The following is a 60,948-nucleotide window of genomic DNA, read 5'->3' on the forward strand; positions in this document are numbered from 1 at the left end:
GTTTGTGGGAGATGTGGGTTTATTACCGCAAAACACGGAACTGTCCATCCAAATACTACCATACTTGAGATGAAATGTTGGTGGAGTCAGGACACTGTCCACAGCGAGAGGGATTGATTCTGTTAGCAGAGCTGTGGTCAGTCACACATTATTTCTATTATCACTGGGGGAGTGGCCATGACTCCACAGTTCAGGGTGCAATGGTGTTTCACATTAGAGGTGAATGCTCTAATACTTTCATGCATACACTAATGGCCTTGGAAATTGCTGTGCAATGTCAGGGCAAGGCCTTAACTCTACCTCTTGAGAGATCACAGTTCCGTACCCCTCCCTGAGCCTATCAGCCAGCAGTGAGTAGCCCTCAGAGCAATGGTGCTGCACAGAACACAATCAGGGTCCATCGGACTGCATGAGCAGGGATGCTGGGCACAGAAAATGGCAGGTTTGGTCAGGGAGAAGTAAAGTATTATTATAGTTTCCATTCCTGCCACCATCACCACAGGGGAAGAGTAAAGCCGTGTGGGAAGAGTCACCCTTATCCTGCGTTCCCTGGTTTTCCACTGCTTGCATCTAGGGTAGGCGTGTGTGGGCAGCAGTACCATGACTGCATTTCCTGGGTTTGTAAGTCTGCAGGTGCTTTTTTCCCCCCAATGCTGGTAACATTATTTAAGAGAACACACTGGGGTGCAGGGAGGTGGGATCTTAACTCCGATTCTAACATTTCAGTTTGGAGTTTAAGTGCTACACTCCACCAGGGCCCAGGGAAGGTTTCCTGATAAGTGATCTTTCCTGTTCTGTTGTCCCTAAAGTGACTGAGCCTGTGACTAGGTCCCATGCATAGGGTTGAGATACCAATGCAACAGTGCCCCAAAATTTATTAGCCCTGATTACAGGCCTCTCTGTACAACAGTGGAGCTCAAATATTTTCATACTGAGAGCCACTTACAACCCCTCTTCCCCCTTCCGTGATCTCACAGTTTCTCTGAGCAATTGTAGTGCTTGGTAGGTCATTGTAGAGTTGTAGGAAAGACACAAGAGGGAAGTAAGCTCATTTTGATGTGATGGGTACAGGTGCTCGGTTATGGTCCTTTCCTTCTGCAGACTTCGCTGTTTACATCCTCTCCCTGCAATCTGAACTCACATTGGTGGCTTTGAGAGTATTAATCCGACATTTACTATGATGTGATCCAAATCAGAATCTGGCCACCTATATGGGGGGTTTTAAAGTTCTTAGGACTATGCCCCCTTCATTGCCTCCAATCCCCTCTCCCACCAATCCAATCTCTGTGGTCACTTTGCAGCTTGATTTAGGCTTCTTGTGTTTGCATGCCCTCCAGTTTTGATGTCACATACACATTTAATCACAATTCAGTTCATATCCCCTATATGCATAAAAGATATGAAGCAGCTACATAGGGGAAAACAGCTGATTGATTTAAAAAAATTGTTTACCAAAAAGCTCCCCAGAGCCCAATAGTTCTGGATAGAGCCAGTTGTGCCATGTTGACAAAATTTCACTAAAATTTCTAATTTTGAAGGGCAAAAACTAGTCAAAATGGTGGACAGAAATTTTTGTGAACTTTTTTTTTAAACCAGCTCTGGCTCTAGACTGGAACTAGCAGGTTTGAAAACTCTCATCAGGTTCAGCCTTGCATGGGAGGCAACTGTACAGACTGCTCAGATGTGCTCTGTCCACAGACCACAGTTTGAGGGCCTACTCTTTACAGGACACAGAATTATACAAACCAAATTCTGATCTAAGCACAAGATGAACTTTTTGCTTGGATTTTGAACAGAACCCACATCAATGCATTTTGCATGTTTAAAAAAGTGTTTTCTTCACCTTGCTGCTACCTCGTGCCCTGAGTGGAATTGCTGGAATCCTGTGATATGGGCTGTTCTGTCTGGGATCCTGACCCATCCTGAAGAAATAATAGAAATCACAGAAAACCTATGCTGGTAAGTTTGATAGCCTAATTTTGCAACCACAAGAAGGTCAGAAAGTTCAGATAAGCTTAGGGTAAGCACTTGAATCTAGTGTCTGAATCTACCAAGATGCGCCCATTGCTAATTACACTGGTCTACAATTTTTGAGAAGTCGTCTGCTTCAGAGATAAAATGTGATATTTATTATGTATTTTGATGCGCTGAATTCAAATATGACAATTAAAACAACTGATTGGCTACTGTTTCTATGATATTTAAGTTTTTACATTTTATGTCTATGTATATTGTTTAGACAGTAGAGTTGTAATCATAAATTGTAAACCTAGGTCTTTTCATGTGTTTATGGTTGCTTTACATGATAAGATTTCACCTGTCCTGTTTATGTAACACTTTAAAAATCAGCAAAAGGGTTATATAACTAAAATTTATTATGAAACAAAAGGCAAAAAACTATTATGTACATAGTTTAGTCCTATTCAGTGTCTACTCGGCGCTTCTTGGCTTGTCTCTTGTATTCCTTAAATGCAGCATCTCTTGGCACTGTCCAGCAATAGTCTGCAAGCATTGATGGGCTCCATTTGCCCTGATAGGCTGCCAGGAGATTCCACTGCTGTAGTCTGAAGCCCAAAAGCTCTGCCTTACTCTTGGGTAGTTCCAAATCCCTGACAAGGTCATTCAGTTCACCTTGTGTTATGAGGTGTGGTTCAGAGGAGGAGGATGGGAGAAAATGTGGGTCATGTGACATTGATGGTTCAGGACCAGAAATTTCATCCTCTTCCTCTTCCTCGTCTGACTCAGGTGAGAATGATTCTGGTGCATCAGGAACCGGCAGTCCTTCTCCGTGGGGTACTGGGCATATAGCTGATGGAATGTTGGATAATGCACAGTCCACTTTTTCTTCTTTGACACACCTTTCCCAACTGGAGGCACCATGCAGAAGTAACAATTGCTGGTATCATCTGTTGGCTCTCTCCAAATCATTGGCACTGCAAAAGGCATAGATTTCCTTTTCCTGTTAAACCACTGGCGAAGATTTGTTGCACAAGTCTTGCAGCATATGTGTGGGGCCCACCTCTTGTCCTGATCTCCAATTTTGCAGCCAAAATAAAGGTGATAGGCTTTCTTAACCATAGTGGCTATACTGCACTTTTGTGATGCAAAAGTCACTTCACCACAAACATAGCAGAAGTTATCTGCACTGTTCACACAAGTACGAGGCATCTCTGCTCACTTTGGCTAAACAGAAATGTGTCCCTTTGCAAAATCAAAGACTGACAAATAAGAGAGCATGACACTGTATGATTTCTAGAGCTGATATAGGGCAATTTGTTCAGCAGAGTGATGTAAGCTTCGTTATGATTGCATCATCCATGACTTCTAGGAATAACATGATGCAATTCATATCATGTATGACGCAATACCAGCTTCAGATTGCATCATTCATTGTTTTGCCTAAAAACCAAGTACTGTCCAAACCCAGTCATAGATTTATTCATAGATCCAGTCAAAGATGTATTTTAGTCATTTCTGGTTTAAATTGAGATCCCTTTCCTTTATAACTCACTTATCCTCCGCCATTCCCAAGTCAAGGGTCGTATATACTGACCCAATAGCATATCTTGAAAACTAGAGCCAATCAACAATTTTAAGCATCATTTTCATTCTCAGTGACCAAGAATTAGTAAAGTTGGACTACATTTATTTCTGAAGCATTTTGGTTGTAGAGCAGTGTTACAGATGATCTAATAGGTACGTACTTCTCACACTGCCAAGGCCCAGATGTGGGATGTAACATATGAGAAAGACCTAAAATGAGGGACATGGAAAAAAAATATATCCATGCAGGAAACTGAAAATAACTTCAGCACTATTCCTTTCACGGTAAATGGCCTTCTGTAGTCTCAGTTTGTGGCTGTGTTTTGTTCTTGTTTTTAAATCTTTTCTGTTGGAAATTTTTTTACAGCAATCAAGGGGAGGGGACACCAAATTTGTGTGGAACACAGGGAATTTGGGGACTAATGAGTGATGCCTCTCACAATAAGTGACACAGGAGGAATGTGCGGGAAATTAACTAGCCGCTGTCCCATGTCTAGATGTTTGAGGTACTCATTAGGGGGAACTGATGGTGCCAGAGAGAAGGGAGGATTTTCTGGCCACTGAGAGGTGAAGCCAGTCTAGAATCTCAACAGCAGCTGGAATAGGAACCTTCTTCGTCCCCGAGCCAGCACCAAACGCAACTCCAGTTCCTGAACCCGCCCTCATACCAGGAGCTGGCTGGCATCGAGGCTGAACTATTAAGAGGGGAGGGGTATCAGGGAGCCCAGGCCTGTGGAGTCAATGCCGTCCCTGCAGGGATGGCGGGGCTCTACCCTGCATGCAGCTGAGAGGCCTGTCCCAGGCGTTACTCTCCATGACTTCCAGACCCATTGACAGTAGGGGCTTTATCCCCGACTCTGCTCCTACCTCCTGGCTCTCGGCTTGGTGGATCACTCCAGGCTACCCCTCCCATACCTCTTCTCATGCAATCAATGGCAGGTACCCAGCCTGAGTGGTGCTGTGCCCCCGTGTGCCAGGTTGCAATGCCATTCACTCACATTCAGCCGGGCTGTCCCTCTGTCCTTGTGGGGGCCCTCTCGAACAGGGAGCCCAGAGCACACTGTCTCTTGGTTCCTCCCCCTGGGAGCGTTGGGACCAGGGGGTGGATGGAGACGAGGAAGCCATTAGTCCATTACAGGTTGGGGAACAGTGTGATCCAGGGGCAAGAGGGGATCTGGAGTGGGGCCTAGTTTTGTTGACGGAGGAAACTGGGAAGTGCAGGGCTGGGGTTCTGAAGAAAGACCCCAGCAGTAGTTTAAAGGATTAAACTTACTGGCCTGCATTTTCAAACTTGGGTGCCCAGTGGCCCCTAAATCAGTGGCCTGATGCTGAGAGGTCTTGAGCAACCACATCTCCCATCAGCCTGAGTTTACCATCTACATAGCATGAAGCACACTCAAAGGAAGGGGCCTCTGGCGACCTCTCCTCCTATCCAGCTCCCAGGCTGGCCCATTCCCCTCTCTGGCAGCAGGAGCAGGAGAGGCAATACATTGCCTGATCCTGCCATCTCAGCAACTTCAAGGCCCCACAAACCCTGAGCCCACACCAATTCCCAATCTCATGAACTTCAAATCAGCAGCTAGGTGCAACACAACCAAAGCACAGGCACAATGGCAAAGCCTAACACTTTTGGACAATTCCAGGGAACTGGGTTGGAGCCAAGGGCGCCAGACTCTGGATAGCCAAGCCATCCTCACTGATGCAGGGCAGGAAGGCTCATGAGGACTTGTGGGAACTTGCATCCCAGCACATTCACAGCTTCTCTAAAACAGAGCAAGGTGCCCCAAACCCTATCCTATACAAAGGATAACCCCACCCCTCCAGACTATGCCCTCTTGTGGTCATGATGTGCTAACATGCAGTCTAGCTTCTCCCACCGTCTAACAATCATGACAGAGTTCTGTCCAGCTGTTGCAGGGAAAACTCTCCCAGAACCTCTTTCTTCAGTAACACATGATAGGAGCTTGCCCTTAGTTCTCTTTTACCAGGAGGACAAAGGGAGCATGGAAGAAAATACAAAAAGCCCAGCTTCAAAAATCAAATCTCTCTCCAATGCTGAAGTGCTTCCCTTTAAAGTTTGCATCCTTTGACATCTTTTGCAATTTCTTCATGTTCCCACTGCTGTTTCTTGGCAATAGATAAGAAACTTCCAAACCTTGCTCTGTGCTGGCAATAATGAGATTCAAAAGAAAAGATTTTTTCCTATCTTTCTGCACACAAAAACCGTATGAATCAGAGCCCAGCAGTTCAAAAATATTACTCATGTCATCGGCACTAAGAAAAGGGAAGCTGTGAATAGAAAATGTTAAAAATGAACACAAGGAGCATTGTTTGCATATCAGAAAAATTAATCTACATAGAAAAGTGTAAAAGCCTGCAATTCAGAAAGCAAAGAATTAGGACAGCCCAGCTGAGAATAATTTTCTAGCCAGTTAATTTAATTGCATAAATCATTCCTTTGTTAGCAATAAAGAGATATAATTAAAATTAGATTGCTTCTCATTCCTATTCTCTAGAAACCAAAAGAATTGATTTTGGGGAAAGCATTCTTCCAAATACCAGATAGGCAAATTACATTTACCTTTTTAGAAACACTAAATTATTTTACACTAATATCATGGAGGGTTTAATTAATTATAGATCTGCCATATGATCTTAAAGAAATAATTTACTTAGTGCCCATAGAACAGAAGTTTGCCAGTGTGCGTATCACTTTAATAGATGGTGTGCAGACTTTTGCAAACAGGTCAGAAGTTGAACAAGTGGCTGTCAGGAGAAATATGAGGAAATATAATAAATGTTTAAGGGTAGGGGAGAGCTGCATTAAGATAGCCTCATTTAAAGGACTGCTGCTTATTTGGTATTATACACTTTGGGGTTTTTTCCTGAATTCATGGCTTTATTCTAAATGATAATTATTCTGTGTACAAATATTTGAGACCCACTTAACTGACCAGTAATAGAGGAACAATCAGATCAAAAAGCAAAGAGAAGTTTTTAAAAACAGGCTGGACAAACACCAGTCAGGGATCGTCTAGGTTTATGTGGTCCTGCCTCAGGACGGGGCTGGACTTGATGACCTCAAGATGTTCTGTCCAACCTTACATTTTATGATTCTGTATGAACCAGCTATCAGAAAATGAGATCGCTTATGCATCTGCTGAACGTGAGAGACATTAGTCAGGTTTACAATCCCCATAGTTTCCCCAAGCATCACTGTAGCACACCCTGCATCTAAACACAAATTTCTCTCAATTGCACCTTCATCATACCATACTTAGCCTTTCCCCAGGGTTAACCTGGACTGAGACTGAATCAAGGCAGCTTTAACTGTACTATGAGCATGTGGACAGAGGTCACTGCCGTGTGAAAACATCTGAGGCAATTAGTCCTCTTCCCACCACTTGAAGCAGCTCACACCTTCCCCTTTCCAGGATCTTCAGGAGGTTGCCCAAAGTTGATCCAGCCTGTCGTAATTAGGATGCTTTACTCCCTTTGAACTATCCTATGTATGGCCTTCCCTCAGCCTCCTATGTTGCAAAAATCATCTTCATTAAAGGCTACCCAGATTTGTCCAGGTCAAAATAGGACAGTAAAGGAAAGGACAAATTTGTCCAAAGATTGGCCGGTTGAAAGTCAGGGCAGAGCTTACCATGGTGGATGTTGCTATCATTGTCATGGCAAATTCCAAACTGCTGTAGCCTCCTTGCAGACCAAGTGCCATCTGGATCAATTTCCCGCTAGGTCCTTAAGACGGTCTGGCGGGTTGTTCAGTCTGCGTCCATCACTGGTGAGTTTATTGCACCACCGAAGCTCTTAGTGACTATGTGACCTCTGCTATTGGTTGTGGGCAAATCCTGGAGCTGGAGGATTTGGAATTTGAGAGTTAAACAACAGACACACTTGATCTATTCCTTTGAAATTCCCAGGAAAAGTATTGTGTTGCTATGGAAACTCACCATAACCTGGGTTTTTCATCTTTTTCTTTGCAGGGTCATCATCTTCTACAGTCTCTGACCTCATCTCAGTCTGCTCCTGCTCCTCCCAAGGGGGTCGGGGAGCATGGTTCCTGTGAGGAGACTAGAATGAACTCCTCTTCTCTGCTTCTGCCAGTTGCTATATTCTTCCATCTACATTCCTGCCCTTCTCTAACATACCAGTCTCAGCCTGCAAGCTCTAAGGGTTCCTTCTTTGGCAAGTCATCTGGTTTGGCTTTTGTTTCCCTCTGCCAGCCTCAGCTGTTGTTACAGGCCCTGTGCTTTTTCCTTATGGGAAGAAAAAGAGCTGAAATGTGAATCAAACAGTACATTTGGTCTTCGTTCAGGAAGAAACCCACTGCACTCTTCCCCTGTTGGATTACCTTGAGCCTTCCATATCTATCCATTGCCTACCCCGTTGCACTGTTACTCAGAGCATCTTTCTGCTCGTCAGGGGCAAGTCAAGTCCAGACAGTTCAGCCTTTCCTTCCCAGGAATTCCACCAGTTCTCCCTGAAAACATGCATAAAAAAATAAGACCAAACACAGAAGGCAGGATCCGTGAAACAGCTGGCAAGAAGAGGAAATGGATTCAGCATCTATAACAGGGCAAACATGTGATTAGAGCAGTTGCATTAAATCATAACAAGGGAGGTGTGAGGAAAGCGGACCCAGCAGTTAAGGCAGTAGCCTGAGATTTAGGAGACCTGGGCTTTATTCCCTCAGTGACCTTGGACAAGTCACTTAGGCCTGGATTTTTCAAGATCATTAGATGTTGTTGTGCCACACCTAAATGATTTGGGAGCCTAAACCTCATGTCCAAAAGTGATTTGGGCACTATGGAGCCAAAATTCCATTGACAGTCACTCAGATTTAGACTGCTAAGTGCCTATAGCACTTTTGAAAATGATATTTAGGGTCCTAAATCAGATAGGTATTACACTGCTGAGTGCAGCAACCCCCAGCTACCTTTAAAAATCTGGGCCTTTGTCTCTCTGGGCTTCAGTTCCCTCTCTGTGCAATGGGAGAATAGCCAGGCCCTACCATACAGGAATGTTGTGCGGATAAACGCATTCAAGATTCTGCGATGCTCAGATGCTATGGGTGACCAGAGGGAGAGGGGCTGGATAAGTACCTTACACAGAACATGACATCCCATGAAACCTTGTCTCTTCTCTAGCCCATGCCTTTCTGGTAGCGACATAACCAGCTTGAGAATGGCTAGCTAGGTGGGGAGCTGTGATCACTGCTGTCAGGCTAAGAACTGTGCACATGGTGTTATATTTATTACCCTGCCTCCCACTCAGCACACCTATTTGCCTCATCCACCTGGTACATCATATTTTGACTGCAAGATATTTGGGGCAGGGACTGTCACACACTATGTTTGCACAGCACCTAGTGCAGCCTGATTGTGGCCATTAGGCATTACTGCCATATTAATGATAAATATGGAGTAATACTGAATGAGCCTAGAGCCAAGCCCACTATGGACAGTTGTTGCACCAGACTGAAGATACTTTCTTGCGTTATATGTGAACACCAACACAGCTTCTGGGAGCTGTCACTGGATCCTACCACTTTGGTGGGTCTCCCCTAAGTGCTCCTACCAGTGAGAATACCAGAGCACAAAGAAAGAGCCAGGAGAGAGATGGAACCTTTCATGGAAAGCCACTGGCAGAGGAGAACAAAAGATACATACAGGACAACTCAGAGATCATACACTCATGCATCCACCAGTATGTGAATATTCTTCCAAATACTGGTAGTAGACTCCACAATTGGTGCCTCGTAAATATCCATAGAAGTACCCTACAATCACAGAAATTAGAAATGGAGAGGCCCTCGAAAGCCACAGACGGAAGATGCTATCTAAGTGCCATCAAGTGACCTAGTCTGTCCCACTGCCCTGCTGCAGTAAAATTCATCTTTCCAGTGCTTTGTGCAGTCTAACTGGGCAATGGGGCTTCCACCACTTCCCGTGGGAAAGTAAGACATTCTGCAGCCTAGTAGATCATCCATGTCCAGCTTAATTTTTCCTTAATTACTTCCCACTATTATGTGTCAGTTTACTATCCTAGTTATAGACCTTGGCCCACCTACCTGATTTCTGTCTTTTAATCTCTCGCCATGGGTCAATTCCTCCAGCCCATCAAAACAAACATATGCATGGGTGCATACACACCACCATGCATCCCTCACTCACCACTGAAACCAACTGTAGACCTTTGTACCTTCCTCTGCAGCATCTAGTACTGGCCAGAGAGGACACTGCACTAGATGGACATTGGGTTTGATCTCGCCTGGCTATTCCTAAGTAAGGTATATTAGTGTAATGCAGGAGACCGGAGATCAGTATCTAAGCTCAGACTCCCCCTGCCCTGGATCCCAAGGGCTGGAAGTATCATGGAGTCATTATGTCAATTACTCCTACATTAAGAAACATACACATACCGGTGAGTGTCATAAAATCCTGCTTGGCCATAACATGGTAGCCAACTGCAGGTGAGGAGAAAACACGGGGAAAATGAAGAATTATCCTGTGGGTGGGGTCTAACAGAAAATTGAGGGACTTTCCTCCCCAGGGAACCCATTCCTCTGCCTGTGACGTTTCAACATAGACACATGCCTGTCTGTCATAGTCTACGGGCATGAAGTCACAGTGATCAGAATAGCTTCTCCCTCTGAGGAGAAGTCACATCAGGCACAGTCCGAGCTTGGGCAGACACTGCAGAGATGCAATGCAGCACAGCCCGTCAGCACGTGCCCAGCCCTCCATTCTCACATCTAGCACGATCACTGATGGAAACAGACACCAGGAGACTGACCTATCCCATATTTGCATGAGATTTATGCTTTCCATATAAATCATTACCTCATTCATATAAAAGACCAGATGCTTAGCCGTTGTCATTCAGTGTAGCTTCATTGAACTCAGTGGCGCTACGCTGATCTATGCTAGCATAAGATCTAGTCCCAAAGCTATATCCCTCTTCCTTACAAGATGTGAGCCAAATCCAGCAGTTACAGTACCTGCTCACTTCCCTTGGCTAGCCACCATCCTCATTGTACCTGGTCCGTACAGAGAGGACTGCAGATTCCAGGGCTGTCAAGCTAAAGGCAGGTCAGGGCTTAGGCCAAATGAGAAGGAATTTTGACATGTTATCCTGTTGCAATGCAAAGATTTTTCAAGGATCATAAAAGCTAATTTGTGATGTGAAAATTATGTCTACTCCAAAACATGGAAGTTATTCTGGCAAAATAACAATGAGCCCAGAAAATCTAGATGCCTTTTCCCAGCCTCTTGGGGTAGTCTGCTCTCACCAGTGCTCAAGGCCTCTCTTATACAGAAATGCTTTTAATGCACCTGGTAGAACACAAATGTTTTAGATTATATATATAATTTTTGTTTTGTGTCAAAATATTTCAAAATTCAAACAATTTTGATCCACTCTCCTAGCCAGCCTCTCTTTATTTTAGAGACATACAAGCCTGAAACTGAAAAGTCTAATTCCAGGGGCTGCAGATGCAGCAGAGATCCTCTATGCATTAGCAGATCTGTGGGTAGAAACAAAGGTTAGTTCAGACTGGGATCGTATATTTTCCCTGTGACAACAGTGCCACCAAGTGGCCAAATGTATACTTGTATCTTTCCTATGCCACCTTCTCTCTTTCAAGATCAGACGTTGGTCCAAGATATTCTCTCACCCACCTGGTCTCTCATATACCCTGGGACCAACATGGGTACAACACCGCTGCAAACATTCTCCTTTTTCTCTCATAATGTACAGTGAAGACAAAAGACGGTTACTCACCTTTGTAACTGTTGTTCTTCAAGATGTGTTGCTCATATCCATTCCAGTTAGGTGTGCGCGCCGTGCGTGCACGTTCGTCGGAAGATTTTTACCCTAGCAACTCCAGTGGGCCGGCAGGTTGCCCCCTAGAGTGGCGCCGGCATGGCGCCTGATATATACCCCTGCCGGCCCACCCGCTCCTCAGTTCCTTCTTTCCGGCTACTCCGACAGTGGGGAAGGAGGGCGGGTGTGGAATGGATATGAGCAACACATCTCGAAGAACAACAGTTACAAAGGTGAGTAACCATCTTTTCTTCTTCAAGTGCTTGCTCATATCCATTCCAGTTAGGTGAATCCCAAGCCATACCTAGGCGGTGGGGTCGGAGTGAGAAGTCGCGGCGTGTAGCACTGCGGAGCCGAAGGCCACGTCATCTCTGGACTGCTGGACCAGGGCATAATGGGAAGCGAAAGTATGAATGGAGGACCAGGTCGCTGCCCTACAGATCTCCTGGATGGGCACGTGGGCAAGGAAAGCCGTCGATGACACTTGAGCCCTGGTAGAGTGCGCAGTCACGTGAGCCGGAGGAGTACAAGCCAAGTCATAACAGGCTAGGATACAGGATGTTACCCACGAGGAGATTCTTTGAGAGGAAACAGGTAACCCTTTGACACGTTTCGCTACCACCACAAAGAGTTGGGGGGATTTGCGGAACGGCTTGGTTCTCTCTATATAAAAGGCAAGCGCTCGACGGACGTCCAGTGAGTGAAGCTGCTGCTCCCTGCGGGATGAGTGGGGTTTTGGGAAAAAGACAGGGAGAAAGATGTCCTGGTTGACATGAAAGGTTGAGACCACCTTGGGGAGAAAGGCTGGGTGCGGTCTCAGCTGGACCTTTTCCCTGTGGAACACAGTATACGGGGGATCTACCGTGAGAGCCCGGAGCTCCGACACCCGTCTGGCTGAGGTGATGGCCACCAGGAAGGCAGTCTTCCAAGAGAGATAGAGCAGGGAGCAAGTCGCTAATGGCTCAAACGGAGGGGACATAAGTCGGGTCAGAACTAGGTTCAGGTCCCAGGTAGGGGTAGGGCGTCGAACCTGGGGGTAGAGACGCTCCAAGCCCTTAAGGAATCGAGTCACCATAGGGTGAGAGAACACCAAGCGGCCATCCTCCCCTGGGTGAAAGGTGGAGATAGCCGCCAGGTGAACCCGAAGAGATGGTATCGCCAGGCCCTGCTCCTTAAGGGACCAGATGTAGTCTAAGATAATGGCAATGGAGACCTTGGTGGGAAGGAAACTCCGTTCCGCACACCAGCAGGTGAAGCGCTTCCATTTTGCTGAATAAGTCGCTCTAGTGGAAGGCTTCCTGCTGCCCAGGAGCACCTGCCGCACTAGGGTAGAGCAACGGAGTTCGGACCGGGTCAGCCACTCAGGAGCCACGCCGTGAGGTGCAGTGATTGCAGGTCTGGGTGACGTAGCCTGCCATGGTCCTAGGTGATCAGGTCCAGGTGAAGAGGCAGGGGGACAGGGTCGGCCAGAGACAGGTCCAGCAACATGGAGTACCAATGTTGCCTGGGCCACGCTGGAGCTATCATGATCAAGCGGGCCCTGTCCCTGCGCACCTTCAGAAGGACCTTGTGGACGAGCGGGAACGGAGGGAATGCGTAGAACAGATGCGTCGTCCAGGGAATAAGGAAGGCGTCTGCTACCGAACCAGGTTCCCAGCCTTGAAAGGAGCAGAACATCTGGCATTTCCTGTTCCCTCGGGACGCAAAGAGGTCCATCCGGGGACATCCCCACCTCTGGAAGAGCGAAAGGGCGATGTCCGGGCGAAGGGACCACTCGTGGGAAAGGAAGGATCTGCTCAGATGATCTGCCAGCTTGTTCCGAACCCCAAGAAGGAAGGATGCGATGAAGTGAATGGAGTGGGCTATGCAGAAGTCCCAGAGCCTCACAGTCTCCTGACACAGGGCATAAGACCTCGTGCCGCCCTGCTTGTTGATATAATACATGGTCGTTGTGTTGTCGGTGAATACCGAGACACAGTGACCTCGAAGTTGATGATGGAATGTTTGGCAAGCAAGGCGGACTGCCCTCAATTCCCGTACGGTGATGTGGAGGGCTAGTTCGTGAGGTGACCACCGACCTTGGGTCCATAGGGTTCCAAGATGGGCCCCCCAACCTAGATCTGAGGCATCCATTGTCAGGGACACCGAAGGCTGGGGCGGATGGAACGGCAGCCCCGTACACACCACGGACTGGTCCAGCCACCACCACAGGGAACCTAATATGTCCTGGGGAAGGGTAACAACCGCGTCCAGGAGGTGCCGGGCCAGATGGTACTGACTGATGAGCCACTGACTGATGAGCCATTAGTCATCATGCGAAGCTGAGCATACCGCGTGACAAACGTGCAGGCTGCCATGTGGCCCAATAGAGTTAGGCACGTGCGAATGGAGGTCAAGGGTGCTGTCTGCAGTAGTCGTATAATGGCCATCAAGGTCTGGAACCTTGATAGAGGAAGAACGGCTCTGGCCAGAGTAGAGTCCAGAAGGGCTCCAATAAACTCTATCCTCTGAGTGGGGATTAGCGTTGACTTTTTTATATTGAGGATGAGACCCAAGTTCGTGAAGAGACTGCTGACCATGCGGATGTGGCTGAGGACTTGTGCCTCTGATTGTCCCTGTATCAGCCAGTCGTTGAGGTACGGAAATACATGTATGCAGCTGCGATGGAGGTGGGCGACGACTACAGCCATACATTTGGTGAACACCCTCGGGGTCGTGGAAAGGCCGAACGGGAGGACCGCGAATTGATAGTGGCAGCAGTTGATCACGAACCGAAGGAACCGTCTGTGTGGCGGGAAGATGGCTATATCAGGGCCTGTGCAACCATTTAGGCGAACTAGGCGGTTGCCTAGGGCGCCAAGATTTGAGGGAGCCAAAAAGCGGCACCCCCAAAAAATTTTTAAATGGTTGCAGCCGCTGCTGCTGGAGAGGTAGTCTGAGCTGCCCGCGGCAGCAGCTGTCTGCAGCCTGCAGCCCAGGGCGCCCCTGGGGTCAGCACGCCACCGCGGCAGCCCGGCAGCCCAGGGCCCCCCCCGGGCTCAGCGCGCGCAGCCCAGCAGCCCACGGCACCCCCAGGGGTCAGGGAGCCGCTGCAGCAACCCAGCAGCCCACGGCACCCCCCGGGTCAGGGCGCCACCGCGGCAGCCCGGCAGCCCAGGGCACCCCCGGGGCCAGGGTGCCGCCACGGCAGTCGGCAGCCCAGGGTGCCCCCGTGGCAGCCCAGAGGTTCGTGCTGACAGCAGCTGCGCTGACCCAGGGGAATCCCTGAGCTGCAGGCAGAGGCTCAGAATCCCTCTCCCTCCCAGAGCAGGAGCTCCAGCCTGTGCCATTTTTCTCGTTGCCGGCAGGGGTGCCGGTGGCTGGGCAGAGCTGCGCAGCTCTGCTTAGGGCACGTGGCAGGGGCCCTGCGACAGCAGCGCAACACCAGGTCTTCGCTTCTGGAGGAAAGCCGCGGCTGCCCCCTGGCTCAGCCTCCACGTCAGCCCCAGTGAGGGGCACAGAGAAGAAAAGAGCCTCAGCCGTGGTCTGGTGGAGTGGGGGAAGAAAGAGGACCCCAACGCTCATGCATTGGGCAAGGTAAGCAAGTGCCTCCCCACAGGTCGGCCTCAGGTGCCTGTGCTCCTGCCCCCTTGGTCCTTGGCTGGTCCCTGCTCCTGCTCCCCTTGTGCCTGGATGGCTGGAGAGAACAGCAGCCTGCAGAGCTGAGCTGCCCCAGTGCCCCCAGGCACCCCCCTGACCCCATCCCCCCCACAGCCCTGACCCCCAGCTCCGAGCCTAGTCCTTCTGAGCTGGAAACCCCCTCAACCTCATCCCCCCACAGCCCTTACCCCCAGCTCCTAGCCCAGTCCCTCTGAGCTGGAAACCCCCTCGACCCCATCCCCCCCACAGCCCTGACCCCCAGCTCCGAGCCCAGTCCCTCTGAGCTGGAAACCCCCTGACCCCATCTCCCCAACAGCCCTGACCCCCAGCTCTGAGCCCAGCCCCTCTGAGCTGGACACCCCCCTGACCCTATCTCCCCACATCCCTGAGCCCAGCCCCTGTGAGCTGGGAACCCCTGAACCCAGAGCCCAGCTCCCCACCCAGCCGTGGGCAAGAACAGCACCACCCCCAGGCAACGACAGCCCATTGGTACCAACTATCACAATCACACAGCAACTGCCCATTATGTAATTGCAAATGTATACATACTATTACAGCTTTTAATGTTTTTAAATAATGTATTTAGTTTATTTTCAAATTATTACAAATTAATTTTTGAATGTATTTCACTAGTTATTTTTTACATTTCCTAATACATGTTACTATAGTATTGCAAATGTTTTATGGAAGGGGCCCCCTATTTTGCTTTGCCCAAGGCCCCCCGAGTCCTCTGGGCGGCCCTGTCTGAGTTTTAAGCCCTGCTGCTGTGTTTTGCCTGCAACAGGCAGGCCTAAGCCTGTGAGTGACCCCCATAGCAGCTGCCTGAAGAAGTGCTTGGGGGAATCAGGCAGAAGGAGCGTGATATTTGTTTGAGTTCTCTCCTCATGGAGGCTGTGCTCCACTTGGTGCAGGACAGCAGTCTCAGCAGGACTCTAGGCCCAGCACCTTGCCTCAGTTTGTAGATTTGTAGTGCACCCATCACCGGGCTCAGTCTGGCACCACTACCCCTCACCAGTGCCCAAGAAGCAGTCAAAAAAGTTGGATGGACTGGTTAGGTTAGTTGTCAGGCTGTTGCTTGGCCAGTGTAGAGACCACTGAATGCATAGTATTCCTCTATGATGTTCTGTCCTGAGCAAAATTGGCATGTTATGAGGTAGTGCCTGTGAGGGACAGGTGTCTGTTTATGTATCCAGCCATCATGTCTTAGGTCTTCTTGGGGGGAGCTTTTCCATCCTGCTTTCATTGGTGACATCTGTGATGCTCTGGTAGACATCTATCTGTGATGCTCTGGTAGACATCTATGAAGACAATACTCTGACAGGATCATCTGGCAATACATCACGAGTTGATGCAAAGGCTCTTACAAAAGCCATTTCTAGTTTCAAGTTTCTTGTTTCTCTTGTTTTGTGGTATGACATATTGTTTGAGATTAATATAACTAGCAAACAACTTCAGGCAAAAGAAATTGATATATGTGATGCCATTAATCAACTTGGAGAAACCAAGAAGTTTCTTGTGGGCCGCAGAAGTGACGCAGCCTTTGAGAAAACATTGGTAGATGCAGGTGAACTTGCGGAGGAGTTGAATGTACCGGCACTTTTTGAACCAGATCCAATCCATATTAGAAAGAAGAGGAAGCAGTTCACATATGAAGCAGATGACGAACCTATTTATGATCCAAAAGAAAAATTCAAAGTGAACTTTTACTTTGCAGTCATTGACACAGCAATACATTCGGTTGAAGAAAGATTCACATTGATGCAGCAAATTAGTTCAGTATTTGGCTTCATATATGATGTTTACACTTTGCAAAATAAAACACCAAAGCAAATTATGGAACATTGCTTGAATCTGGAGAAAGCTTTGCACCATGGTGAATCCAAAGATATTGATGCCTTTGACTTGTGCAGTGAATTGCAAGCTATTGCAAGACGAGTCCAAAGGAGTTCATCATCGCAAGATGTATTGAACTTCATATGGGAAAATAAGCTGACAGATAGTGTCCCTAACACAGTTATTGCTCTTCGCATCCTCTTGACTCTCCCAGTTTCTGTGGCCAGTGGTGAGCGAAGCTTCTCGAAGCTCAAGTTGATAAAAACATATATGCGAACGTCAATGTTGCAACAAAGATTTGTTGGGCTATCTACCTTGTCAATAGAACATGACATTGCTCACAGCATAGACTTGGAGGAACTTGTTTCTAAATTTGCTAAACTTAAAGCGCGGAAACATAAATTCTAAATTATAACATGTTACTCTGTGACTGTGTATTGTGTATAATGTATGTGATTTTTGGAGGGTGGGGGTGCAAGATGAAAGTTTCGCCTAGGGCGCAAAATATCCTTGCACCGGCCCTGGGCTATATGAAAGTATGCGTCTTGCATGTCGAGGGCGACGTACCAGTCTCCAGGATCCAAGGATGGGATAATGGTCCCCAAGGATACCATACAGAACTTCAACTTCACCACATATCTGTTGAGTTCGCACAGGTCGAGCATAGGCCTGAGGCCGCCCTTGGCTTTGGGGATCAGAAAGTAACAGGAGTAAAACCCTTTTCCCCGCTCAGCTTCTGGCACCTCCTCTACGGCTCCTTTGTCGAGGAGCATACGCACCTCCTGAAGGAGGAGTTGCTCGCGAGAGGGGTCCCTGAAGAGGGACGAGGGAGGGGGGCAGGAAGGAGAGTGCGAAACAAACTGCAGATGGTATCCAGCTTGCAATGTGCGTAAGACCCATCGGTCGGATGTTAAACGGGACCACGCAGAGAGGAAAAACGAAAGACGGTTGGAAAAGGGAGGAGATGGATCTGGGAGGGAAACTGGTGCAGCGCCCTCGGGCGCACCTTCAAAATGAAGGCTTCGGGCCAGAGGGAGCCTTGGAGGAGCACTGGTTTTGCCCCCCTTGGTTGCCCGATTGTCTATGCCGGCCGTTCCTACTTCGACGTCTGGCGAAGTCCTGCCTCTGGCGGGGTTGGGGGTAGGGCCGGCGTTGCTCTTGAGGCCGAAAGGGTCTGCGCTGGGTGACTGGCGTATGCATCCCCAAGGAGCGCATAATGACCCTATTGTCTTTAAGGCTTTGAAACCTGGGGTCAGTCTTGTCCGAAAACAGGCCCTGGCCTTCACACGGGAGATCCTGTATGGTGTACTGGAGTTCCGGAGGAAGGCCAGAGACCTGTAGCCAGGAAATTCAGCGCATGGTAACGCCAGAAACCAGAGTCCTGGCAGCTGAATCTGCGGCGTCAAGAGATGCTTGCAGGGAAGTTCTTGCTACTTTCTTGCCCTCGTCAAGGATCGCCGCGAATTCCTGACGTGCATCTTGCGGAAGCAACTCCTTAAATTTGTCCGCTGCCGCCCAGGTGTTGTAAGTGTAGCGGCTAAGGAGAGCTTGTTGATTGGACACCCGAAGTTGGAGGGCGCCCGCAGAATAGACCTTTCGGCCAAGCAGGTCCATGCGCCTCTCTTGTTTAGACTTCGGTGCCGGGGCCTGCTGGCCATGACGCTCCCTCTCGTTCACAGATTGCATGACGAGGGAGCATGGGGGTGGGTGAACATAGAGATACTCGTACTCTTTCGAGGGCACCGTGTATTTGCGTTCCACGCCGCGTGCCGAGGGGGGAACTGATGCCGGTGACTGCCAGATGGTAGTGGTATTGGCCTGAATGGTCCGGATAAAGGGAAGGGCAACACGAGTGGGTGCATCTGCAGATAATATGCTCACCACCGGATCCTCAATTTCTGAGACCTCCTTGGCCTGTAAATTCATGTTTTGCACCACGGGCCTGAGGAGGTCCTGATGCGCCCTGAGGTCGAGCGGAGGAGGGCTGGTGGATGTTGTTCCAGCCACTGCCTCATCCGGAGAGGATGAGGAGACACCCGGCAGGAGCGGATCTGCAGGAGGCTCCGTCTGGAGCAGTGTTTCCGGCTCTGGAGGGAGATCAGGATCCCGATGGTGAGACAATCCCTCCTCTGCAGGGGACGGGGGAGGACAAGACAATGTGGCCTCCGGAGCCCTGTGCTCTGATGTTGTTGGACGCAGGGGAACCTGCTGCGGCCCTTGGGCTTGATGATATGCCCAGGGGGTCCAGAAGCCCCACTGCTGTGGTCCATGCTCTTGAGGGGGGGGATCCTGGAAAAGAGCGGCAGGCCTGTCAGCGTCCATAGCATACGCGCTGTCTGTTTGAGAGGAGACAGACGGCTGTTGGGACGGCCAGGGTGGAGCCGAATGGGACTGATATGGGTCCCTCGGTCTAGACGGCGGAGACCTCCTCGGTGCTGGGGACCGGTGCCGGGAGTCATATCGGTGCCGGGATCGAGACCGGGACCTACCACCAGCGCGGTGCCAGGAGGTCCACCGGGATGTAGAACGCCGACGATGGGAGTGGCTTCTGGAATCTCGGTGCCGGTAGCGGTGGCTAGAGCCAGAGTGGTGCCGGGAGTATCGGGACCACCGTGAAGAGGAACGGCGCCACGAGTACGACCGGTACCGCTGCGGAGAGCGGTGCCGGGACTGCGAGCGGCATCCCGATCGAGATCGTGCACGGTGCCGGGACCTTGATCAGGATCGGTGCCAGCTCAGTGAAACCGGAGATGGAGCTCGCATGGCCACAGGCTTGCCTTTTGATTGCAGAACCCGCACCGGAGGCACCGGGGGTTGAGGTAGCATAGGCTCAGTCAATGCAATCAGGTCACGAGCCGAAGCAAATGTCTCCGGCGTCAAGGGGACCATTAGCTCGACCCCAGATCTTATGAGGGAGCTGTGAGGGACCGGACTCGATGGACCTCCCGGGCCCAGAGTCGACAGAATCCCTGGCATCGGTGCCGCGGCAGTAGATGGTGCCGGACGCTCCGTCCGCGTCTGCTTGGCTGGAGTGGCAGACGTCGAAGGTCTTGCGTCGGGGCCTGGTGCCAAGGAGGGCCGGTGCCGAGGCATTTTCCCGGTGCTGGAGCGGTCCGGTGCCGGAGCGAAGCCGGCGCTCGGTGTCGAGGCTGGAGGGTTAAGCGCTTCTTCCATTAAGAGGGTCTTTAAGCGCTGATCTCTCTCCTTTTTTGTTCTTGGCTTAAATGCCTTACAAATGCGGCACTTTTCAGACATATGCGATTCCCCAAGGCACTTCAAGCAGGCGTCGTGGGGATCGCTCGTTGGCATCGGCTTCTTGCAGGCCGAGCACTGTTTAAACCCCGGCGAACCAGGCATGAGCCCGGCGCCGGGCGCGGGGGGAGGGCTAGAGCCCAAGCCCGCTAACTATATACAACAAGTAATACAACTAACAACTAATATTATAAACTCTAACTACAACTATAACTATATACAGCTATTAGAACAACGAGACAATGGAGAGCTAGGGACGTGGAGGACAGCTATGCCGTGCTCCACAGTTCCAACGACAGACACGGTGGTAAGAAGGAACTGAGGAGCGGACGGGCCGGCAGGGGTATATATCAGGCGCCATGCCGGCGCCACTCTAGGGGGCGACCTGCTGGCCCACCGGAGTTGCTAGGGTAAAAATCTTCTGACGAACGTGCACGCGCAGTGCGCACACCTAACTGGAATGGATATGAGCAATCACTCGAAGAAGAACTAAAAGTGTCCTACAGTAACTCCTCACTTAACGTCCTCCCACTTAACGTTGTTTCAAAGTTACATCGCTGCTCCATTAGGGAACATACTCATTTAAAGTTGTGCAATGCTCCCTTATAACATTGTTTGGCTGACTTTACAAGGGAGCATTGCACAAGTTCCTCTTCTCCGCCTCCTCCCCCTCCCTTCCTCCCAGCGCTTCCCCTGCCGCCAAACCGGTGCTTAGGACTTTCTGGGAGAGAGGGAGGGAGCGAGCGAGCAGGTGGGGAAGCTGCCTTCACCTCCCCAGCAGGCAGGGCCACCTGGAATGCAGAGGCTTTAGGGGCTGCAAGGCCCTGGGCTAAGAGGACCCCGGGGACCTGGCCTGCAGCTCTAAAGGCCCCTTCGGAATGCAGCCCTGCAAACACTGGCCGGAGGACTCAGGAGGAGCAGGAGCAGCCGTGCAGCCAGCGGCTGGAGAGAAACAGCGCTTTCACCTTCAAAGCCCTGCTTCTCTCCGGCAGCTTGCTGCATGGCTGCTCCTGCTCCTCTGGCCCGTGCTTGCAGAGTTGCATTCTGAAAGGAGCTTTAGAGCTGCAGACCAGGGCCCCCTTAGCCCAGGAGCCTGCAGCCCCTAAAGCCCCTGCGTTCCAGGTGGCCCTGCCTGCCGGCTGGGGGAGAACAGCTCCCAGAATCAGGGATCCCATAATTGAAGCCATGGGGGCGGTGCCACGCTGTGCAGAGTCACCTGCACACCTCCTGCACCAAACAGTATTTCCTGCCTGACCCAGCCCTGAGCCTCCTCCCACACCCCCACCCTGAGCGCCCTCCCGCACCCTAACTCCCTCTCAGACCCTGCACCCCAAGTCCTGAGCCCAAGGGGTAAGCCGGGGTCACCTCCCCACCACAGTACAGTATTGTACAGTATATAATGCCTTTTGTCTGCCCCTCAAAAAATTCCTTGAAACCTAACCCCCCGCATTTACATTAAATCTTATGGGAAAATTGGATTAGTTTAACATCGTTTCATTTAAAGTTGCATTTTTCAGGACCATAAACTACATTAAGTGAGGAGTTACTGTATTTAGAACTGTCATAAACAGATAGTTAAGGGTTAATAGAACAGAAGTACTTCATATCTCTTTGCCTGTAAAGGGTTAACAAGAACAGTGAGCCTGGCTGTCACCTGACCAGAGGACCAATCAGGAGACAGGATACTTTCAAATCTTGAGGGAGGGAAGTTTGTGTGCTGTGCTGTTAGTTTTCGGTTGTTGTTCACTCTGGGGGCTCAGAGGGAGCAGATGTGCAACCAGGTTTCTCTCCAATCTCCCTGATACAGGCTCTTATAAGTTCAGACTAGTAAGTACTAGGCAGATAAAGCGAGTTAGGTTTATGTTTGTTTTCTTTATTTGCAAATGTGTATTTGGCTGGAAGGAGTTCAAATTTGTATTTTGCTGAAAGGATTTTAATTTGTACTTGAATACTTAGGCTGGGAGGGTATTCCCAGTGTCTATAGCTGAAAGATCCTGTAACATATTCCATCTTAAATTTACAAAGATAATTTTTACTGTTTTTTCTTTCTTTAATTAAAAGCTTTTCTTGTTTAAGAACCTGATTGTTTTTTTATTCTGGTGAGACCCCATGGGACTGGGTCTGGATCCACCAGGGAATTGGTGGGGAGAAAGGAGGGAAGGGGGAGAGAAAGGTTAATTTTCTCTCTGTGGCAGGATTACTTCTCTCTCAAGGAGAGTCTGGGAGGGGGAGAGAGAAGGAGGGGGGAAGGTGCATTTTCCTCTCTGTTTTAAGATTCAAGGAGTTTGAATCACAGTGATCTTCCAGGGTAACCCAGGGAGGGGAAGCCTGGGAGAGGCAACGGTGAGGGAAAGGGTTTACTTTCCTTGTGTTAAGATCCAGAGGGTCCGGATCTTGAGGGTCCCCGGGCAAGGTTTTGGGGGGACCAGAGTGTACCAGGCACTGGAATTCCTGGTTGGTGGCAGCGCTACAAGTACTAAGCTGGTAATTGAGCTTAGAGGAATTCATGCTGGTACCCCATCTTTTGGACGCTAAGGTTCAGAGTAGGGGTTTATATGACAAGAACAGCTTAAAAATCCTCCCCCCAAACCCAAGTTAGCCCTTACCATCTTGATTGGACATACCATGTCCAAAATGAGTCTCCTGGAGCTGTGTTTGACAACCACTTTTTGAGCAAGGCACCATTCTAAACAGGTCCAAAGGAATGCATTCCTTCCTGGAAAGTGAGAATCTGCAAATCCCTCCCTATGGGAAAGTAGTGGAGTGAAGGCAAAGATGGGGGGTGCACAGCCTCTTAACCCTTAGATCATGTTGCTCCTGTTTACACACGCCAAATCGCTGCTCTAAGAGTATATTGCAGGACACCCGTTTTGCACACGGTTGTAGCTTGCCAGGATCCACAAGGCTGTTTCAGTTCTGCATAAAAATGGAGATTGACGACTCCCTTTAATGTGGAGACAACATATCCCACTGTTCACTGCTGTCTTCCCTTTCAATAAATATTTTAAAATGTATTAATTCAGTGCCAGTGAAAGGTACCACACTGACAAGTCTAGAAATGGAGAACCCCCTCTTACTTAAATAGCATTACTCATGTGAGTAAAGTTACACAGGTGCCTACATGTTTGCAGGATCAGGGCCTACAATCTTTGGCCCAGATACTGCCAACACTTAGCACAAGTTTATGCAATGCATGTAAAGTTAAAGTTCCTACAGACATATCTGTAGGATCAGATTTATTAATCCTACCCTGCTGTTTCCTGTTTATTTTAACTATTGCCACTTGCTGTGTCACCCTGGGTTTTCTATATTGCTTTTCATATTTAATGCTTGCCTTTTTCTTTGTTTATGTTACCTTAACTCTTACCCTCTTTTATTGGAACCATGGCCATTTTTAATCAGTAAAATAACTTGCTCTTTTTAACCTTATTTTATTTCTGGTATTCTTATACGTATTTCTTACTTTATTATTTTTACCCTGCACCTATTTTGACTGGTGAGAAAGCACGTGAACAACCTGCAGCAGCACAGCAATAGTCATTGCTGAAGGGGCCTGGAAGCCTGGGGATGATGTTGAATTTGGCAGAAATCAAACAATGATCTCAAAAGGACAGAACAGCTGAAATCTGAAGCTGAACCTTCAAGGGAAGCAAGGGCTTCCAAGCTGAGGCCCCCATAGCAGCAGGCAGTAAGGAGGGGCTACTGATGTGATCCACTACCATCACCCAGTTGTTAAATTTTCAAACAGGTACCTTCATGATTTCTCTCAGGCTTGGAAGGAACTTTCTGTAAACACCCAAAAGGTCCTCGTTACCCTCATTAAAACACTCACCTTTGCCATGATGCCCACAAAAAACATGACGATTAGACCACTGTGTCCTGACACCACAGCCTATCATGCTGACCAATAGCATCTTGTTTCCTTGTACACCCCCCACCCCCTGCGATCTGTCTGTATCCATCTGTTACCTCATTTTTTTTTAAGCAGTGGGGACAGGAACAACCTTTTTGTTCAGTCTTTGTATAGCACCTAGCACAATAGGTTCCTGGGTCCATAACTACAGCACCTAGCTGCTACAGTAATCAAATAAATACTACTACTCTGGTGGAAAAGTTTGCCAGCCTGTCAGGCAGCAGAAACAGTATCTTGGTTATAAGTCACAATCACACATCATTGGTCAGGAAGTAGTTAAAGTTTGTGAACTCAAGCTGTTCATTGAATAGTGATTTAAATTTGAAAATCAAAGTCTGCTCACGTGATTTGTGAGCAGGAAAACTTGCTAACTGGGGAAAATATAATTTTTAATTAGTACGTTGATCAGCTCTGCCAAGTAATTCAAAGATTAACTGTCCAAGTATCACTTTTCACACCTACATCACCCTAACACTGTAAGAACAGCTTGTTACAAATTGTGTGCACTTGGCATTGGTGAGTGCAACCACAACACAATTGATTACGCCATTGTGCCTAGGGTATTTATAGCCTTATTCTTCCTGTCAGTCTGAACAGAGTCCTTTTACTTACCAGAAGTGCTCAATACAAAACCATCACAGCTAGCATCTGTGAAAGCCTAATGCTCGGAACCCCAAGAGCACTTGCCTCCTTGCTAGAGGTACACAGAATACAGCACTAAATATTGTAAAACCACACATCTCAGTGCCTCTCTGAAGTACGGTTGGCTCCTCTATTAGCTACCTCATTTTGAAACTGGAGTAAACACATCAGTTAGGCAGTACATAAAACATGCGATTGTTCAGAGCTGCAAGTAGCCTTTTGCAATGCCTAACAATTTTATTGACTCTACAAACCTAGGAACAATGCTACATATCCTTGTGTGCCAGTGGCTGCCACTTGTTGCCTGATCTGTTTATTAGGTATCCTTTAGAGTCTCCAGTTTAAGATACCGTGGTCTGGCAGGGTTCAGCTGCCTCTAGATTGGACACAGAATTATTAGAATGTAGACTCCAGTGCACATGAGAGATACTCACACTTTTTGAACTGTAATAGTTTTATTACATCAGCAAAATCAAATTCTACAGCACAATAGAGAGAGTTAATTCAAAATGTCCATCACTTGCATACTCACATAATCCTTTGTGGGGAACTGAAGCTGATAAGATATCAACAGCAAAATAATTGGCTACACACCTTATCTTCATACACACACATGCATATGTTGCTTCCATGTAGAGTTCTTGTAACAATCTTGATGTAGAGGGCCTCAAAATTCATTTGTAAATAGTGATTTGTTCCATTTAAGAAACAAACCCTCTCAGGAGCCACATGGACAAGCAAGAGATATTCTGATCAAGTGATCAGGCATACAATAACTCATCTTGAAGGGACTGGTCACATCTTCCAGAGAAGCCAAAAGTTGTCTCACGCTATGAGAATCCTTGAGATTGAGAGAAAATCTCCTGTTCATCTCCTTCACCAGGGACTACTTGTGCAGGTCTATTACTAGCTAGCTAATGTGGTCTGTGATTGCTTTCTCCTTCTCCACTGATGAGTCATGGGTAAGGAAGTGTTCAATTTTACACCCCAATGTCCTAACACAGGAGTTAAGCTTTTTCCCCATTATGATGGGCTTGATAATTAAAAAAGGCACTGATCGCAGAATTAAAAGTTAATGGTAATTTAGGTACAAGTGATGATTTGATCACGTTTATGATGTGCAAACACAGAATAAAGTCCAGACTAGTGATCATATACTGGGTGCTTTAAAAGGGCAATTTCACACTTCTGAAAATGATTATGAGCCAAATCAGCTGTGAGGAAGAATTTTACTAGAAAAATCTGACTGATCATTGAGAATTATTTAAGAATACTTTACTAGATGCCAAAAAAGCCACAAATCGAGGAAGGAGATCGTATTGGTTAAAAATCAACCTGGTTTAGAGGCCAAGCAAAGGCAGTTATACATTTTAGTTTTTATAACAATGGAAGAAAGGGGGAGTGGAGAGTAATGAATATAAATCAAAAGCTAGGAATTGTAGAAAATTGATAAGGGAAGCTAAGGGACACAAGGAGAACTCTCTGGCCAGCAGAGTTAAGGACAATACAAAATTTAAGTACATTAGTAAGAAAAAGAATCTTAATGCTATTGGTCTATTACTAGATGAACATGATAGAATTATCAATAATGCAGAAAAGGCAGAAGGGTTTAATAATTATTTCTGTTCTGTATTTAGGAAAAACATTAGTCAAATATGACAACTCTTTCCATTCCAGTGGAGTTTCAGCAGAATGTTAGATAGCAATTACTAAAGTTAGATATTATTAAAATCAGCAGGTTGGAATAACTTGTATCCAAGAGTTTTAAAAGAGCTTACTACATAACTTGCTGGACCGTTAATGTTGATTTTCACTAAGTCTTAGAACAGGAGGAAAGTTCCAGAAGACTGGAAGAAAGCTAATGTTATGCCAATATTTAAAAATGGTAAACCAGAGGAACTCAGTAATTATAGGCCTCACAATATTATATCAATCCCAGGCAAGATAATAGAGTGGCTGACACAGGAATTGATTCATGAAGAATTAAAGGAGGGTAATACAATTAATGTAAATTAGCATGGGTTTATGGAAGATAGAGCCTGTCTAACTTTATATCTTTTTGTGATGAGATTACAAGTTTGGCTGATAAAGGTAACCGAGTTGATGTAATATACTTAGACTTCTGTCAGGCATTTGATTTGGTACCGCATGACATTTTGATTAAAAAACTAGAAAGAAAATTAACATGGCACACATTATATGTATTAAAGAGCTGGCTAACTGATAGATATCAAAATATAATTGTAAAGGTTGGAATCAAACAGGTGCATTTCTAGTGGGGTCCTAACAAGGATCAGTTCTTGGCCCTACACTATTTAACATTATCAATGACCTGGGAGAAAATGAAATCACTGATAAAGTTTGCAGATCACACAAAAACTGTGGGAGAAGTAAAGTATAATAGAGGACAGGTTACTGATAGAGTGATATGGATCGCTTGGTGAGCTGGGCTCAGGCAAATAATATTCATTTTAAATATGGCCAAATGTAAATGGATACAACTAGGAACAAATAAAGAATGTAACACATACTTACACAGGGGGGATTATCCTGAGATGCTGCAATTCAAAGAGATTTGGGGGTTGTGTTAGATTATCAGATGAACATGAGCTCCCAGTGCCATGGTGTGGCCAAAAGGGATAATGAAATCCTTGGATGCATTAACAGGGGAATAAGAATATGGGAAGATATACCTATCTCATAGAACTGGCAGAGACCCTGAAAGGCTATTGAGTCCAGCCTCCTGCCTTCACTAGCAGGACCAAGTACTGATTTTGCCCCAGATCCCCAAGTGGCCTCCTCAAAGACTGAACTCACAATCCTGGGTTTAGGAGGCCAATGCTCAAACCAGTGAGCTATCCCTCCCCCTAATCTCAAGTAGGAGCAGAGCTGTTATTTTATCTCTGTATATAGCACTGGTGTGACTGCTACTGGAATACTGTCCCCATTTCTGATGTTCACAATTCAAGAAGGATGTTGATAAATTGGGGAGGATTCAGAGAAGAGCCACAAGAATGATTAAAGGATTAGAAAACATGCCTTATATAGTGATACATTGAGCTTCTTGGTATATTTAGCTTAGCCAACAAGGTTAAGGAGGAACTGGAGTACAGTCTGTAACTACATACATGGGGAGCAAATATTTGATAATAGGCTCTTCAATCCAGCAAAGAAAGATATAGCACAATACAATTGTTGGAAGCTGAAGCTAGACAAATTCAGGCTGGAAATAAAGGTGTAAATTTTTAACAGTGAGAGTAATTAACAACTGGAACAATTTACTGAGGGTTGTGGTGGATTCTGAATTTTTAAATCAAGTTTGGATGTTTTAGTAAAACATCTGTTCTAGGAATTATTTTGGGGATGTTTTATGGCCAGTCTTATACAGGAGGTCAGACTAAATGATTACAATGGGCTCTTCTAGCCTTGAATGTTGGCTGTGTTGCAGACTGTCTTTAGGACAGCAGCTAACTGCCCAGGTAACCTCATCTCCAAAATGTCTCTGTTGAAGATGGCCCTTCAGGTAATTTTTCCATGGACTAATGATTACAGAATCCTGGCAATGAGACTGACTCCTGCAGAGGTACTATTTTTGATCAACTGATCGAAGGGGTATGACAAGGGATATGCAAGCCCACCTGCTCTGCAGACACACCGATATGGCATAAATGAGATCTTAGACAACAGTATAAATGAACAGTGTTCCCTCCTCAGGTATTGGAGATACGCTCACACACACACAGTCATATCCTCCAGAGTACTCACTTTCCCCCTAAAAGAAGCAGTTATTCCCCCACCTCCACCAAAAAGCACCCCAATTTATGTGACCTCTATTGATCTCTGAATCAGTAGAGTCCTATACACAGCTCTCCCTTCCCTGGTATTCTGAGCATATGAAATAAAATAGCTTCCCTTCTTAGCCTAGTGGTACTGGATCAGGGTCACCTGTCAGGGTTTATAACCTTACATTTGTGTTATTTTACTTCTTTGGGACAACATAATTCTGCTTATGTTTTGTTTACATGCATTTTAGATAACTACATAGATTTGTTAGCTGTAGCACATGCATATTAAACCTATATAATCAAGACATATGCCTTGGAACAACATAACCCCAAAATGTTGCTCAATGTACTGCAGGTTGCTGAGGCATCAAGTTAATTGGTAATAACTGTTAATGAGAGGCAGTGTGATCTTGTGCATTGAGCATAGAACTAGTAGCAGATTCCAGAATTCTGATTGTCTGATACTTACACTTGTTACATAGACAAGTCACTTAATTGGCATCTCCGTCTCTATATTCGAGAAATGGGACTGTACTAATATACATGCCTACCTCACAGTGGCACTTGTGTATTGCAACGTGGATAAATAAGAAGCACCATAAGAACCATGTTTCAATTACACCATTGGTAGTATTAAAATTTTTAATGGTCTCGGAACTTAAAGAAGATGTGGAACATGTAACAATTATTGGACTGAAAATTATAATAAGTTCTATTCACTCACTTGAAAAATGATTTTAGATCATTAGTTCTCAAATATCCATCTGTGAGAGTGAGAGAGTATGTTTAGGTGATATGCAAAGTATTATTCCTGTAACTTTGTTCTAGATAAAGATGGGTCATTTAACAATTAAATACTAGAAGTTGATTTTTTTTAATCTAATATATGGGGGGCCCTACGATTTTGTCACAGACCTCCAAGACTTCAGCCTCGGTGGCTAGGAGCTGCAGAGTCACGCCGCCTCCCACAGCAATAGGGAGCTGTGAGGTACCCCCACCACCTGAGGCAGCAGGCTCCCAAGCTCCTAGCTGCAGCAGGGGTGGCAGGGGGACCTATGCAGCTCCCTGGCCGCCGTGGGGAGGGGCAGGGGGACCCCCCACAGCTCTTAGCCCCCATGGGCAGTGGGGGCCCAGCCATCCCACAGCTACCCAGCCCCTTCCCATTTTAGCATGGATATTTTTAGTAGAAGTCACAAACAGGTCACAGGTAATAAAGAAAAATTCACAGAAGCCCATAACCTGGCCAATTTTTACTAAAAATATCCAATTTTTACTAAAAATCTTAGCCTTACAATTAAGTGACAATGGTTTTCAGAGGTTGTTGAACATATATACTACTCCTAGTGACATCATTGGGAGCTATGCATTGTCAGCACCTCTGGAAGTCACTTTAAAAACATAAGTGAAAGATTTTTTTGGCCAGAGTTTGAAAGGATATTGCATATACAGGTCTAAAACTACTATAAAATTACTGACATTTCTCCTGTACCTTTTTAGTTATATCCATTCTTATGAATATACTGAAACCAATGAGTAAATCAAAATTAATTTTATTTATATGGTACACAGACAGGCTAAAATAATCTAAATCAGAAATTGTATCAACAAAAAATGTTCCAACTGTTCAGCTAATGGAAGATTTGAGATTAAGGGTAACGTTTTCAAGAATTATCAAATCCTCTTTTCAAGAGCATCCAAGGTATTTAAGTGCTTTTGAAAATTTTACCCATGGTGACTTTAGAAAGTCTCAGCGATCAAGAAAAAGACATTGGGTGAAAAAAGCAGATCCAAATGCAGAAAAGAGGCAACAAATAGACAAACTAATATTTAAAGTTTCAGTCCTGAAGAATTACAAGAACAGAGCCCAGGAGAAATAGAAAATCTAACCAAAGAAACAGGATAAACAAAATGAGATCTGAAAAGAAGCTGTGAGTAACTCAAAAGCTTGTCTTTTAACAACAGAAGTTAGCCAAATAAAAAAAGATTACCTCACATACCTTGTCTCAGGATAAACATAGGTCAGATATAAAACTCAAAAACTAAAAGACTTACACCAAGAAGAGAATGAACAAACAAGTAGGCTGAAAGAATACAGAGAAATTAGGCTATTCAAATCTTTACAGCAGCTACTTAAAAGTTGATTTTTATGTTCCCAAGGCAGTCTGGCCAAACATTTTAGAAGAGCAGTTTCAATAGAAATGTACAATGAATATCAATCCATGCCATTTTATTTTTAATTCAGTTATCTGCCCAAACATGGACTTATCCTGTACAAACACAAATGGGTGTTCAATACACACCAAGCAGAAAACATGGATTCAAGCTTCCAGAAAGAGACATAGCAACACCAACTGAATTTATGTAGTTCCCCAAACAGGACTCTTCCCTCTGAGGGCTTCTCTATCGCTGGACAATCACAGGTAGAGCAAGCCAGGGTTTATATAAGAATCCACTCTCCCATCATGATGATCTCAGTAAGACTTGTCTCGAAATCAGATGGAACTTAAGATCATTCAGACTGTGTTCGATATACTTGGAAAATACTACAACCAAGATCTAAGATACCTCCATTCAAACCAAAGCTACCCTAGTCCAACATCCTCAGTGTAGTTTCTGCTAAAACTGTACTTACACTAAAAGCCAAAATTAACCCTCAAACTATTTTATATAAACAAGATAAATTGGTAAACTTACCACTAGAAGAATCAGAACTGAGAAAGATAATGCAGACAGGATGTTGAAGTCCATTTTTACCAAGGCTAATCAGTTGACAGCACCAGGGCCTGTCTACAATACTAAATGTGTTCTGAGGTCATATTCAGAAGAAGCTTCCCACATAAAATGCAATATTTTAAACCCACACATGAGGATAAATACAATAAGCAGAGTCCAAGTGAAAGCCAGTATAACAGTTAGTTCAGGAAGTCTGAACTCAAAGCATTCTCCTCTTTAGTTCAGCAGTTTTTTCATCTCGTGAGGCTGCATAGTTCTCTGCTATCTTTGCCAGAGCTTCATGGTATTTCTCCAAGCCAGCCCTCAGGTTAAGATAGATCTCCTAAGGTGAGAAAGTTAGTCAGTCAATGAGGTTCTCCCATCAGCAGTGTTAATGCTGACGCCTTACAGAGGATTTAAAAAGACAGCAGGGCAGATTTTGGGTGAATCAGAGCTGCGCTCAGTGCTGCTCAGGAGTATCCATGGAACAGGAGGGGAAAGGTAGAGCAATGAGCACAGGGATGGGAGAGTGATGGGAACTGCCATCTCCTAAAATTCAGAGGAATCAGGCTATCCTACACTCGCCTTTCAGCTTTGCCTGGCTCCCCTGACCACAAGCCCTGCACACCACAGAAGGGCCACAGGAGGGGAATTCCCCTCTGCAACAATGCAGTTCTCTCCCCTTCCCAAGTCCACTGATCCTTGTAAGGTTCAGAGGACAGCACTGATTCAGCAGACCGCCTATTATCCACACAATTAGGGCTCTCATGCAGTATTATGAAGTCCAAATGTGTTGCTTCATAGCCCCAAAGCGTTCCCTTCTCCTCCATCTCGCAGACTAAGGGTCATCTGAGAAGAGCCTAGCTCATACGGACTTTAGCTGGCATACAGCAGGACGTCAAGTCTGCTGCAGGAAGAGTGCATGTGTTGGGAGGAAGGCATAGGCACAACAGCTGGCTAGTTATATCAGAGCTACTTAAATTAGTTCAGGTTGAACCAAATCCAAAACTGAAAATATTTAAACGAATCAAAAAAATCCATTTTAGGTTGAACAAAAAGAGTCATTCAACCCAAAACATTTGATTACAGGCATTTTTAAAGGGCTGGAGGAAGAGGTGGTCAGGCCCGCCTTAAAACTTTTGTCGTCACTATGAATTGCCACTATGCATGTCCATTTATAGTCATTGGGCCAAAGAAAGAGTAAGAATGACTATGGCCTGGTGGTTAAAGGTACTTCCCAAGGATTTGGTATAACCAAGTTCAAGTTCTTGCTCCTATGACTATTTATAACAAGTGGAACAGATTCAACAGGAGACACAGACGGACGTTCACACCAGAATATTCCATAGCCTAATGGCGAGGGTGCACTCCGACAATGTGGGCGACCCAAATACAAATCCCTTTTCCACATCAGGCAGCAAAGGGAATTCAGCCTAGGTCTTCCACAGCTCAGGTGAGTGCCCTAAGTACTGAGCTAAAGTTCTGAAAGAACCATCACCTCCCCACCCCGGTTTGGGAATAGTGCCTAAGTGCCAAAGGGGTTTTGGAGGGGGAAGAGGAGGTTGGAGGAGGGGGGGTGAAACTATTTGGCAAATTTATGTCAAATTCACAAAGTTTCTGGTCAGCTGAAACTGCATTTTTTGGCAAATAAAGGGTTTTGCTCAGCTCTCCTCTCCAGTACTTAGAGGAGAATTCCTGCTTACCTGTGCTTTCATTTTTTCCTTTTCAGTGTTCTCGTTCAGCTGCTGGACTTTTAATCTGACTTGCTGGATTTCCTTGTGAATCGCCGTCACCTTCTCATAGACAGCCCCTCTCTTCTCCTGAACTCTGTTACAATACCTAAAGCAAGAAGGTATGAAATAGTTTGTGCTGAACCAATCACCTCACCCCAAATTAAATATAAACACCAAGATGGATTTCACACTGGATATGAGTGTCAAGGAAAGTGATTTTCTAAGTTACAATTAGAACAGTTATTTGCAAGAGTGAAGGAAAAGTTGCATTTGTGGAATAAGTAACATTTATCCATCTAGGTGTACAATTTATCTCCATCACACTGACATCAGAAAAGTTGACTCATTCTTAAATCCTAGAGTTATATAGCATCAACAAAAAAACAAAAAACTCAGAGTTAACATAACTTGTCACTACTACACTAATTTAAACCGGCCTTAAGTATTTTTCTACTGTTAAGTAATGCATTCATCATACTCTAGAGCAGTGGTTCTCAAACGTATTTGATCCTGCCCCCATTCTTTATGCCTGTAGTCATTTGCAAGCACACACACCACCCTACTCATGCCACCAAAGTACATATACTTGTGCCCAGCTCTGAAGGCAGAGTGGAAAGCAGTGGCTGCTGGCCAGATGCCCAGCTCTGAAGGCTGCCCCATGGCGAGCAACAGTGCAGAAGTAAAGGTGGCATGGGATGGCATTGCTACTGTTACTTCTCCTTCAGAGCTGAGCACCCAGACAGCAGCCACCACTCTCCCAAAGCTTCTTATGATTCTGCAGAATACATTTTGTGCCCCCCGGTTTGAGAACCTCTGCTCTAGAGGCAGCATGGTTAGTGGGACTGGAATCTTGAGTTCAAAGGCCAGCTCAGCCACAGAATTCCTACATGATCTCAACTTTTACTGTGTCTCAGTCTCTCCATCTTTAAAAATGGGATTAATACTGATCCATATCATAAAGATGTGAGAATTAGCTAGTATTATACTTCAAACTGTTTTCAAAGATTAGCTGTGACAATGCAGGGTCTGAAAAAGGATTTGGATAGTTTATGTTTCCATAAAATACTTCAAGACAGAATGGAGCTCGGTTTTGCACCAAAGTTGCATCATCACTAATTGAAAGTGTTATTATGTCTAGACCTGTGTATTTTGTACCATTCTCTACCTGTGGACCTGGCCACAGAATTCAACAAACCACAAAGCTGTGCTGCACAAAATAAGTTTTAAAGTATTAAGTCTCTAGCTCTTGGAGATGCACTTGGGGGAGTAGGAGGGGAAGTAAAATGGGCCCAGCCAGTGCCACCCCTCCCCAGCATCCCCCAGGACCCAGAACTGTGCATGGAAAACCAACCCCACTGTGGGGGCAGTAGGCAGCTGCCTGCTGTCAGATGGGACAAGGCATTCAATCTTAATAGTTTTGTCATTTCTGCTCCTACCTACAAGGAAAAGAAAAGATGCATTTTCCTGCTCACCATCAAAAATCCTTCCACTCTCCTGGGTTGCCAAAACCCAAAGCCACCTCCCTTCCCTTCTTCACTGCTAAAGCCCATAATTGTCAAAACACAGGAAACATCTACAAGGCAATTGTGTTAATGCAAAAATCTACAGCTACACTAAAAATTTAGAAGAGCATTTAATATCATAGACTTTAAGGTCAGAAAGGACCATTATGATCATCTGGTCTGATCTCCTGCACAATGCAGGCCACAGAATCTCACCCACCCACTCCTGTATCAAACCTGTGTGAGCCACTGAAGTCCTCAAATCATGGTTTAAAGACTTCAAGATACAGAGAATCTTCCAGCAAATGACCTGTGCTCCACACTACAGAGGAAGGCAAAAAAAAACCCAGGGCTTCTGCCAATCTGCCCTGGAGGAAAATTCCTTCCCAACCCCAAATATAGCGATCAGCTAAACCCTGAGCATGTGGGCAAGAGTCACCAGCCAGAAACCCAGGAAAGAAGTCTCTGTAGTAACTCAGATCCCACCCCATCTAACATCCCATCACAGACCATTGGGCATATTTACCGCTAGTAGTCAAAGACGAATTAATTGCCAAAATTAGGCTATCCCATTATACCATCCCGTCCATAAACTTCTCAAGCTTTGTCTTATCAAAAGCAAACAATTCTGTATTGTGCTGCCTTCATTTTTGATTTAATTAAAAACTTCCATTTACTTTAAGTTACTTCAAAATTTAATAGAGGAGTAATAGAAATCACGGGGATCTGCCATAAATTCTAGGCCCAGCTTTCTGCAGAGAGCAGAAGCCCTTAAGTAGGACCAGAGCACTCAGTTAACTTTCCCCATCTAAATGAAGATGCTTCCTAAACAACACTCCGTTCACTTGGCCAGTAATGTTCTGTATCCCCTTTGACACATTGAAGACTGGTGTTTAAAATACTATCATTGGCCAGCTCCTCCTAGGTCTTACTGTAGAATCATAGCCCTGTGTTTACAATATTACAGTCTGCCATTCTGAAAAAGATTGTGATGTTCCAAGCCCAGCCTTACAACGTGCCTTCAGCATCACATAGGAAGGAAGATGAGCTGGGAAGCTTTGATCAAATGACACTTTTCCCTTTTGTTTTAGAAGTGTCACATCAGGATAATACCCCCCTGAGATACAACACCCCATTTCCCTGTGGGTCTTGAATGGCTTTGATAATGAGCAAAAGTGGTAAGGGAAATTATGAAAAATTCATGAAAGGCAAATGGGGCTTTGTTGAAGTCTGATGAGTTGGAAAACTATCCCAGTGTGACATTTTCTTTAAAAAGATAAAAAAAATCAAAGCTAAGCATTATAAATTGAATTAGTAATCCACTGAAAGAGTTGCTGTCAACTCACATTGCAATTATTGATCCAAGTCCCCAAGTGCTTGCCTACAGCATTACTGGTCTTCACAGAACTATTCCCCATCACTACCATTTTCATCTATACTACTTGTTACGTTTGTATCAGGGATGTGAATTTTTGGAAGTGTGTATCACAAAGTAGCGCCAGGCACAAATGCCAGCTCATTCGTACTCAAATACTGTGCGCTTGTACTGCTCAACGTCTTCATGTTTCTTTTTTATCCTTATTTCAGCCGTAGACAGCTTCTCGCGCTTAGCGTTGACCAGTCTCTTTAAGGACATTTCATCTGTCGCGGCATTCTTCAACTCTAACTGGCCATTCTCAATCTGGTCCTCGAGATTTCTGACCTACAGTATTTTGAAAGAAAGACTGAAAAGCAATTCTATAAAAATCAAAGAAATGCAATGTCCCTCTATTGGATATTTGCCAAAATAGAACTTTGCTCTCTCTCATTTTGATAGTCTGAAAACCCAGTTAATTCTTCCTAGAAATTCAACAGTTAAACACACTTTGTAAATATTTAACAGGTCAGGCTTGGTGGATCACATCACGTAGACTGCCAGTAATTACTGCACTATACTACAGTAAGTTACATAGGACAAATATTTAAAACTTTACTATGTTTTGCCAAAAGTGAACAGTAAGGTAGCTATTTTTATTTTTACTTACTAAAATACTCTGTCATCTTCAGAACTGTTAGCCCTAATTAGGAAGGTACCATATATCATGGCAAAAAAAATTTGTCCAATAAAAAATTGGTTTGTAATAGTAATAAAATTAAGGTGCTTGTTAAAATGATCATTGTGGGTACAATCATATTTCCTCCTTTTGGTTTCCGCTCTTCCCATAAGAAAAACAGTTTAAAATTCAAACTTTCCTCCTCCAAATAAATCACCTTCTAGAAAAAGAAGATGATACATGCTATTTTGGCTTATGTTTCTACAGTAATACATTCTTCCACTATTAAAGATGGCAACAAATTTAAAGGAGTTTGTCCCTGTGAGCTTAAAATCAAAATTTTCCCTCCTACCTACAGATGTGCTATGGGAAGTTACTGTACTGAACCCCAACAGTAGCTGCATTTTGATAGTGCTGCTTATAAATAGTTTTGAAGCAGCTTCGGGTCCTTTGAGATAACAGGAACTATGGAAATCGAAGATGATTAAGAAAATAGATACAGTACTGGCTGTTATGTCTAGGTGCTAGAAGGCAGCATGCTTTGCTTTGAAAGAGATTCCATTTTAGCAAGTATTACTTGTACTGTTGCATAGTGGTTTGTTTTTTCAGATTCATATCCTAAGCAAAAAATAAAGCAACAGGCAGCAGCACTTGCATGATATTAAAACCCAGTACTTAACTGAGAGCAATTTATTTCTTACATGCAGTTAGAGGGGGCACACAAATACATAATACAAACCTCTGATGAGATATTGGCCATTCTCTCCACATTTGCTCCTTGGCTTTGCATTTTCTTTTGGTATAACTGCACCTCCAATTGACATGATGGCAGAATCTCAACTAGGTCTCGATAACCTTCATACTTCTCAATAACCTCTTGCTTTACCAAAGAAACAAGAAAACGCTATTTACTTAAAGAAATCATAAGAGACATCACATTTCAATCATGTTCTGCAGTAATGCATATTTGCTCTTGTATCTAATCCTTCAATGTCTGGTTGTAAACTGGAATTAAAGAAATCAAGTAACTTCAAAATTGTTGCTGAAAGGAAATAAATTCTGAGTTTGCCAACAAGATTATGCATCGGAGGAAAAAGCCATTGGCTTGGAAAGGCAGGAATGACACCCAGGTGCTGTACTCAACCAAACCTTCAGATACAAGGAAGTAAATTTATCTATTCAATGTGCTACAAGGCCTGTTGGGGAAGAGAATGCAAGTTATACAATGGAAAATTCTATGTCAGTAGAAGTGCGATTATGTTCACAGTCTGAACTAACATTACACAGGAATGTTTGATTCATCTATGCTTCAGTGAAGCTCACAACTTTCTCTTCAGATTTCTCTCCCTGTTTATATGGTTTGTTTTTGAGGTGTGAAGTTACCACCATCTGACTCTAATCAGTCTGCTCACAAGACATAGAAACAAACAAACTTCGTGGCTGTAAGATTTGTACTTAAATATACATTAACGCCTCACTTAAAGTTGTCCCGCTTAACATTGTTTCGTTGTTATGTTGCTGATCAATTAGGGAGCACACTCATTTAAAAAGTTGTGCAGTGCTCCACTCTTACGTTGTTTGGCTGCCTGCTTTCTCCACAGCTGGCAGCCTCCCTAGGGCCCCCTCCCCCCAATGCCTCTCGGCCGCCAGAAGACTCTGCGTATCAGCGCTTTCCCCCTCTTCCCCATGGCAATCAGCTGGCTTGCAGTGTTTTTTAGGCGGAGGGAGGGGGAACCTGCGCACCAAGTCCTCGCTCCTCCCCTGTCCCTCCAAAATGCCACAAGCCAGCTGATTGCCGCCAGCAGGAGGCAGGGAAAGTGTGCTGAGTCCTCGCTCCTCCTGCCTCTCTCCTGTCCGGAGCAATCAGCTGGCTTGCAGCGTTCGGGAAGCAGGGGGAGCCTGCACACCAAGTCCTTGCTCCTTCCCCCTCCCGCCTGCTTCCAAAATGCCACAAGTCAGCTGATTGCCCTTGGCAGGAGGGAGGCAGGAGGAGCAGCAATGACTCGGCGCACCTCCACTCCCTTCCCTGCCTCCTGCCTGCGGCAATCAGCTGGCTTGCGGTGTTTTGGAGGCGGGAGGGAGGAGCGAGAACTTGAATGCAACAAGCCAGCTGACTGCCTCAGACAGAAGCGGGGGGAGGAGCGAGGACTGTGTGCACCTCCCCCCTCCTTCCCCTACACAGCAATCAGCTGGTTTGGCATTTAGAAGGGAGGGGACAGAGAGGGGAGGAGCCAGGATGCAGCAAGCAAAGTAAAGGGGGAGAAGAGACAGGTCAAGGGTGGGGGCTTGGGGGAAGAAGTGGAGTGGGCAGGCTGAAGGTTGAACCTCCTGCCTCTGGTGCTTGCAGAGTAGGGGAAGCTGCCCTGGAACATACCCCCCCCCCCAATTAACATTAATTCTTATGGGGAAATTAGATTCACTTAACATCGTTTCACTTAAAGTCGCATTTTTCAGGAACATAACTACAACGTTAAGTGAGGAGTTACTGTATACAGTCTAAAACTTCTCTGCCTACTATTTTTACAGGTAACTGAAAAGATAGGTATATAATTGAAGAAGTTAAAGGAACATTTTCCTGTATTTTTCTCCTATTTAGTTTGTGCATTTCACAGATTATATATGGGGGGAAGGGGCAGGTTCCAGTGTTGCCCCTGAATTGCCATTTAGTTTCCTCTTGTTTGTCATGAGTCTTCACACATCAGGAGTGGAACATTAAGAATAAAAAGAAACAACAGAAAACCAAAAATTGGAAAGGGGACTGACAGATGCTTAGTTCCTGAAGCTACTATTGCTTTTTTTGCAGCTTACTAAGATTTCAAGTTGATTGTGTACTTCAATTATCTGCTTCCTTTTGATTAACTTCCTCTATTTTAATTGGAGTGAACCTATGTCAGACAATTTTGGAATTAGATTGTTATTTAGGGATAAAGTGTTCCCAGAGAGAGGAAAGCAACCCTCCAGATTCAAAACTACTGAGTGAGAACAGAGGTAACCCTGGAGCACCTGGTCAAGAGGCCAGGGCCTGGGAAGAAGTGTTAAAACAGTGTCAGGATGATGGATGCAGTCAGCTGGACAGGTTCAAGGGACCCAACATTTCAAAGTTTAGTATTACAGATGGAACAATCATCAATAGCACTACTTGTGATCCCATGCTTAAAGGAGGTGTTCTCCAAATATCAGATGTTTGTTTTCTTTCATCTGAAACTAAATTCTTAAACTCCCTGCTAGTCACCTATCGCTGATCTTTTTTAAAAATGATGCACAAGCAGCTCTCGATATTATGCCAGAAGACAGACTCATATCATTACTCATGTCTTGCCTATCACAGAGGGAATTTAATAGATTGAAATAAGTACAAAGCAGCCATAATACAGTGACCAAGACTTACCTTGGTTTTCTTGAGTTTCTGGACAGTGTCCTTCATATGTTCTTTGTAATTCTTCAGTTCCTCTGGAGACTCCACAATTTTTGATTTCAATTGCTCTTGTTCTTCTTTCAAAGTAGCCATTGTCACTTTTAGCTGATTCTAATTAGCAAGACAATTAAAATGTGTGGTTGGTCTCAATTTTACTCAGTTTTAATAATGCTGAAAGTGATTACTTGTCTTCTGATGCTTTAAGTAGAAGAGAGAAGAGCCATTCAGTGAGGCAGGGTTCTGCATTGACCATCTTGTGCAGAACAGCATTTTACTGCTATCTAGCAAGTTGTTCTACATCAGAACATTTTTGTTGTAGTATTTTTCTTTTAAAAACCAAAATTCTATTCAATTATCTTAAGAATGTTACAGTTGCCAAGCAAAGCACTCAGGTCAGCAAATGCCAAAGTTAAGGCTGCCTTAATTCTGCTCCCTTTTGTATGCGCATTGTGGTACAATTTTGAGTTACATGACTGCATGTTATTTTTGCTGCGCTCATGCTTGCTGCAAACATTCTTGCCAATGAAATTCACTACCCAAATATTAATAAGAGGTCACAAATACCAGTAGAGCTAAACAGCCAGCTGTATTCACAAGAATATTCATAATTTTTTCCTTCATTTGCCCAGTTCCAGTCCTGGCCAATATTCTCCCTCTCTGTAAAATAGGAAATATCTAAGGAAGTAAGGGCTACTGCCAAGAATTATGGGGATGCCCTGTTTCCTCCACTCATTCTAGAGTGTTTTCACATTCTTTGAAGACTTAAAGGTGATATAGCTATTCCATCAATAATTAACTACTTTAAAAGGATGTCATAGTTCTACAGTTAGGCATTCAAATCAGGAATTTCCAAATGTAGCATATTCAGCCTTAACTCTATGCTTTTATTTGCATGAAACAATAGTCTTTAGTTATGGGATCATTTATTTCTTTAATACAGTGCAATATAAAGCTGTTCTACAACTTTAGATACTAGCAATATTTCCACTTTGCATACTTACACAACTTTAAGTGTTATAACGGTCCATTATCTTTTTTGATTTAGGACCAGATGTACTTAACACCTACATATTTTTCTTTCGAAAGAAGAAAGCTAGAGGCAAGGCACAACAGGAATAATATATCCCAAGCACCTTACAGGATCAGTAAGGAGCTCAGCTTCATTTGATGTGCATCATACAAAATGGGCATCATACCAGCTGCACTATGCATACACAAAGTGAAATGTTCAAAGGCTCATAATTTGATCAAATTAAAACCCAATTTTCAAATGTTTAAAGGGACTTTTCCATGAGGGCTTCTTCTGTGCCAAATTTCAACTTTAAATCTCCAGCTCTGTCAGCATTATTACAGCAGTTCACAAAGTTGTAAGATTTTTTTTTATAGCCTCCTCCCCTGCTCTGCACTCTTCACACTCAAACGGCTGAAATCTTTCAACTTAGCTTGCCCAAAGTATCACTTATGGGCAGAGAGGAAGTCTGGAAAATTTTAGCCTGAAAGGTGAAAATAGAGGTTTGGAACAGAAATGTTTAGGCCTTGGCTACAAACAAAAGTTGTACAGCTTTTACTATACTAGTACAGTTGAAATGTTACAAAAGCTCTTGTGAGAGCAAGTATCAGAGGGGTAGACGTGTTAGGGCTTGGCTACACTGGAGAGTTACAGCACTGGTGGTGGCTTTACAGCGCTGTAACTTACACCCCATACACAATGGCAAAGCACATACAGCGCTATATCTCCCTGGCTACAGTGCTGGCTGTACTCCAGCTTGGCCTGGGGAATAACGACTATAGCACTGCTCGTGCACCGCTGGGGTGCCAGTGTAAACAGTGATTAATCTTATTATGCTGTAATTGACCTCCGGAACATTCCCACAATGCTTTTTAAGTAAAGATAACACTTCCTTTTGTTGTGATGCCTCTCTTTGTTGTGAACTCGGGGCTCCCGGAGCTGCTTATCTAAAAAACAAACACAGCTACTGTTTGCTCAAGCAGAGGCAGGCAGGGGGATTCCTTTGGAATGTCCACAGCTACTGTTTGCTTGAGGAGAGAAGCAGCCCAGACGGGGGGAAGGGGCAGTCCGTTTTGGAGCAGCTGCTTATCTGGTCTGAAGGCTATTTGCATTTAGTGAATGAGAGAGGGGTGGGGGAAGGGGTCGAAACTTTTAAAATGGTTGAAGGTTGATGCTGTGTATCTTCAAGTCCTTAGAACTTGCAAGGCAGGGTGCTGACAGTGTCAGCTCCAAAAATCCACTCTCTCTGTCTCCCCCACACTCCCTGTCACACTTCACCCCACCCCCCTCTTCTGAAAAGCACGTTGCAGTCACTTGAATGCTGGGATAGCTGCCAATAATGCACCACTCCCAACACCGCTGCAAATGCTGCAAATGTGGCCACACTGCAGCGCTGGTAGCTGTCAGTGTGGCCATACTGCAGCTTTTTCTCTACACAGCTGTACGAAGACAGCTTTAAACTCCCAGCGCTGTACAGCTGCAAGTGTAGCCAAACCCTTAGTTTGGATTTGTAAAAAGCAACAAAAAGAGTCCTGTAGCACCTTATAGACTAACGGATGTATTGGAGCATAAGCTTTCGTGGGTGAATACCACTTCACCAGACACATGTGGGGGAGCAAAGTTATACCAGTATAAAAATATTTATACCAATATAGCTATTGCTATAAAAGAAAGGGAATAAGCTATATTGATATTAGCACCATTATTCCAATATGACTGCATCCACATTAGGGTCTGTACTGGGATTTTTATATACCAAAATAATTGTCTCATCCTTAACTGAAATAGCTATACTAATGCAAAAATTGTGTTTCACCTGGAGTTAGAAACCTTAGTTACGAGAGCTGGAGTCCCAGATATATCAAAACCAGATTCTATTCTTATCATGCAAGTTTCCATGAAATACAAATATAGAAGTGGTTTTTAAAATGCAATCAAGTTTCGTTATCTGAACCATTCACACTGCACATAGCTAGCAGAAGTCAGGCAGAAAAATCTGATGCTATATTAAAAAAAAGCTCCATCACTTATTGAAGGCTACTGTTCAAATCCCATTTAAATTGAATTGAAGTTATACTTACCAGACTTCGGGTTCTCTCTGCAACTTCTGCTTTCTTTTGGGAAGTCACTTCTTGCAAGGCTGTCTAATGAAGAGAATAATTGTTTGGCAGTTAAAAGAGGAGAATTATTAGTATGACTTCTGGTTTTATGTTTGAACTTCTACTACAGAGAAAAAAGACTACTGAAAAAAGCAGTTAGCAGCTACCTGCACAGCTATCCCTTCTCAGGGTCTCAGCACATGCACCCCACAGATGTCAGGCTTTGGGTGCAATTCCACAATTCACCTCTCTTAGACAAGGACCTGTGTTACAGCCCCCTAGGTACCATCCATGACTACTTCAGCAAGTCCAGCTGGGGTTTGGACCTTGCCATTGAGGCATCTGGGAGTGGTTACCATTGATTTATGCACAGAGGCCACACAGCCTTCTCAAACAGTATTACTAAATATTAACAAAACAGCTTTCAGAAACATGATGGGTTACAAACAACAAAAAGGAAGACCTAACTACATGGATCTTACCTTTTAACTACTCCTGGCCTAGACGCTTAGGCCCTGCTTAGAGAGAACATGCCTGCCTGCAGTTCCTACTTCTTCCCCCACCACCACCCATGTGGGCATGCTGACCACTTTCCCCCTCCCCTTCTATTAGGGGCATCTTTTAACCAGTCAGGGTCTTTTGATCTTTAGCATGTTCCAGTGATAGCCCCAAGGTACTCTTAGCTGATTTGAAGGTGTGTATCTGCTGCTGTCTCATCTCTTAGGGTGTCTACACTGCAATTGAATGAGTAATTGCAGCTTGGGTAAAAACACACCTGTGCTAGCATTGCTAAAAAAGCAGTGCAGATGTGGAAGCACAGGTTTGAACAGGTAACATAGGCCCTTGGTGTGCTTGTACAGCCCTTGCCGCCATAGCTACGCTGCTATTTTTAGCCACACTAACACAGGTAAAACTAGTATGGGTATAGCTACCTGAGCTGCCATCACACCTCAGACTCCATTGCAGACACACCCTTGAGTCCCTATTTCCTGCCCAGGCCAATCCCCAGCTCTGGGTTGACTTAACCCTTTCAGTTCAAGTAGGCAGCAACACAAAATTAAATGAGGAAACAGTCTTACAATATTCATTATAATGCAGTAGATCTCAGTTCCTCACACAAGCAATTTGTTTCTGTAATGAAAAACAGACTATTTCACACACTGCTTCTGATCCCTATGGACCCAGCTGTTAGCTTCATTCCCTCATAGGTACCAGCACAAGTTAATGCTAGAGAGTACCATAGGACTCAGACCAGGATAGACGTAAATGCCTTAAATATTTTGACTTTGCTTTTAGTTTTAATCAAATCTCCCCTCAAGTTTTCATAGGATAAATCCAAAGAAATAATAAATGCCCACAATCAGAAGTCATAGTAGCTGTACTTTGTGACAAAACTTCAGAGAAGCAGATAAATAAGACATACCGTTTTTTGACGATAGTCCTGGTTTAGTACTTGCTGCAGTTCTTGAATATCATCAGACAGCTGCTTGAACTCTGCTTTCTGCTCTACTGGAATCGTGCTAAACACAAAGATATGATGTTTGATCTTGTTAGTGCACACCAAGTGTCAGCGAGCTCAGGGCTGTGTAGTACAAACAGAAAGACACTTTTCCTGCCTCAAAGGGTCTTAGGATCAGCTACAGACAGTGACCTGGGTGACCAGTTGAAGACCTAATCTCACATTTTCTTTTTAATCTTGCTTTAGTGGGTTATTGTTGAAAGATTTCATAGCTACAGTATGATTTAAGGAGTGGATTTAAATAAAGAGGGAGCACAAGGAGTGAGAGCTGTAAGTGTAAGAGGAAACACGGAAGAAAGTGCAAAAACAAGAGTAAGAGAATGATATTGATTTATCTAGATATTTGAATTATAAAAAAAAGTAATATGTTTGCGGCAATATAGCTTAAAGTTGTGGACTTAAAGCACAGGACTAACATCAGACAGAAGACTCTCCTAGTGCGTACTGACAGCAATTCTTGGGTATTGGAAAACTCCTTAGTTTTCAAATTGGTCTTGGAAATTAGAAAAGAACAAGAAGTGGCTATGGATAAGGGAGAAAAAAAAAACAGCGGCACACAGAGGTGGGGAGCTGGACTGATGAGAATGGGTCGGAAAACATGAGTAAAGGAGGCAGCTAACCCCATGCAGGGAGTCAGAAGTAATCGTGTAATTGTAACTAAGACTTTAGAAATATTAGTCTGAGGCATATTTAAAATAGGATCTTCCATCTTTAACATAATTTTAGTTAGAACAGCCTGAATTTGGAACTGGTGACTGGTAATAGAGCAAGTCACTGGTGGGACATCCCACCCACAGAGAGAAAAAACTGACCTACAGTCCCTAATGGTGACAACCGACAGTGATGATAAACTTCAGTACTCTGCCAAAGGAATGGACATGAGGGAGCCCCATCTGACAGGGTGAAAGCTAACAGAAGGCTGGAGGAGAGAGAAAGTCCATGGAATAGAAGTGCAGACTCGCTTAAATATGCAAATGAAGACAGATAAGGGAGCAAAAAGAATGAGAAATCAAAAGCAGAGAAGTAACACTAGACAAAGAAGTAAAGCTTGACAAAGTCTTAAAGATACAGAACAGAACACTGAAAACTTGATGCAGGACAACTGTTCAGCTTTTCTATAATGCTTTGCAAATACTAGTCTAATTAACCCTCAACATCTCCTGTGATGTAGGTAGTAGTATAGTTCCCTTCAAGGTGAGCAGCTGCATATACTGCTAGCTGGTCCCACAGTGCCTGCTCCTCCAGTAGTGTTCACCAAGAGCTACCAGACAGTGCAGCTGCACAGCAGGCGCTTTGATGTGGCTCCCCTTCCTCTGAATGCTGCAGTTTGAGAGAAAAGCTGACCCTGGTTCAGATAATACAAGCAGCACATACTAATGTATACAATAAACAGAACTATTAGTACAGAAGGTAAATGGAGGCAGGACTGGCAACTTTACACACTGCTATAAAAGCTGCCATACTGGGTCAGACCATGGTCCATCTTGCTCAGTATCCTGTCTCCAACAGTGACAGAGCTTCCGGGGGAGTGTACAGAACAGGGCAATTGTGGAGGCATCCACCCATCTTCCTCTGTTGGCTTCTGGTAGTCAAAGGGTTAGGGTGATCCCGAGCATGGGACTGCATCCCTGACCATCTTGTCTAATAGCCATTAATGGAACTATACTCCAAGAACTTATCCAGTTCTTTTTCGAACCCAGTTATACTTTTGGTAATCAGAAGATCGCATGGCAATGAGTTCCACAGCTTAGTTATGCACTGTGTGAAAAAGTACTTCCTCTTGCTGTGTTAAGCCTGCTGCCTATTACTTTCATCAGGTGACTCTTGGTTTGTGTGTCGTATGAAAGGGTAAACAACACTTCTTACTCACTTTTTCCTCACCATTCAAGATTTTATAGACCTCTATTATAATTCCATTAGCTATTTCTTTTCTAAGATGAGAGACTAAAAATATTGGGTCTGATCACCATATGGAAGCTGTTCCATACCTGTAACAATCTTTGTTGCCATTCTCTGAATCTTTTCCAGTTCCACTATATCCTTTTTCAGATGGGGCAACCAGAACTGGACACAATATTCAAGGTGTGGGCACACCAGGAATTATATAGTGGCATTATGCTACTTGTCTTATTTTCTATCCATTTTCTAACACAGTGAGCCTTTTTGGCCACTGCTGTGCATGTAGCAGTCATTTTCACCGTGACTAAGATCTTTCTTATGTGGTAACAGCTAATTTAGAACCCATCACTGTAGATATATAGTTAGGATTATTTTTTCCAGTATACATTACTTTGCATTTAATGTTGCATTTCATCTGCCTTACTGTTTCCCCAGTCACCAGTTTTATGAGATCCCTCTAACTCCCCGCAGTCTGCTTTGAACTTAAACTCTTGAATAGTTTTGAGCCATCTGCAAACTTTGCCACTTCAACACATTTATTAATCATCTGGAAAAGGGGGTGAACAGCGAACAGGTTGGAGTACAGATCCTTGGGGGGACTCCACTGGCCACCTCTCTACATTGTAAAAAATGGACCATTTATTCCTATCCTTTGTCTCCTATCTTTCAAATAGCTACTTGTTATAGCTACATTTTGGTTTTCATTTTTATTAATAGATTCACAGATTTAACACCAGAAAGGACCACTGTGATCACCTAATCTGGCCTTCTGAAAACATATGGGCCACAGAATTACACCCTGTAATTCCTGTAGCAAGTCTGTAGCTTGTGGTTGAGCTAGAGCATCTGTATAGCTATTTAAAAACTTTAAGTGATTTAGAATCCACCATGCATCCAACTTAGTTACTTGGCCCAATGGTTAATTGCCCTCACTACTAGAAATGTGCACCTTATTTCTAGTATAAACTTGTCCGGTTTCAGGTTCCAACTATTGATCTTGTCAAGCAGGCAAAGACATAATTAAAGAGCCCGCTATTAGCCATCTTCTCCCCATCCAGATACCTTTAGACCATGATGGAATCACCTCTTTACCTTCTCTTAATTAAGCTAAATACAGTGACAGACATAAGCTCAGTCTAAGGCATATTTTCTAGACCTCGAATCATTCTTACAGCTCTTTTCTGAATCTTTTCCACATCTCATTTTGAAGTGGGGACATGAGAAATGGACACTGGTGTAGTAATGATCTCATTAAAGCAAAGGTTATACATGGAATGCCACTTCCTATTCAATATTCCTCTGCTTATATATCCAACAGTCATATGGGCCATAAGCCAACAGAAGGTCACATTTAGTTGGTTAACCACCATGAACCCTAAGTTCTGAAAAGGACTTTAAAGTACTTTAAACTATATCCACTGTATATATGCTCTTGAATAGAGCATTCTTTCATTCTAATAAAATGGTACTATGTTTCTAAAGTCACTATCTCCCACAATCAAATCTAAAAAAGATGCTCAGAATATCAGATCTGTAACTCTGAATATGACCCACAAAGGTATTGAAAGTAACCCCCACAACCTCTTGGGGAAACCACTCAAAGAAACTACTCAAACACCAGCAAACAGAGAAAGATGCCATGGGAAAAGTTTTATGTTTGCCTGAATTATAGTTATGGACTAACTAATCGAACGCCCATAGGATTGGCACTAGGTACAAGAGAGTCCCACCATCTATCCACAGCTTTGAAACATTTGACCAACAGGAGAAGGTTGATCAGCTCAGGAGACAGAACTGTCACAGGAGCTGGACTAACTACGGAAAGAAGAAAAACTAATCACCTGCCTCATCAATTTCAGAATTAAACGCAAACTCATCTTTTAAACTTTCCCCTCAATTGCTTTACACAGAAAAATAAGTCCATTTAAAAACAACTTAACCAAGCTATTTCGCCTACAGCCTGGAAGAAAGAAAGATGGTTACTTCTATCTTTAAAGTAGATGGCAGATTCTCAGACACTAATGAGGCCATATAATGCCTCGGTTGATTTAGAGAAGTCAGTCAACAGCAACATTGCTTCTGTTCTAAGACAACAGCTTAATATTCCCAGTTAGATGTCACGTGCATGTGTGTTATAACTGCAAAATGCACAGAGGTCAATTACTAGATCCCATACTCACTCAAGTTTCTCTAGCTTCACAGCTGCCTCCTGATTTGCTGTCTGCAGTTGCTGTATTTTTTCCAGAGCCGATTTCTGAAAATTAAGTTTAAGGTAATTTAAGTGATTAGTTTACATTATATGGGAGAACAAGCAGATTTATAATCAACCTACAACATGTTCCTCACGCAGCCAGGTTGGTCCTACAATCCATGTGCATAATTTGTTTGTACTGCTAACCTGCCCAGCTGAGATAATTAGTGGTAGTTCTTGGTCTGTACTTGGTAGTTACTGGCCTGTAGTTCTAGCTTCATAGTTTTCTGCTTAGTGACTGTTACCTCTCACACTCTCCTCAAAGTGAAAGTTTTCCAAGTGTTCAAGTACAGGGAGCAAAGACTTGGACATTTCACAAGATACTAGAGGGGGCCCCAGTTCCTACGCCTAAGAACTGACTTGACAATTATCCTGTACTGAAGCCCATATTTTAAAGATTCCAGTATGCATGTTTATTTCCAGAAATATCCAGATACTAAATTTAATGCGCAACAGGAAAGACAACGAGCACGTTGATAGACAAGTGGTCTAGTTCATACCAAGTTACAAAGATGGATATATCCAAATATTGATTATAGCAAACTGCAGTTATGTGGCAACTGGTGTTCTGTAAGATACTGTAACAGAATGGGCTCCTATGCCTACAGAAACCCCCATTCTGTAAGAAATGTGACTTTTAAAGTTACTGTTCCACATATTTAGCAAGGGTCCATCACCAATGTTTGTTCCTTCTATCCTGTGCCTTTCAAGAGCCAAAGACCCTGTAGGTAAGTGATGAAATCCTGGATTTACATCAGAATCAGTAGAAAAGCTATACACAGTTCATGTACTTTATCTTAGCTCCCAAGGCAGCAAGCATATTAGAAATAACCAAGTCTTGAGCAGAAAGGTGCTCCCCTTTCATTTCTACACCATGGTTTTCTAGAAGCCATTATTAGGCAAAGGCTTTATTGAAAAGAAGGGTCTTAGGTTTGGGCTCAATCTGATCTTCTCTGGCATTAAGTTACATACCCAAGTTCCATCAGCTGAAAGCATCATGCCTTAACTGCCCAAGTCTTATCCTGGGTATCACCAGCTGTTTCATCCCTGTAGAGTGCAACTGTCAAAATATTGATGCCAAGGCAGTCTCTATAACAGATGGGCTCTAACCAGTTGTGGCTTCATAGGTTAGCACTCCCACTTCCAGTTCAAATTGGAAATGAAAGAGAAACCAGACAAGTTCATGGAGCACTAGTCAGGTTTTGTTGACTAGGATGCAGAGAACTGTGTGCTTTACCACCTGAATTTTCCATGTACTGGTCAGATTCAACGCCAGGTATAGCAGGTAGAGTACTCTACCTGGAGGTGATCAAAGTGTACATCATCCAAACCAGATCATCCAACAGGAAATAGTGTAATAGCCTTCCATCACAATATGTGGTCTAAAACGTTGATTCACTGGTGAGGTAAGAATAGGCAAATTCCTGACTTCCCCTTTCTCCCATCACCACTACTGTCTTTCCTAGACTGACCGACCCAGCTTGTCCTTTATACAGCTGTTTATTTCTTCCAGACACTGACGCATGCTTAAATGGGCTGAAGTTAGATGAAAATAAGAATTGATGTTTCCTCAGAGTACCACACCAAAGTGTTTCTGAAACTATTTACCAGTGTCTCATGTTTGATCAGAGCCTATAGCTCAATGGCACAATAAGACTTGCCTGTATTCAGCTGGTATGTGTAGGTGCTGCCTTTCCAACAGCTGGAAAAAATTAAGATTCCTTCCTACCCCGTAAACACTTAAATGTTTTCCTTAATGCATAGGCAGGAGTTTTCCTCTCTTCAAGATCTGTCTTACAGAAAGACAAAGTTGTTACAGCCCCTTTGAAAAAAGTTGTAACTCATGGCAGGCTAGTGTAATTTCCCAAATAGTACTTAAGCTTCTAAACTTTCAGATATAAATAAATATTAATTATATTTTTGATGGTCTTATTTGAGCTGTTTCTTACAAACTATACATAGTCTTACATATGCCCACTGGAATTCCATGTAGATCTCACGACGTGATTCTTGGAAGTGAATAAAGTTAAGAATGCCACTCAAGAAACGAGCTGTCCGCTTTGCTTCTAAAAGAGAGGAATAGCAAAGAATGGGTGTTTTGGTCTCTATATGTCCCATAATTGGAAAACTTGAGCACAGCAAAACTCAAACAGCTAAACAGAGACAAAGGCTGAATGAAGAAAAGGCCCATGTTAAAGATAGCTCTGGATATTTTAGTATTACAAATGTACTATATTCCAAGGAAAGTTAGGAGGTCAATCTACCCATATTGGCTTAGAAGAGAATTTCTTACAGAACTTCAGTGCCGGTTTCGGGGTCGGGGACGGGTATTTTGAGAGATATCAAGTATGTTTTAGAAAGAAAAATCTTCCTCAGTCATGAAATGTACTTAAATTGATATGATTAAGTTATGTCAATCTCTGAAAAAATTAAGCAAACCCAAGTCTTATAGCTATTACCTTGCCAGTATTTGGAAAAAAGATTTAATTTGTACAATCAACTGCACCAAGCCATGAATTTATGATGCACCCAGATGCATTGTCAAAGACTTTATACAATCTAAAAAATAAATTACAAACTGGGCATAATGTCTCAGAAAAACAGCCATTCCCCTGAAAACACTGAGCACTGGCTAATGTCAACACACAAAAAAAAAGTCAACAACCCAAACAGAAAAACCTTGTACTAAATCCTGAAGACAGCTACACGGGGACTCCCAGCAGACATATTCAAAGAGAAGCCACAGCTAGGTCCCTGAACTGAGAAGGCCTTTCTTGTCCCAGCTCAATTCAAATTGAATTTTGGAATAGAGAACAAGGCACTCCTGGCCAACCTCAAATGCTTTGGCAGGAAAACAGGAAGATGCAGAAATCAACTTAAAGAAATTTCTTTAGCAAATTTAACAAAGTCTTTCCTGAATGGCCTGTGCCACACCAGAATTGCAACAGTGTGTTGGCAAGAGAGTGGAAGAAAGGAAGAAATACAAGTGTTTTCTATAGAAATATTCCCCCCCAGGAAATCCACATTATCGAGTTCCAGTCCTGTCACCTACTCATAACCATTTCTACTTTTTAAGAGTAATTATAAACCACCATATATTGCAAAACTACTGAAAAACCATAAGATTACTATCTAACCTAGCAGCAAGACAGAATTGTAATGTTTTGTAATAGAGCTGAGATTTATTAGCTAATTAGTATTAGCTGGATTGGCTAAAGCATTGCAAGAACTATTTAACGAACTGGCCTTCTCTGAAGGCCATACCAAGAGGTTCAAAAGTAGCCAGCTGCTGGCTCCACTACACCACAATTGTCTACCACCGCAGTGTAGAAAGTAAAACCCAAGAGTCTTCAAAGATATTTCATAGAAATGGCCCAGGCCTCACATGAGCATGTGGAAACATGGATGGTTTAACAAAAGCTTGCTTACTTGGGTTTATGACATCAGCAATCTGAAAGTCATTAATACGGCAGACTGGAAGAAAACGCTCCCTGTGAGAAGAAAAAAAAGATACTGAATATTAGTTCTGTGAATAAGCCTACTTCAAATGGTCACTACATTACTTTTGCCCTATATAAATCTAGAGTACATGGGTGTATTCCCACAACAGTAGAGTCTGAATGTATCCTGGTACTGTACACAATGGTGATCAGACATGGCAGAATAAACCCACAAACAGCATTTTAACAGAATTGCATTCACAAACTAGTATTATAGATCCTAAATTGTTACAGTGCCTTGCATTGGATTTGCTTTAAGTTACTTTTCACTGGACACTAGAGCATTTTAGTGGACACAGGACATTTAGAGCATTTTAGTGGACACTAAACAGAAACATAAGAAATAAAAGTGGTCTAATATGAAAATTATAAGTCAATCTGCCCCATGTCAATTATTCTACCACACATTGAATAGAGCAGTGTCTGTCAGAGCAGTGCCTCTAACGGTAAACATAACTGGGGTGATATTTCAGGCTTAAGTAACAGCTACTCGAAGATCCTCCTCCATATCTAATGATTAGCCTCTGCCATGGGCCTCGGTGAACTGCTTCAAGCTATTCCCCATTCAATTGCATGCTCACAAACTTGCCATCATTTATTGTTGATCTAAACCTCAATCTCACAATCCTAAAGTATTAAATCTATCTCACACATTTGGATAAAAAGCGGCGGGCAGCAGAGATTCTTAGTCTACTAAATTGTTAGCTGCTTTAAGCTGTCTCTTGTTAGTCTGCTAAATTTTATTTCACACAAGCTCAACAAGTTGAAGGGCCACTACAATTGCACAGAGCCCAATCACATAAAATGAATTAAACTACAATCAAATAATGAATGAACTGTATGAAAAAAATCCGATTTTTGTACTCACATATTAATATACAAGTTACAAATAGGTAGGAAGCCTTCAACAATTTGTGGATACATTATGTCAACATTGACCGGCATCTAAACACAAGAGTCAATAAATAAGATGATTACAAGGAATATTCATATGGGGCAAATACTAGTTTTGTTTATTTTTAAATGGGAAAGCCACTCAGAGGTGATAAACATGGGTGGGAAACTATCACTAAACTTCAAGGCAAAGGCAAGTTAGTGGTTCCCAAACTGAAGCCTGTGAATCCCTGTCCTGGTGGCTCACAGAATAATGTTTTGAGAAGCAAGTAGTTAAAGACTGGGCAGAGTGGGAAGGTTGGTGTTTCCAGGAGAGGGTTTCTCAAACAGCTGCTAAGTGAAAACATTGAAAGAGAAACATTGCCTAGTCAATACCACCTGGAAACAAGAATGGTTTGCTCACACAATATAAAAATACAGCATCCTAACTAAAAAAAATAATTGCCTGGCCCACTGAATCCTTTAGATGGAATCAAAGAAATACAGTTAACTAAGGCTATGGTGAAATAATATTACAGGCATGAATGTTCAAGTGCAAGCATAGAATCTCAGGGATGGAAGGGACCTCAGGAGGTCATCTAGTCCAACCCCCTGCTCAAAGCACAGACCAATCTCCAAATCCCTAAATGGCCCCCTCAAAGACTGAACTCACAACGCTGGGTTTAGCAGGCCAATGCTCAAACCACTGAGCTATCCCTCCCCCTAGTAATGAATTTACGATCCACTACCATATTTCAGACTAGAATTGAGCCTTAGATATTAGCATAAGCTGATAATTAGAAAGGAAATTGTTGGTTTACCCCCTCAAAACAACGTGGGTCTGGATTCCTGTGCTGCCATGTAATGTTATAGTATTCTTTTACACACCCGCATTACATTTTAATGCACTCATTCAAGTATATTATAGCATAGCACCAACTCCACTATAATTAAAGGCTGAGTGTTGCTTTCTGTTTGAAGGTAGACTATTCTAAGTGCTCTAAAATCCACATGCTGACTCAGATTGTTTTGAAATTTGCTATGCCTCATGGGTGTGCTGAGTAAAGTCCATGAGTCAAGTTGGTATCATTTGAGCAAGTGGCTCCTAAGAAACAGCCCTACCCCCAAAAAACACAACAACATTTCACAAAATCATTTTGTTCCTCTTACTTTTTTTGCACATATCTGGGGCTCGGACTACAGCTCTGATCCTCCCCAAACTGATCTCAGCTAAAGTATGGCACCCACTGCCCTGGTGGGAAGGGAGGACATTATACTGAAGAAGGTATTCGGTGTTAGTTAAGAACTCCAAATCAGCACATGCCAAACTAACGTGCCTAAAAGAGTAGACATCAAGTCTAGGGCTCTGTTGAAGCAAGGTTTCCAGGCAGTCTTGTCACAGTACCTGGGTGACTCAAGGTGACGTTCTGTGGTCACTGAAACATGCGTTGTGCACATTCTGCAGAGGCTTGTTTTTGGAGTTTTGCCTTGAAACCAAAGTTTCTGGAATCTAGGAATCCTTACATTATTCACGGCTCTGACAGACTTCCCTTGACCTTGGCAAGTTACAACTTTTGTATCTCAGTTTGCCCATGCGAAAGATATGGCTAGTACTTATTTATCCGCAGGGCTGTTAGGGATTAGTTATTACTGTAACACTTTGAAGACAGAAATCAATACACATTGTTAAATTAATGAGGAATCAGTTTTTAGTTTGTCGCAGCTGTCCGTTTCATTGACTGGTTTGCCCTCAATTCTATTTTCAGTGGTATTTTTAAAATACTTTTTATATTTACTTTGTTTTGTGAAAGAAAGGTTAAATCCAAAATACAGCAGACTGGGGAAATAATAGTATCCAGTATTGCTAACTGCATTATATCTGAAGTTATCTGTTAACTAAATGCTGTGGATTAAATGAATAATACTACAGGACTTTCAAAATCACATTCTGCTACATATAGTGCTAAAGGGATCAGCTAATTTAAAAATTCAAAAACTCAGTGCTTTAATAATTGTTAATTTTCATAATTCTGGAAATTGAGTTTCACTCCCCTCCACCCCCGCTTAATTGTGCACCACTGTATACACACCATGTAGAAGTGCTCCAGACGGATTCCATACACATTCTGCAACGTTCTCATGAATATCATGTGCAATACCTCAGGCTACAAGAGGGAGAGAAAACATTTCATTGCAGTAATTACAAGTCACTTGGTATTAGTGTACTCTTATTGATGAGCTTCCTCTCTGTAAATTACTATTTAGTCTTCCTTGTTATTTATACCACACAGAATATATCACAAACAAGTAGTACTCTGCCTTTAACAAATGAAGAGCCATTTCATTTTTTCACAAAGACGATGACAAATCACATTGCAATACTCTCATGTTGCATTGTGGAGATGTTGTAATGCAACATCTCGTGATGCAACTTTAACAGGCAATAACCAGACTGGCCAATTGTAACTTTAATCAGTGTATCTACACTGATAGTTTTTGATTACCTATTGGGTAATCAACAATCATGATTATATCAGCTTCACTTGGAGAATTTTCAAACTTGAGTGACACCAAAAATCTTGAAGTCTATCATACAAAGGCAGTGATTTTAAATAAAAATGTAACAGCAAACTCCTATGGTGAATGGGGGAATAATTAAGAAAGCATAAAATATTGAGTTTTTCATTTAGACTGGAAATTAAGACTTAATCTCATGCCATTAATAAACTCCCAAACAATTGCAGGGGAGAAGGATCTGTATAAATTAAGTACATTTAGAACAAAAGATCTGGCTACAGATTAAACAGAACGACCATTCAGGTCTTCAAGTAATCGCTTAAGACATCAACTCATGTGCAGCAGAATTCCCTGAGATATCCCAATGGACAGTCTATTGTCCCCAGTTAAGAAGAGTTAAAGTCTAAGCCTTAATGAATTAAACTACAATGTATAAACATACAGAAATTCAGATATTCAGTGCATTCCATTATTTGAATTTTGCAACTTCTGTACTGTAATACCAGAGCTTCAAATTTCACATCTACTGAATATTTGGCTAAGCATCTTCACCCTGGCTGAATGCATGGTCTTTAAGGCAGAACTGTTGCTAACAGCAATTAAACTAACAGACAATGGCATTCGCTATCATTAGGCTAAGTCTGTTATCCAGAGGATGGCTAGTAAAGCAGATTTCCCAATTTCGTAAAACCAAGTTATGGGTTCCAGTGTCCTAATCATGAAATTGCTTGCAGATGCAGGGGGCTGTCTGCTCATGTGCACCTGTAAGATGGCAGAGCACATCTGTAATATTTTCTCATGTGAATATTTTTACCGCAGCCAGTGGGATTACTTTTGCAAACAAGTGTTATGGGGTCAAATCCTGAATACACTAGTATATCTACATTGCCCTCCAGCAGCAAGCTACTCTGTTTCCAGAGCATTCTTACCTTGGGATTTGGAAACAAGTCATTTTTGGAGAGATTTTTAGCTTCAGAACCTGTTAGGATCTGATTGCGGATGTGAGTTATGATGTCATTGGGATTATATCTGGGAAATGTTAAGAGATCCATTTTGCAGGCCTGCAAAGAAAAATAGCAGCACAAAGAATGCACCTTTAGATCCTCACAACTGTCACAGCATAGGCTGAGGAGACTATGCAGAGCACAGGTCACTGGCTGACCCTCCCCTCCCCCCCCCCCCCCCCCCGCCCCCAAGAGCCTCTGCATGACACCAAGCAGCCTCCCAGAAGAGACTCCCTATGGAACTAGAATAGATCTATGGGCTCCAGCTCTATCCCCACACAGACCCAGCACCACCACAGAAAAATCCCTTCTCCCTGCGTGGAACTGTCACCCACTCCCAGTGCCCTGTGACTGTTCCCAATATAGCCAAAAACCCCTCTCCCAGGCACTGACAGCCCACTGCAGGGCCCTCCACAGACCTGCCCCAGCCACCAGGAGCCCTGGACCATCTAATGCCCCCACCAAGCACTGACAGCCCCCCACTGCATCAGGTCCTCCCATGGACCCATCCTACCTTAACCCCAGTCACTGGGACCCCAGGTGCATGCCACCACCACCCCTCCCCCATCACCAGGCACTCTCACACACACACACACACACACACAGGACACATCATATCTCTACCCAAGGCACAGGGACATCAGATGCCCCAAAGGGCCCCATCACCCCTCCCGCAGGCACTGACAGCTCATCCTGCTCCAGGGTGACTGAATTTCATCTACTGTTTTGTTGTCCAATGTTGATAAATGCAAACTAATGCACATTGAAAAAACAATCCCAACTATACATACAAAATGATGGGGCCTAAATTAGCTGTTACTACTCAAGAAAAATCTTGGAGTCATTGTTCTCTGAAAACACTTATTCGATGTGCAGCAGCAGTCAAAAAAAAAAAGCTAACAATGTTAGGAATCATTAGGAAAGGGATAGATAATACAAAAAATATAATATATAAATCCATGGTAACGCCCACATCTTGAATACTGTGTGCAGTTCTGGTCAGCCCGTCTCAAAAAAATATATATTAGAATTGGAGAATATACAGAAAAGAACAAAAATGATAAGACAAAGGAAATGCAGTAGATCTAATCTACCTAGATTTTACTAAGGCATGTGATACAATTTCATATGGGAAATTATCAGTTAAATTGGAGAAGATGGGGATTAATACAAGAATTGAAAGGCAGGTAAGGAACTAGTTAAAAGTGAGACTACAATGTGTCATACTGAAAGGTGAACTGTCATGCCGGAGAGGGGTTTCGTTAATGACCTTGGCACAAAAAGTGGGAGTGTGCTAATAAAATTTGCAGGTGACACAAAATTGGAAGGTGTTCCCAATATGGAAGAGGACAGGAATATCATAGATGAAGATCTAGATGACCTTGAAAACTGGAGAAATAGAAATGGGATGAAATGGAATAGTGCAAACTGCAAGGTCATGCACATAGGAATTAATAACAAGATTTTTTGCTATAAGTTGGGGACGTATCAGTTGGAAGTGACAAACGAGGAGAATGACCTGGATGTATTGATCAATCACAGGATAACTATGAGCCGCCAATGTGATGCAGCCATGAAAAAGCCTAATGCAATACTAGAATGCATCAGTAGAGCCCGGAAAATCCACGGGTATCCACTTAATATCTGCGGACCATTTCTGCAGATAGTGGATTGGATGCAGATGCAACTGTGCAGGGCTCTACTCACCGGCAGCGCCTGGACCTGGGGGACGCAGCGTGCTCGGGGCCAGCAGTCAGCAGCTGGGAGACAAGACAGAGTCACGGATATCAAACACTCGCTCACCGTACCGTTTCCTGTCCAGCAGCTCAGGCCCCTCAGATGGGCAGCTCTGGCCACGCTCCCACCCCGCTGGTTCCTGGGCAGCAGGGCCCGCCTGCAGCCACAGGGATTGGAGCAGGCAGCACACCACTCCACTGCCCTGCTCTGATACAATACACCCTGCTTCTGCCATTGCTCGCAAGCCCCCCGGGGGGGCATGTGATGCCCCTTCCCCCAAATCCCTGTGCCACCCCTTCTCCTCAAGGCCCTGCCACTGTGCCGTCCCTTACCCCCAGTCCCTGCCCACATACCGCCGCTTCGCTGCAAGACCCTGCCCCTGCTTGCTCATCTCCACTCCCGCTCCATCGCTAGCCCTAGCTCTTGAGAGAGAGCTTGGTGCTGCAGGTGCAGATACACATAAAAGGCGGCCAGCGGATGGCAAGGTCGGATGCACATTGATTCTGGCGGATGCGGATCCACATTTTTGTATCCTCACTGGGCTCTATGCATCAGACAAGGTATTTCCATGAGAGATAAGGAAATGTTATTACCATTATACAAGGCACTAGTGTGACCTCATCTGGAATACTGTGTGCAGTTCTGGTCTCCCATACTTAAGATGAAATAAAACTGGATCAAGTGCAGAGAAGGGCTAGTAGGATGGTCAAAAGAATAGAAACCCTACTTAAGCCAAGCTCTTTGAGTCTCCTCTCATGTTTAGCTTAGCCAAATGAAGGGTCAGGGGAGATATGATTGTTCTCTATAAAAATAGATGGTTAGAGGGATAAATGCCAGGAAGGGAGGGGAATTATTTAAGCTAAAGGCCAGTGCTGACACAAGAACAAAAGCATATAAACTGGTCATGAACAAGTTTAGCCTTGAAATTAGATGAAGGTTTCTAACCATCAGAGAAGTGAAGTTCTGGAAGAGTTTTCCAAGGAGAGCAGTGGGGGCAAAAAACCTACCTGGCTTCAAACTCAGCTTGATAAATTGATGAAGGAGGTGGTATGCAAGATTGCTTGCAATGGATGTGGCCATCTGCAATTCGCAGTAGCAAATATCTCCAATAGTCAGAGATGGAACAGGCTCTGAGTTACTACAGTGAATTCTTTCCCAGCTGTCTGGTTGGTAGATCTCAGACATGGCGAGGGTCTAACTAATCATCAAATTTGGGGTCATGAAGCTTTCCCCCAGGTCACATCGGCAGAGACTCGGGGGGGGGGGGGGTCGTCACCTTCCTGTACAGGATAGGGTGCAGGTCACTTGCTGGTTTGAACTAGAGTAAATGGTGAATACACTGTAACTTGAAATCTTTCAATCATGATATGAGAACTTCTGTAACTCAGACAGAAGTTGGGAGTCTATTACAGGAATGGGTGGGCAAGGTTCTGTGGCCTGCAATGATGGCCCCTTCTGGCCTTAAGGTCAATGAATCAGGGTATGGAACAACTTGCATATGAGGAAAAATTAAAAAGACTAGGACTGTTCAGCTTAGAAAACAGACTCTGGGGGATATAATAGAGCACTATAAAGTCATAACAGTGTGGAGAAAGTAAATAAAGCAGTGTTATTTACTCCTTCTCATAACACAAGGAGAGCTCACCCAGTGAAATTAATAGGCAGCAGGTTTAAAACAAATAAAAGGAAGTATTTCTTCCTACAACAGACAGTCAATCTGCAGAATGCTTGGCCAGAGGATGTCGTGAAGGCCACGACTATAACAGGGTTCAAAACAGAACCAGATAAGTTCATGGAGGATGGGTCCATCAACAGCTGTTAGCCAAGATGGTCAGGGATGCAACCTGATGCTCTGGCTGTCCCAAAACCTCCAACTGCCAGAAGCTGGGAGTGCGCAACAGGGGCTGGCTCACTGGATAATTGCTCTGCCCTGTTCATTCCCTCTGAAGCACCTGGCGTTGGCTGCTGTCAGCAGACAGGCTACTGGTGTGACTCAGTCTGGCCCCATGCACTGGCACTGGCACTGACACCCCCTCCCACTCCAGTGCTCAGCACTGGCAGCCCCCGCGCGCGCTTTGCCCGGGCCGGGCAGCCGGGGGCTCGCAGCGGCAGGTGCCGCCGCAGGGCGTGGGGGAGGGGTGAATGCCGGCGCGCGCGGCTCACCTGACCCAGGGAAGCAGGGTTCACACAGCGGAGCCCACACACCTGACCGCTGCGCCACTCGTCACGTCACTTTTTGAAATCTGGCGGGCGCTCCGCCCTCTAAAACGTCACTTCCGGTGCGACGACGTCCCCGCCCGCAAGCCGGGGCAGCACCAGCTAGAGGCGGGGTTAAGGGCGGTGCCGAAACGCTCCGGGCCCGCCCCAGCGAGGGAGCTGCCCGGGGGCTGGCGCCTCTCGAGCACACGCCGCGAAGCTTGGGGAGTCTTTTGGTGGGAGTCACGTGCCCCCTACTGCAGGCTGCTCTGCAGGCGGGCCCCGTGCGCACGCGTGGGTCGGTGTTGTCCGGTTACTAGCACGTGGCGCACTGCAGAGTGAGCCGAGGACCGGGTTCTGGGTGTGTGCGGTTGTGACAGGGAGCTCACAGGAGTGTGCCCCTCCAGCAATTATTTCTAAAGAGCTTGGAGTGTAGGTGGAGAAAATGCTGGTAGAAAAGTGTGGCTGGCACGTGTGAAACATAAGGAACCTGACCTGAGGGAACTGCT

General features: G+C 44.4%; 1 protein-coding gene across 1 annotated transcript; it reads right to left on the reverse strand.

Annotated features, from left to right (window-relative positions):
* Positions 1–29,994: 29,994 nt before the first annotated feature.
* Positions 29,995–60,489, reverse strand: NUF2 (NUF2 component of NDC80 kinetochore complex). The gene is made up of 14 exons (XM_050963280.1): positions 60,449–60,489; positions 56,432–56,563; positions 55,076–55,150; positions 52,981–53,057; positions 52,042–52,103; positions 50,581–50,678; positions 48,542–48,615; positions 44,367–44,463; positions 42,926–42,988; positions 39,809–39,946; positions 37,160–37,300; positions 35,914–36,089; positions 32,856–32,991; positions 29,995–31,495 (listed from the first exon to the last, which is right to left on the reverse strand). Exons 2-14 carry the CDS (start codon positions 56,552–56,554, stop codon positions 31,373–31,375), a joined length of 1,383 nt encoding a protein of 460 aa, XP_050819237.1. The 5' UTR covers positions 56,555–56,563; positions 60,449–60,489; the 3' UTR covers positions 29,995–31,372.
* Positions 60,490–60,948: the final 459 nt, after the last annotated feature.

The sequence above is a fragment of the Gopherus flavomarginatus genome, chromosome 7, assembly GCF_025201925.1.
Source record: "Gopherus flavomarginatus isolate rGopFla2 chromosome 7, rGopFla2.mat.asm, whole genome shotgun sequence".
NCBI classification, from domain to species: Eukaryota; Metazoa; Chordata; order Testudines; family Testudinidae; genus Gopherus; species Gopherus flavomarginatus.

Coding starts and splice junctions, on each gene's coding strand:
- NUF2 (XM_050963280.1), bottom strand. CDS start 56,554: ATGGATCTCTTAACATTTCCCAGATATAATCCCAATGACATCATAACT. Junction 39,947..42,925: donor CAGAGAGAACCCGAAGTCTG/GTAAGTATAACT, acceptor CTTGCTAATTAG/AATCAGCTAAAAGTGACAAT. Junction 36,090..37,159: donor TGGCCAATATCTCATCAGAG/GTTTGTATTATG, acceptor AAAATACTGTAG/GTCAGAAATCTCGAGGACCA.